This window comes from Lactuca serriola, chromosome 5 (assembly GCF_051521515.1).
Source record: "Lactuca serriola cultivar US96UC23 chromosome 5, Lser_US96UC23_V15, whole genome shotgun sequence".
Lineage (NCBI taxonomy): Eukaryota > Viridiplantae > Streptophyta > Magnoliopsida > Asterales > Asteraceae > Lactuca > Lactuca serriola.
In genome coordinates, this window is record NC_136412.1 from 246,305,913 (window position 1) to 246,378,001 (window position 72,089).

Below are 72,089 nucleotides of genomic sequence, written 5' to 3' on the forward strand. Positions count from 1 at the left end.
TCTGGAAACATTAGAGACTTAAGAACCACACAAAAAGGGGTTTTATGCACATACAAAACTACATATGCTATTTTAAGTATGGAGATTTACTTACGAAAATAGTGTCTTAGTAAATACTTAGTGGATCCGTTCGATCTAAAAACTTTACTAACATGTACACACCAAGAAATCGCACCAGGAACATATTTTGTTCACTAGTCTTTCGAATTTTGAAACGTTCTTTAAAAACATGAGAAAAACATATATATTTTGGTCTTAAGACTCAAAGGCAACATTCCATTTTTCCAAAGAACGAAAGGACATACCCATTTTACAACAAAATTGCTTATGAACTCACCAACTTTAATGCTGATACTCTTTCAAACTACTTGTATTCTCAGGAAATTAGTAAGTCAAGTATGCATCCAAGTTTCGAGAAGACGAAGCATCATAGTACCAAGTCTTAGTTTTGTTGTTTACTTTTGGATGTTAAACCTATGTAAATCAATTACAATGTAAACTATATGTTATCAATGAAATGGTTTTTGTTACTTTGATTACTATTGTACAGTTGTTGTGATACTGTGCATGACGTCCTTTGCCCCCAAACGTTTCCGTCGTTCCGGTTTGGGGGTGTCACACGTTTCTTGCATCCTCTCGCATCCACGGTATTCTCTCACGCAAAATGCCAACATCTTCTGCAAAATCAAGCTCGAATGTGAATTCACGATTCAAGAAGAAGATCGAAGTGAAGTGTTGGGTGAAGATTTATGCCCTGTGTTTGTTTCACGCACACCAGAATATCCAGGCAAGAAATTTTAGGGGTGGCCTAGTTATAAGGTAAAAATCATCTTCCATTTTCTTTATTTCATCATCCTGAGATTTTCAAGTAGGATTACACTAAGGGTATTATGCACTGACCTAATTATGTAGGGAAAAGGAGGTTGTAGGTTTTTCAGATGGGTTGACAATGAAGGAGTTCAAAAACAAGATATGATGCCAGAGTCAAATCGGCTTACAGAGCAGCGACAAATAATGGAATTAATGCAGATGGTTGTTGTTTTGTTAGCGCTATATTGTTCATACTTGTTCTAGTAGTATAGAAGACTTAATGGTAGTTAGCTGTTATGCCACTAGTATTGTGATCTTGAAATATATAGCTTTTGATGGTATAAAATCTGTAGCTTTTGATGGTATTTGATACTTTGGTAGGTATATTTAATGTTAGGATTGTAATTTGTAATGTATGGATGTTAATTGCAATGTTCAAATGGTTAACCTCAGTAAATGGAATTTGGAGTACAAGTTGGTTTGTTTTGTAAGTACATTGCATAAAATGGTATTGCAATAGATTGCATTAAATGGTAATTGATATCTATTAATGTATGGATGTTAATTGCAATGTTCGATGACTAATTTCAATAAATGGAATGGATGATTAATTTCAGTAAATGGAATTTGGAGTACAAGTTGGTTTGTTTTAGATTAAATTAAAATGGTAATTGGTATGAATTTGGAGTACAACTTGGTGAATGGTAACAATTGGTGAATTGTAACAAATGTTATTTCAGTAGATTGAATTAAATGGTAATTGGTGTGATGAGTTGAAAACTCTTAGATCGATTAGATCTTCAACAGGTTAATCAATAAAAACAAAGAAACACAGTAAACACGAGATGGAATCAAAGTATTGCTTAATGATTCAAGAATAGTCACACCTCAACAGAGCTCGATGAAGAACCTCCACTGTAGAGGCGCGCTAGGGTTTGTAGTACAATTATGAGAATAATAATGAATGCGATAATGACAAAGGATGCATGCATGCACCTTAAATACTAAACCCTAATAAAAATAAACACGGTTGGATATGCCCAAACCGGTAACAAAAGTGGGCTAAGGAGTGAGCCAAAGACGCAACACTTCAGGTCCCAACAATCTCCCCCTTTGCGTCAATTGAGGCGAGACTTCACTTCTGTTGATTTGCTGCAGTACGCTTCACCACATTGAATAGCTTCGGAATGATAGCATGCAAGACTTGACGAAAATCGATATACCATCTAATCATGTAAGTGAAATACTTCTTGTCACCTTCACTGTTCTGCTTGCATCTATGTATGATATCTAAAACGTGTTCCAAGCACGTTGTAGTGAAAACATGTTTGTCAATTAGAGCGAACAAGCACTTTTGACCTTCGCCTCTGGTGAACATCACAGAGTTGAGCTTCGAGTCTATCTTCCCCATCTTCATTCTGTTGATGTTGCTAGATGAACCAATGGGTACCACCGTTGGCTTCGTTTTAAGGACCGAAACAATCTCTGGATCCATCTTTGCCACTTCTAGAATATAGCACACCAATATCCTCTTGATGTGATCGATGATCGGCTCATATTCAACTGGATTGGTGAGCAAAAAGTTTTATAGCACAATCTAGTCGTGGGGATTAAGATTTGGTAGATCAGCCAGAGAAATTGTATGCTAAGAGTTAGCTGAACCTCTGGTCACCTTGAATTTAACATTAATGAATTTCCCTGCTGCAGTCGGTTTTAGTACCCTGGTAGTCGTTATCTTTTGAGCGCTCCAGGTAAGATACTGAGGCTGAGCAAACTCAAGATAGTAGTCAATCAGATCCCTGTCGACTTTTGGGTCAGGATGGGGAACTTTAGCAATAGGAAGGAAACAGTGAAAGTCAAATTCCTTTCAGGTTATAAGCATGTCAAACTGAGAATCCCTAGATTTCTCACGGTCTAGTGACACTACCGGCTCAAGCCAATGTGTGCTTGGACATTCTATAGCTTCCTTAATCAGCTTTTCCATTGACCAAATAGGAAAAAGCGTTTTCCTGCTTTCCAAGAGATCGTGAGCTTTTTTCATTTTTCTCTCTTTCTCTTCGGCTTCCCTAGCAGCCTTAGCATTAAGATCAAGTTCCTTGTCCCTTTGCTTTCTCTTCAGAGCCTCAGCAATGGTCTCTTCTACTTCGTTACTATCTTTTAGAACACCTTTTCCCTTGTCCTTCGCACTAGAACCCGAAGCTTCATTACCCTTCGGTCGTTCAGTGGTGACCTTCGATGGAACAGTTTTGCTTGTAGGAGGAGGCTAAGTAGTGCTTATAATTCCTTCTCCCCCTTGTTTCGGAGGGACAACAGTCTCCGAAACACCCTCTATGCGAATTAACATTTCAAGTGTCACGCCAAACTTTTCTGCAAGATGACGTCTGACAGAAAGAGTGAGAATTGAGTCGTGAGCTTCCAAAACATTGGAGAGAATGGCATGAACATCTCAGACACAACTCTTGACGATGATCCTCTCAAAGCGAAGGTTGTCAACCTCCTTGTTCGCCTGAGAAAGTTCCAGTGAGTTAGTCTTTAGTTGAGTTGTTTTGAGAGCTACTTCATCCATGATCCTGCTTTCCATGGCCAGATCTTCTTGGAGCTTCATGAGATGCTCATTGATAGAGGTCTGCAATTTAGTGTTATCTATTTGGATATTCTGACGCATGGTGGCAAAGTGTTGCTTTTTGGTCTCAAGAGACACAGCAAGCTTTTCCACAATGGTGTTCACCTTGTTTGCATTCAGCTCCACTGCACCCTGTAATGACTACAGAAAAATTTTAGCATCACAAATCAGTTTTTTGACTTTTTGGTCGCCTTGTTTACAGGACTTGGTGGAGGCATCTATAGCAGAGGTTGCCTTAGCAATTGAAGCCTCATGCTCTTTTACAAATGTGGCCATCATAGCCTTCACTGCAGCTTCTGAAAATGAGTCTTGGGAAGAGGAGGAAGGTTCCACAAGCTTGTAAAGCTTCTCGTGCAAATCCTTGAGGTGCCTCTTGGTTACTGGAGCATCATCATCATCATCACTCTGCACCCTGTATGGATTGTAGTAGAAGGTATCGAAATCGACACCCCTCACCACCAAGAATGGTATTAGTTGATGTCGATTGGGTAGGGGATGGAGGTTTGGTAGTAACAGGGGTTTCAGGTGCTGAAGTACGAACCCCCGTATCAAATACGTTGGTCTGAACTCCAGTAGTGGTTGTGGTTGTAGCTTCAGAGAATATAGGAGTAGGAATGGGAATGGTGGAAGTAGGTTGAGATGTGATGATAATGGAAATAGGGATGGAAATAGATGGAGGAGAAGGTGCTTGGGAGCGAACTGTTACCTCTGGTGTAGGCGAACGAGGTGGTGTGTCTCCACGAACCGAACCTTCGTCATCTGAGCTTTCACTCTCTGATTCGCTTTCGATGGGTTGATGACTAGTAGGCACGTACTCTGATTCACTTGATGAAGAAAGAATGAGCTTCCTAACTGCTTTCTTGGCTTTCTTCTGCTTGGGATGGGATGGTGCTGCCTTCTCAGACTTTCGCTTCTTTGGAGTCTGCACCTTCGATACTTTAACTCTCGCTTTTTTCCCCTCTTATCAAGTTTGTCTGCTTCTTCAATAGACCTTATCATTTCCGGATTGAGTTGCCTTGGACCAGATGAAGGGAGCTTCTTGTACTCCTGAATAATCTTGCTTTCAGTGGACACACAAGCATACATTGACTCTGGAATTGAGCCAATGAAGAGATACTTCGAGGGATCAGTGATAATGATTTTCGTAGTGTGAAATGTAGCGATGAAGGAGAGTAGTGAGTCTGCCATGATGGGAACATGATAGCGCTCCATTGTCCATTAAGTGACAATGGTCCAGAACCGGGCACAAGAAATTTCTGTGTGGTGAGAGGTAGATGACAAACTTTGAACCAGTTGTAGCCATAGAACCGAACCACAATCCAGGTTGATACCATTGTACAACCCATAAAGCAGAGTCATGAATGACTTGCTAGCACCATCTGAGCCGACACTTCGTTCTGAAAGCCCTTTGAAAAAGAGGGTGAAGAGTCCATTCCATTGAGGAGGAATACGCGTTTTCTTGACTTTGGTCACAGTAGTTAGGGTTTCGGTATACCCCATGTTGGAGAACATCGAAAAGAGCTGACCTGTGGAGATGGAATCAGGATTTACCATGGATGCTTCATAAGTAAGCCCTAGCAGCGAGCAGAATTGGCTCTTGGAGACTGAAGCCTTCTGGTTGAGAATGTCAAAATAAACCCTTTCTTCAGCTTTGTCATAAGTAGCAGTGGAGTAGATTTGTGAGAGGCACGCCATTGGGAAGACTTCCACCTTTGATAGAGCGATGACGAGTGGGGAATACTTGAGACATTCCACCACTTGATACATGTAAGTATCATAGGTGAATGGTGTGGTATCGATTAGCAAGTTTTGGTTAGGCTTGATTGTGAGAAGAGCGGAGCGACCAGAGGTTTCTTGAACTGAAGAAGATTCTGCCATTGTTGAAGCTTGATGAAGAGGAATATGAACAGTGAACACCGAATCGCCTAAAATCGCCTTTTTTGCTTGAGAGGGTTGAAGAGTGGTAGAGAGTTGGAACGAAGTATGATTCACCTTTTCGATTTAACCATTTCAACAATTTCTGATTCCTCTGCTTAGACATACTAGTGCACTAAGGTGTCCTTAGAGGATCAATTGTGACACGGTTTCATAATCACTAATTTAATCATAAAACACAATACTTAAGTACTCTCCCTTCTTTTCAAATTGGAGAGACTTTTATCTTTCTGCTTAATTGATTCTTCTTATTCGTTCTGCTTTACATTGAAACCTTTTCAACGATTCAGAATCATACTTAATCTTTTAAGCATAACCACATTTAATAAACTTTTAGCAAATCATGACAAATATTCTTATCTTTCTTTGTGGTGTACCTGTCCAATTCACAACAATGTGTACTAGATCTCCTAGTCCTTCACTTGACTCACATCTACATACGAACAAGGAATTAGTCTTAATTTCCAAAATACTACGGTTCCCATTCATCACACAATGTTAGTTGCATGATTCCAAGTTTCTGTCCAATTGAGATTTGGGTGATGAGAATTACTCCTTATTTGGTAAATTTCTGACACTACCCCAAATAACATAACTTCGAATCACATCATTTTCAATATTTCTATCAATAGAAATATACAAACATCAATTTTCACAAATGCCATTTCAAGGAAATATAAATAAGACAAAACAAAATTTATTTTATTTATAAAAGTGCGGAAAAATTTGACCTTACAACGCAATTACAAATGAAAACTATGTTACTAAACATTTCTAAGCAATCTATTCTAACTCTTAACCAGCAGCTCAAAAATCTAATCTTCGAATCATGTGATCGAAATCCATTTCTTCGTGATCAGACTCAGTTCACTCTTCCTTTAAGCTTCCTTTCTTTTCTTCGATCCTACAAAACATCAAAATGCAATCTTATCACATCATGTATTAAGAATCTACAAACAGGAACTTAATAGAGTTAGATAGTGGATTTTACATGAAGCAGAGTCATACATTTTGACTCTCCCATCTTCACGATCCTTCAGGTAGATACGGTAGCTTCGCATCCAATGCCCCTTCTCTTGGTAGTAGAAACAAAAGGACTTTTTTGGAATAGGACATGGGACACTCTCAGATTCAGCCTTTCTCTTTACCATCCGGTCAAACGGTTTGACTTTGGTCGATCCCTTTCCATTGGGAAGAGAAGACTTTTCCGGACTTCCAATGTTGCCATTGTCAGTGTCCATGGAAGTTTGGTAGGTTGATCTACCAGTCAAATTTGCTTTATCAGTGCGCCAAATCATTGTTGATTTAGCAGCAATAAGCAAATATGTAAGATCAATGAGGGTCACGTCGTGGTCTATCATATAGTACTCTCTAACGAACTCACTATATGAGTCAGGAAGTGATTGAAGAACCAAGTCAACAACCAGCTTCCTTGAGACATCGACACCCAACATTCCCAACTTGTCAATTTGTAACTTCATCAACAAGATGTGAGCACATATAGACTTTCCATCTTCGTGTCTGCTTGCCAATAGGGCTTGAGTGACCTTGAACTTTTCAAGTCTTCGAACACGTGGGTCATGGAGAATTAATGGAGGAGGTGGAGGAAGTGAAGCATGGTTTCCATTTCCACAATCCAATCGTGGAACATCATCTTCATGTGGAAAGCTTTTTCCAAAGGATTCGGGAAGACCATAGTTATTAGATTTTGACACCTACAAACGGGAGAAATTCAAGTTAGTTGATTCAATCCTTATAACACCCAAATGAAATATTAAGGCTAGGACCCAACACAATATTCTACAACTTGGAAGACGGATGTCGTAATCCAACTGCAAAATATTTGAAGGTAGGTAAATGACGATTTACCAATTTCCACCATGAAAAACGAAAATGTGAATTAGGTTTTAAATGAATTGAAATTCCTAGATCTTTTGAGATTCATTGAACTTTTCAATGGCATGTTTAATCTCGATTATGCCCTTCAAGTTTGTGACTGGGATGCCGAGGATCACAAACAAAGTGTGGATAACCATGTAAATTAGCTTGGTACTCTCAAAGATGTCTATCACCTAATCAATGTGCCAGTTAACCACACACGCTCCATTGATCTATGATAATCTACGAGCTACCCATTACCATCCTTCATTGGTCCCATATTAGTTTGCCGGTTAACCACACACGCTCCACTAACGACTGACAAGGTGCAATGTGCAATTTCATGGATTAGCACCAAATCCACATTTTTTCCTAAAGTAACTAAGATTTGGGAATTTCAAAAGTGTTTAGTTACTTCGTATTTCATTATACTTATAATGGAAGATTGTGCCCTATCCTACCTGTTCGGCTAATGACCCTCCACTAGTTAAGAGTGTGGTGGATAAGAGTGGATACCCAATATCGGTCATTTTACAGGCCGCTTCCTTAAACACCCCTTATAGATCAGCTTCGTGAATGAGGCCTACTAACGGTAAGACTGACATTTACTTATACATATATAATATTAAACTTTTAATTTAGTATAAGGGTGTATTTTATACTTTTAAAATACTAGGTGCTTTAATCTATTAATACATTAGACTTTTAATTTGATTAACTTAAACCATATAATTATGGATTTATTAATTATCTCTTTTAATTAAACTCTTAATTAAATTAATAAAACCATAAGGGTGTAATTTGAACTTTTCAAAATACTAGGGTTCTAGAATTTATTATTTTAAAATTAATACCTTTTAATTAAATTTTAAATTCCAAAACTTGAGGACAAATTTTGAAACCTTTCAAAATATTAGGGTTTAACTATTTAAATTTCAAAAACTAAAACTTTTAAGTTCAAATTTAAACTAAAAACCTAAATTGTAACACCCAGGATTTTGAAAGCCAAGAAAGTGAAGGAAACCCTAAATTTAAGAGGCACTCGACGAGTCAAAGGAAGGACTCGGCGAGTCGGAGCGGGATCCGGGTCGATAAGAAAGTGACCAACTCGACGAGTCGGCCAAGTGGACTCGGCGAGTCTGGTCTGTGCGAGGAAAACCCTAAATCCGGGGCTTGGAGCCTATATAAGCATCTTAATCTTCTTCCTAGGGCTCCTTTACAGCCTCTTGCACCCAGAACGCCGCACCTTAAGCCCCCATTGTGTTCATTCAAGCTTCTAGCCATTTTGAGTGGGTTTAAGGAAGAAGAAGGAGTGGGAATCCTTGAAGCATCAGGGAGTGGCTTTGGATCTGAAGTTTGGGAAGCATTTCAGAGCATTGGAAGGTATCAATTCGTTTCTCTCCTCCATATTTTTCCTTGGTTATGAGTTTTGGGGCTTTTAAGCCATGTTTAAGACCAATCTTGAGCCTGAGGTCCAGATCTGAGGTTGCTACCTCAGATCCATGTTTATTTTGGTATGTAATCCCATAAAGTATCAGCCATTGGGTGGAAATTGGAGTCTCTTGGTCCTAAACCTTAGCTATGGGTGTATTTTGCCTAGATCTCACTCTCTACACGTAAAGGTTGCAACTTTACGTGGGAAATAGGCTTGGGGAGGGTAGATCTATAGTTTGGAGCTCATGCATGACTCGGAAGTCCTCTGCATGTAAGTGGATCTTAATGGACTCGACGAGTCCTTCGAGTGGACTCGGCGAGTAGCTTGAAGATGAGGAGGAACTCGACGAGTAGGATGAACAGCTCGTCGAGTCGGATGAAGTTAGGCATGGACTCGGCGAGTTGGATGAACAACTCGACGAGTTGGTTGAAGATTGTCTTGGACTCGGCGAGTCTGTTCTTGGACTCGGCGAGTCAGATCGCGAAACCCTAAACCCTTTGAGTTGAGACTCGAATCAGTGAGTCGGGTGGTGACTCAGCGAGTTGGACAGGACAGGTCATGGAACTAGTTGGACTCGGCGAGTCATGGACTGACTCGGCGAGTCGAGTCGCGAATAAGAAGGACCCTGAGCTTATGAACTCGGCAAGTCTTTAGGAAGACTCGGTGAGTAGGGTTGACCTGGAAGGTTGACTTTGACAAGAGTTGACTTAGTTGATGGCAGACTAAGTGTTATATGTATATTGATAGCTCGGAGAGCTAGAGGAGCAGCGGTTCAAGGGATTGTCGAGTAGCAGCCAGAGGTTTATCAGCAGGGCTCAGCAGTTCAGGTGAGTCTTCTTCCAGTAGGAATGGGTCTAAGGCCACAATGCCGGCCCGTTTAGCTAGCAGTAGTTTTCGGATGTTGATCTGATATAGTAGTTAGTATGTTTGATGCCTTCGTGGCTCAGACAGGATTTATGTGTTATGTGTTCCGGGCTACGGCCCGAAGTAGTATGCAGTATACGTGTGTTCATGCTAGTTGATATGTTTATGTTATGTTCTGTTCAGTTAGCCCGGACTTCGGTCCGATGCAGGGGACAAGGTCCCAGTTAGCCCGGACTTCGGTCCGATGCAGGGGACAAGGTCCCAGTCAGTTAGTCCGGACTTCGGTCCGATGCAGGGGACAAGGTCCCAGTCAGTTAGTCCGGACTTCGGTCCGATGCAGGGGGCAAGGCCCCAGTTAGCCCGGACTTCGGTCCGATGCAGGGGACAAGGTCCCAGTCAGTTTCCGGACTTCGGTCTGATGCAGTGGGCAAGGCCCAATATGTGCTTTATATGTTTTGTGTGGTATGTGGTAGATTGGGGGAGCTCACTAAGCTTCGTGCTTACGGTTTTCAGTTTTGGTTTCAGGTACTTGGTTTTCAAAAGAGGAGCTCGGGAAGATTGCAGAGCACACACCATAGTCAGTTAGCCTGGGAATGTTTGACTCTGATGATGATATTATGTTTTGAATTTAATACTCAAAAGTTATGTTTGACTTATGATATATTGTTATAAATCTATTTTTAGTAATGTTTAAAAGAAATTTTTAGTCATGATTTTTGGGTCGTTACAAGTTGGTATCAGAGCCTTGGTTTGAGGGATTCGGGCGCACTCCTGAGTGTGTTTGAACTCAAACTAAGGAAGTGGTATATAGTTTTCAAAAGAAAAATCGTAGTTACAAAAGAATTTTGAAAAAAGAAAACAATTTTTAGAAAAAGCAAAAAGAGTTTTGAAAAGAGAAAAGGGTGTGGTGCATGCAATCAGCCGAGCTCAAGTAAGTACTCCCAATTTACCCATACAAGTTATATTATGATTATCAGTATCGGTTTCAGTTTCAGTTTCAGTTCCAGCTTCAGTAGAACAGCATGCTAGAATAGGACTAAGGATCTAGGATGATGCCTTATGTGCCTGCTTTATGTGTTCAGCTTTATGAGAATTGCATGCTAGTATTGAGTAGACAGCAGTAGGATAGCCTGTTTAGGTTATGCCTGGTAGCATGAGCTTAGCATTGTATGCTAGTGTAGTTTCTCGTTATGAGAATAGTTTTGCCTGAGTATGTCTCCTTTATCCGAATGCTGCTTGCTTTGTGCTTTGTGGGACTCCGAGTGGTGGGATTTAGCCATTAGGTGAATACGTCACATCACATGTGAGCAGGTTTGAATAATCTCAGAGTGCTGGATTTGGCCCTACTGCGCAGCTCTCGTTTGAGTCCAACCGTTGTAGGGACGAGACTTTTACTCGAAGGATTATCCGAGCCTCATTACATGTGATGGTATTCAGGTGGTGGATAATTGGCATAACAAGGAGGCCTTCAGCAGCTAAGGACTGGTTTGAGTAAGAGTCAGAGATTCCCTAGGGCAAGCCTAGGATGAGAGTAGCAGAGATCAGTTGAAGAGTAAAGGGGACTTGGTGGAGTTGAGGTAACTCTTGAGGAAAGTACGGATAGATGTGGAAGGTAGTAGGGGCCCATACTACTGAAAGCAGAGGATCCGTATTCGATTCAAGAGGGGCCGAGGCAAAATCAAGGAACTAGTAGAGTATGCGAGAAATTCCTCAGCAGTAGTATGTAAATTGATCAGGATTTTGTTATATGTTCAGCATGGTGACGTTGCGCGAGATACCAGTTAGCAGTTCAGGTGTCGAGGAGGGGTCTGGCTCGGGCTTCAGAGCCGGGCAGCTTGATGATCAGATGAGGGATTTCATCTCCACAGAGATTACGCGCAACATCATTGATCAGACTTCAGTGATTTTCGGTTCGGTTAGAGAGGCCATTGTGGAGCTCATGGACAGTCATCTTGAGGCCTTTAAGGCCGGGTTAGTTTCAGGACAGATTGGGGCTCGTCTAGGTCCCGAATCTTATGGAGTTCAGGGATCCATCAGGGAGGGAGATCCCATTTCTAGTTCCTGCCGTCAGGGGGCAGGGGTGAGTGGGGAATTCTGTCTCCAAGAGAGACCATTGCATGATTGGATAGTTGAGGAAGTTTCGCGAGCCATTCGCGAGGATCTGCCCGACATGGTCGTGAGGATCACTGATAGATTGATAGCGAGGCTTCAGGATCAGACATCTGTTGTTCAGTTAGCAGGCGTTGCCGTTGGGGTAACACAGGAGCGAGAGTCGGGCAGGGAGTCAGAAGGGAAAAGGAAAATTGATGAGACTCAGGTAGCCACAGGTTCGGGTAAGAGGCCCAAGGGTCCAGATTTGAGGACGAGGAACTATCAGAGCCGCAGTCGATGCGGGAAGTGCGGAAGGACACACATGGGTGTGTGTAGGCGTAGAAGTGGTGGCGATGTTGGGTGTTTCAAGTGCGGCCAGATTGGTCATTTTAGCAGAGACTGTGTTGTTACCATCGCCCAGGGGCTTGAGCCGTTATGTTTCCATTGCAGTCAGAGGGGCCACAGGAAGGCCCACTGTCCGAGTTTGTATCCAGCAGGGCAGGTGCCAGCTCCTGCCCTTGGGACTTCGAGTACCGCCAGCAATTGTCGAGGCCCGGCAAGGGTGCCTACGGCTCAGAGCCGAGTTTTCCAGTAGATTTCAGCAGGGATTCGAGCAGCACTGAGTAATGAAGGTACGTAACTTTTGTTTTTCTGTCAGCTTATGTCATGATTATATTGTAATGGTTCTGCATCAAATTGTGGTATAAGTGTTGTGTTATGGTGTGGCTTGCTTGTGATTATGTTATATGCCATTTGCATACCTCGGATAATTGGTTGGTAGTTAGGGGAAGTGCTCTTATGGAGAAGGTTTCGGAGGATGCAGTAACTGTAGCATGGTTGAGAGAGATTTGGTTCGTTCCACTAGTTCGGAGTGGTTAGTGATTGGGATGGATTGGTTAAATTCCTACCTGGCAGGCTTGGGTTCCCTAGTAGATGTTCCGGAATGGTAGTGAAGATCAGGATCTCTTTTGAGTGTGAATCAGCAAGGGGTAAGCAGGATCGAAGTGGGGGAGGACCCTCCGAGTATTCATGGATAAGAGACACGTAGACCCAGAACGAGTGCGTAGCCTCCGAAAAGAAATGGTAGTAGCACAGCGATGGATGGATTGAGAAGTTCAGAATTGGGAGTTCGAGAACTTTTCCCAGCAGCTAGTTCATGTAACCGAGATGGTTAGAAGCTGGTTGGGAATCCAGGAATGGAGGACCACCTGTCGGACGCATGAGAGTCAGAATGAAGATCCTGAGAGCGGGTAACAAGAGATGTTTTCGTATTAGTAGCCAGTGTCCGAGGCAGCATGCAGGTTGCGTAGATTCAGGAGTTGGGAGGTTGGAAACTTCCCAACAATAACTTCTTGTATCCGGACTAATAGACGGTTGGTTTGGGAACCAAGCCGAAGAATTCCTCGACGAAGCGCTAAGTATATCAAGGATACAAGATGTCGAGGATGATGCAGAATTCAAAGACTGGGGGCTGGTTTGAGAAATCGGGATGAGGAATCACTAGCGGAACTAGGGGTAGTCAGGATGTTCTCGAGATAGCAGTAGTAGTGTTGTAAGTCTACGGGGGGTAGCCGTAGCATTCACTAGCAGTCAGATGGCAGTAGTAGTGTTGTAAGTCTGCGGGGGTAGCCGTAGCATTCACTAGCAGTCAGATAGCAGTAGTAGTGTTGTAAGTCTGCGGGGGGTAGCCGTAGCATTCACTAGCAGTCAGATGGCAGTAGTAGTGTTGTAAGTCTGCGGGGGTAGCCGTAGCATTCACTAGCAGTCAGATAGCAGTAGTAGTGTTGTAAGTCTGCGGGGGTAGCCGTAGCATCCACTAGCAGCCAGATAGTATTAGAGAGTTGTAAGTCCGCAAGCGTAGTCGCAGCCTTTTATCAGATTGGTAGGTAGCATGAGCGCGTGTTAGACGCGGGAAAGCAGTTGTACCCACCAGTTCGGGTGCAGCAGTGAGGATATGGGAATCCACGGGTTAACTTTCGGAATTCCCAAAGGGATCAGTTACGGCTAAGTTAGCAATTTGGGCTTTGGATCGTCACATCAGTTATGAGATCAGAGTCGCAGTGGACCATTGGGGTTCGGGTATGTTGTGGGCTACCGTCAGTCTGGGAGCCAATATGTTGTTAGTTGTGGAATTGATGATGTCAGGATGTGACGTATGGATCCGATCGGTTGGATCGGAAGGTTGCGAGAGCCACAGTAACAGAATAGCTAGTGGAAACTAGTCCTAGAGGAAGATTTCGTTCAGAAGTCGTGGAAGAGACTAAGTGAGGAGTCCCTTGACTCCACAGTTGGGTTGGAGTTCAGTGTTTCAGGCAGCTCAGTGTTTCAGTCAGTTCAGTGTTTCAGGCCGTTAAGCGTCTCAGTCGGTTCAGCATTTCGGACAGTTTAGTGTTTCAGGCATGTTCAGTATTGCAGGCAGTTCAGTGTTTGGAAGGTTTCAGGGTTCTGGGTCAGTATTGTTTTTGCGTTGGAATGCAAGTGCTGACGGTATAGTTGGTTGATTTGGAATTGGCAAATCCCTCTCAGCAGGATCAGTTGAGCCTTTTGCCGAGTATAAGTGATTTGTAGGGATGGCTAGGCAGGTAGCTTTTCATTCAGGAGGAAAGACTCGAGTAAGTAGGAGATGAGTAATCAGGTGGGATAAAAGCAAGCTGGTTCCAGCAGCATCGTTTCGGTAAGAGCGGCAGGATGGATAGAACAGTTATAGATAATCGAAGTATCTTTAGGAGTCGCTGGAAGAGACTAGGAGTTTGCGATGGAGTGTAGTGACCGGTGGGAGTCCGGTAACTCAGATATAGGGGGATTGGTTAGACCAGAGTAGTCTCAGTACATCCGGTAGGCGAATGGGAGACAGCAGGATTTTCAGTCGGAGGAAGTAACGTTGAGGAGATTATGGGAAAGAGAAGGATTTAGTATGTTCTATCGGTAGTGATCGACGCTGTGAGTGGCCGGAGTGATGGGCAAAAGGGGTGAGGGATTTTCCAGACAAAGAGTTGGAGGCAGTTCGCAGGCAGTTGACCATGGTAAACTTCGAGGGCGAAGTTCAGTTTAAGTGGGGGAGAGTTGTAACACCCAGGATTTTGAAAGCCAAGAAAGTGAAGGAAACCCTAAATTTAAGAGGCACTCGACGAGTCAAAGGAAGGACTCGGCGAGTCGGAGCGGGATCCGGGTCGATAAGAAAGTGACCAACTCGACGAGTCGGCCAAGTGGACTCGGCGAGTCTGGTCTGTGCGAGGAAAACCCTAAATCCGGGGCTTGGAGCCTATATAAGCATCTTAATCTTCTTCCTAGGGCTCCTTTACAGCCTCTTGCACCCAGAACGCCGCACCTTAAGCCCCCATTGTGTTCATTCAAGCTTCTAGCCATTTTGAGTGGGTTTAAGGAAGAAGAAGGAGTGGGAATCCTTGAAGCATCAGGGAGTGGCTTTGGATCTGAAGTTTGGGAAGCATTTCAGAGCATTGGAAGGTATCAATTCGTTTCTCTCCTCCATATTTTTCCTTGGTTATGAGTTTTGGGGCTTTTAAGCCATGTTTAAGACCAATCTTGAGCCTGAGGTCCAGATCTGAGGTTGCTACCTCAGATCCATGTTTATTTTGGTATGTAATCCCATAAAGTATCAGCCATTGGGTGGAAATTGGAGTCTCTTGGTCCTAAACCTTAGCTATGGGTGTATTTTGCCTAGATCTCACTCTCTACACGTAAAGGTTGCAACTTTACGTGGGAAATAGGCTTGGGGAGGGTAGATCTATAGTTTGGAGCTCATGCATGACTCGGAAGTCCTCTGCATGTAAGTGGATCTTAATGGACTCGGCGAGTCCTTCGAGTGGACTCGGCGAGTAGCTTGAAGATGAGGAGGAACTCGACGAGTAGGATGAACAGCTCGTCGAGTCGGATGAAGTTAGGCATGGACTCGGCGAGTTGGATGAACAACTCGACGAGTTGGTTGAAGATTGTCTTGGACTCGGCGAGTCTGTTCTTGGACTCGGCGAGTCAGATCGCGAAACCCTAAACCCTTTGAGTTGAGACTCGAATCAGTGAGTCGGGTGGTGACTCAGCGAGTTGGACAGGACATGTCATGGAACTAGTTGGACTCGGCGAGTCATGGACTGACTCGGCGAGTCGAGTCGCGAATAAGAAGGACCCTGAGCTTATGAACTCGGCAAGTCTTTAGGAAGACTCGGTGAGTAGGGTTGACCTGGAAGGTTGACTTTGACCAGAGTTGACTTAGTTGATGGCAGACTAAGTGTTATATGTATATTGATAGCTCGGAGAGCTAGAGGAGCAGCGGTTCAGGGGATTGTCGAGTAGCAGCCAGAGGTTTATCAGCAGGGCTCAGCAGTTCAGGTGAGTCTTCTTCCAGTAGGAATGGGTCTAAGGCCACAATGCCGGCCCGTTTAGCTAGCAGTAGTTTTCGGATGTTGATCTGATATAGTAGTTAGTATGTTTGATGCCTTCGTGGCTCAGACAGGATTTATGTGTTATGTGTTCCGGGCTACGGCCCGAAGTAGTATGCAGTATACGTGTGTTCATGCTAGTTGATATGTTTATGTTATGTTCTGTTCAGTTAGCCCGGACTTCGGTCCGATGCAGGGGACAAGGTCCCAGTTAGCCCGGACTTCGGTCCGATGCAGGGGACAAGGTCCCAGTCAGTTAGTCCGGACTTCGGTCCGATGCAGGGGACAAGGTCCCAGTCAGTTAGTCCGGACTTCGGTCCGATGCAGGGGGCAAGGCCCCAGTTAGCCCGGACTTCGGTCCGATGCAGGGGACAAGGTCCCAGTCAGTTTCCGGACTTCGGTCTGATGCAGTGGGCAAGGCCCAATATGTGCTTTATATGTTTTGTGTGGTATGTGGTAGATTGGGGGAGCTCACTAAGCTTCGTGCTTACGGTTTTCAGTTTTGGTTTCAGGTACTCGGTTTTCAAAAGAGGAGCTCGGGAAGATTGCAGAGCACACACCATAGTCAGTTAGCCTGGGAATGTTTGACTCTGATGATGATATTATGTTTTGAATTTAATACTCAAAAGTTATGTTTGACTTATGATATATTGTTATAAATCTATTTTTAGTAATGTTTAAAAGAAATTTTTAGTCATGATTTTTGGGTCGTTACATAAATGGTGTAAATTGAAACTTTTCAAAGTTACTAGGTCAAATATTTGAATCATTATAATCCTATATCATCCATATTTAACCAAATCCATTAATTTTGATAAGGATAACCATACCAAACATGAAAAATCGATTTTAGGCAAGAAAAATGAGTTTTGGTAATTATCCTCATCAAAAACTACTCAAAAAATCGAAAATCCCGGCAACAGCACCCTAGACTCGTCGAGTCCACTGATGGACTCGTCGAGTCGGCTTCGTAGACAATAAAAATTCGACTTTTTGATCCTTTGGCAGTTCACTTTTGCATCTATTCAACTAGAAAAACGACTTAGGCTCTGATACCACTGATGGGTTCTGAGCATAACATCATTCCTATGGTGTACATGCAACCCTAATTACTTTGATCTAGGTTTTTCTAATTTGAACATACAACATTGAATACCAAAGCACTAAACCCTAAAACTAGCATACCAAATTCGAAAATCACACATGATTAGGGTTTAGATCTTACCTATCTTATTATGTAGTAATAACAAGATTAATCCTTCTTGATCTTGACTTCTGAAAGCCTAGTGCCCCAAGTGTTGCACCTCTAACGGAGTCACAAACACTACTAGCAACAAGGAAGAACAAGAGAGAGAGGAGAGGCTCAAAATTGGCTATGGAATCCTTATAGGGTTTCTAATGGCCGATTTTGGCATGCCCATGGGTTCCTTATATAGCTGAGCAATTAGGGTTTCAGTCAAAACCCTAATCCAGTTGCTTAGTCCTTAAGCAGCCCAAAGGATCCTTCCAGATGGCCCATTAGACGATTTCAATAGGGTTTCAGTCAAAACCTTAATCCGGATGCTTAGTCCTTAACCAGCCCAAAGGATCCTTCCAGAAGGCCCCTTGGACGATTTCTATATCGACTCCCATATAGAATTCGTTCATTGCTTCCTTGTGGATCATAAGCCCAACTTTGTAACTATCTTATAATTACAGTATCATTCCCCTTGATTTAATTAATCTCTTTTGACCACAAAACTAATTCTAAATTAATTTTTGATCAATATTAATTAAACTATATGATTTATCTTTTAATATATTATTCACATAATATATTAATAAATCACAATTAATCATCTTTCTCCATAATTCATCATATCAATTGCTAAGGTGAAGGCAACCCAAAAGGACCATGCTCATAATCGGGTCAAGTACATACCAAAATAGTTATGCTCTTAGACACCTAATCCAACACGGTATGCTCTAGGGAACTCACTAAGCATTAGCTTACAATTTGCAGATTTGTTTCAGGTACTTCTGAGCCCAAGGGCAAGGGCAAGGCATGATGGCGCGGCGTGCACTCTCTCAAGTGTTTTTTTATGCGACACTCTGATGTATTAAAATAAAATTGTATTCCCTTCATCCCAAAATAAGTTTCCACCGACAAAAAACACGACAGTTTAAGAAAACGCAAATCAATGTGGCTTTTAAAAATGCCATTTCTACCCTTATTAATTTTTTTTGTTTAGTTTCTTTTAGAATTCATATAATTTAATTATTACACCTACTTTTGTACCAAACAAATTTTTTTGCCACAAAGTATCTTGAAACTTTCATTATTTTTTGGTAAACAAATGGAGGCAAAATTTGCCGCCATAATTTTGTGGCAAATCACAGTTAAAATTTCATTTAGCTTAAAACTCATTTAAAATTTCATTTTGATTCTAGATTATGAAGCCTTTTCTTTTGCCTCCAACTTATTCTATGTGTCTGTTCACTTTCCATTAATTAGTTCCATAAGTGAAATAGCTTCACGATTTTCGGTTTCTACACAGACTATTAGTCACATTTGGCATCAAGCTAAATTTCAAATTGACCACGGATTATCGGTTGATTTATCTTCAAATAAACCAAAGGTTGTTGGTCGGAAAATGGTACAAATAAACTGGAATCAAGTTTTAGAAATTTTGTTACATCGTCAAGCCAATATACGATCTCTTGCGAAATCTATAAATGTCTCGAAATCAACGATGAATAGACGTATCAAGGAAGGTGTGCTTCGACCACATACAAATGCCATCAAGCCAACTCTAACTCATGAGAATAGAAGAGAAAGGTTAGAATTTTTCTTATCAAAGATTACTATATAATCATTATTAAGTCCGATTCCTACATTCTATGATATGTTTAATGTTGTTCAAATTGATGAAAAATGGTTTTACATATCAAAACCATCAAAACGTTACTACTTTGTCCCCGGTGAGGATGAACCGTTGCAAACATGTAAAAGCAAAAAGTTTATCACAAAAGTTATGTTTATAGCGGCCGTAGCAAGACAGAGATTTGATTCATTAGGTAACGAAGTATTTTCAGGAAAATTGGTATCTACCCGTTTACAACATTAGAACCCGCTAAGCGTTCAAGCAAAAACCGTATTGCGGGAACATTGGAGACGAAGCCTATTTTATCGATGAACAAAGAGGTAACAAGGTCATGGTTGATAGAAAAGGTTCTACCAGATATATCAAAGCCAAATGGCCGCAAGGTCATATCGGTCCAATATTTATTCAACAAGACAACGCAAAGCCCCATATTGATGTTAAGGATAACGAGTTTCTTGAAGCGGCATCTCGAGATGGATGTGATATTCGACTTTGTTTTCAGCCCCCTAATAGTCCGGATTTGAATGTGTTAGACCTTGGTTTTTTTTCGAGCAATCCAATCACTTCAAGAACAAGAGGTTTTGCGCACAATTGATGAATTGGTTGATACGGTTCAAACATCTTTTGAAAGAATGTCATCACAACAACTTAACAATTTTTTTATCTACAAACATGTATGAAAGAAATCTTAAAAGTTCAAGGTGGCAACAACTATCATGTACCGCATATTGGTAAATCTAGGTTAGAACGAGAAGGTAATTTGCCACTCCAAATTGAATGTGATCAAAATTTATTAGACGATGCCATATTGTATTTGAACCCGTAAAAATGCATTGCACGTCACCTAGTTAGTTTGGAAAAGAACACTTGTATTTTGACTTTTTTTTTTTAATAAAAAAGAATGAGATGTTTTGTTTGTGTGGGTACGATTTGATTTACTACCACTACACAATGAATTCATAAGGTTGAATTTTTAGTTTAGTAGAGTTACTATTTGTTTCCATATTCTCTCGATGACCTTTTTTTTTTAAATTTTACTTATCATAAACACATTAATAAAAACATATTCGTTAACTCAAATGATAAGGGTTAATTTGGTAAACTATTCATCTATTTTTAGTAGTGGACATTTATTTTGGGACAGCCTTAAATAGTAACCTGGACATTTAAATTGGGACGGAGGGAGTACTTAATATGGATTTCGGAAACAATTGTATTTGAGAATTTCAACGATCATGGATAGTGTTTTGGTTAATCAAAAATGAAAATTTTCTTTTGAAAATTGGGTCGTTACATCCATAAGCTAAGAACGTGTTTTGGAAAGAAACAAGAGAGAAGGAAGTGTAATTGTGAATCTTATGAACCGACTATTCATCAATAATAGTGTGCATTGAAGATTAACCATCTTGTTCTTATTCTATATTTCGTCTTGTCTAATTCACTTGATAGAGATTTCGCACCATCATAGTGAAATCCGATTGATACATACCGATTTAGTGACTTAAAATCATCCCTTAGAAGCTCAAGGAACCATGTCCAGTTAGGCTTATTCTCAACATCTATAACATCCCAAACAATTGGGTAGACCTGATTATTGGCATCTCTACCTATGGCTGTCAACAACTCACCATTTACTGCTCCCTTCAGAAAGCACCCATCCAAACCAATAATTCTTCTACACCTTCTTTTCCAGCATTCACATATAGCTTTGGAACCAATGTAAAACCTATGAAAATAGCTTATCCCATCTGGATTGATAGTTACACACACCTTACATGTTGAGCCTGGATTGGATCTTAACAACTCTTGTGCATAATCATATATTCTGGCATAATGTTCAATCAATTTACCTTCAATTAGCTCTTTGACACATTTCTTTACCCTACGACATTGACCTATAGACACAACACACCTAAACATTTGCCTGATGTCAATAATCATCTCTTTAAACTTCACCTTAGGTATTTTTGCTATTTTACTTATGTAGTGTCTACCTATCCATTCAGGAGTAACCATAGAGCCAACTTTGAACTTCCTACCACAAACATGAGTAACTTCTAAAGTCTTGATTTGAATAGATCTTTCATTGAACATCCATGAGGCATATAGTCTAAAAGGGCAACCATTATCCTTATTTCTTTTCTTACATCTTCCAAGTATTCTGATACTGTCACATTTCTCAAAGTAGAGCTGATACCTATTGTGGACTGTGTAGTTTTGGATACAAAACTTCAGCTGTATAACATTCTAAAAAATGTCACCAAGTTTTGGTTCCATTTTGCCCCATCTTGTTTTTTGATCATGTATTATGTACCATTTTTTTCACCAGTTCTTGCTCTTCTCCATCTTCATCACTTTGCAAGTCATCACCATGATACACTTATGCTCTTACATCATTAGTCAAACTAGAGTTTCTAATATTTTCATCAGTTAGTAATACATTAAGAGATACATCCTTACACTTGTCTAATAGAGTAATGAACTCTTCGCTTGGTTCATGATCCATATACATGCCATGAAGCTCAAAATCCATCTCATTAAGACCAGAGAAAGGCTCGCGTAAACCAAAAAAATGGGTTTGTGTTGTCTTCGTCTTCAGAATCCCAATCCATCAAAACAACCTGAAAAAACACACATTATTGTTATGCGTTAACCTCTAAAGAACAAAGAGCTGTAATAACACAATCTTCAAAGAAATTACACATACCCTATAAAAACGACTCTCCAAATTTGCGATGAATGATGTCGATTTTCTGAAGGATTCTGAGAAAGTGTATGTTTACGTGTAAAAGGTTGAGGTAAGGTGATGGGTACACTGCTCCACGTAAACGGACATAATGGACGTAATGTCCGTGCCAACTCCTCAATTAAGTGCCAAATCAGCACACGAGTAACCGGCTACTAAGGGTGCAACCTCTTAAATGAGATATTGAAACATTTAGCGAAAGTATCCGACTTTATTACCCCCAAAACTCATCCAAAGGTAAAACCGACACTTTTTGGAAAACTTAAGGGCTTTATGACAATTTCCCTATTACACTTTCCAAATCACATACTTTTTATTAAACATCATTTTTTTATCAATTATCGGCTAATATTTTGGCTATAAGTAGAAAATGTTTCCATTTTACAATTTAAAAATAAAAGTTTTTCATAGACATAACAGATAATAAATTGCATTGTAACCCTTTTTTAAAATTAATTCTTTTAAAAACAACATTTATCTACGGCTATAAGCTAGTCAGTCAAATCTAATGGTGTTTCTAAGATAGATATAAATGGATAATAATAATTATTAAGCAAATCATGTTATAAACTTGTCCATACATTCAAAATAAGGTTACAAAATTATTTACAAACTACATTTCTTTAAACTTCTTCGATGTTACTATTTAAAATAATTTATTTAAATATAGATAGAATATAATGATTTCGAAACAAAGGAGGTTATAAATTTGTACAAAACATTCTAAATAAGGTCGTTAATGTATTTCGAAACTATAGTACCCACAAATTTGAGATTAGGTTTTTAAGCCTTATTGAATTGTTATTCATTTTAAATATAATTATTACTTGGAGTTGATATAAATGAGGTACTTTAGGTGTGTAGTGTAAATTAAGGATTTGAACTTTGAAGATGTTAAAATTACAATATATGCAGAAGGTATGAGGAAGCCTTTATTGTACGTTGCTAGTTAATTAATTAATCAATCTTTAACTTATGAAAATTATGTAGGATAGGTAATATTATCATCTTTGCGGTAAGGAATGATTACAATTGTATAATTTCAGATGTTATTCGGCCATTTTAATCTATTATCGATTTGTTCAATTTAATTTAATTTATTTTTTACTTTCAAAATATTAATGTAACACCTCTTTTAGGGTCCAGTAGAAACTACATTAAAGGGATGTTTAGTTTAACTTTTTCACAGATCAAAAGTCTTGTTTGGAAAATTTATAAAAAGTCAGATTATCTGACTTTTTCAAAAAGTTCATTTTTTGTTTGTTTTTTTTTTCATTGTTAAAAAAGATGATTTTGTTATGAAAAGCTAAGACCATAAGATGTGGGTAACTAGATGCAACATCATTTTGGTGCCACATCATCAATGGTGTTATAACACCAAGTGAGGAAATTGGCAACATGTTATATCTTGTTATGACACCAACTTTTTTTTTTCATTTTATAATTTATTTTATTTATTTTGATTTTTTTTAAAATTGAGACAAATATTTTTTAAATTAAAAATAAATAAAACATAATGTTTAAAAAGTATAAAAAACAATTAAAATTTTCTAAAAATTAAAATTAACATAAAGACTAAATTACACATAATATCCAAAAACAAACAAAAAAAAAACAAAATAACATCCAAATTCAAAAAAAAAAAAAAAATACAACGTTATTCGTTATCGTTATTGTTACCATAGAAGATATGATCCGCTAAGTCCTTTCGAAGTTGTCTATGTTTATTTGCGTCCTGAATGTCAACAACGCGATGCAAATAATCTGATGTTCCTGGTTGAAACTGAACGTGTCTGGGCTCCGTTGGGATACAGTGTGCAATATTTCGCCATTTATCCTCTACTACCATGTTATGCATTATGATACATGCATACATGATATATCGTAAAGTTTCTAAATCCAATGGTCGTGCTGCATGTTCGACTATATGTCACTTCGCCTTCAGCACTCCAAAAGCACGTTCCACATCCTTACGTACTCCTTCTTGTCTTCTCTTAAAAAATTTGTCTCGTTCTTCAACCGGGTGGCGGAATGCCTTCACGAATGTGGAATACTGAGGATATATTTCATCTGTAAGGTAATACCCATATTTGTATTCGTTTCCATTCACCGTGAAATGAGCATCCGGGGCTTTTCCATTCAAAAGATCGTCGAATATTGACGACTGATCAAGAACGTTGACATCGTTGTTGGAACCCGTAACCCCAAAAAATGCATGCCAAATCCATAAATCTTGAGAAGCGACAACCTCTAACACCAAAGAAGGTGATCCGTGATGACCACTTGCGTATTGCCCTTTCCATGCTACCGGACAATTTTTCCATTTCCAGTGTGTGCAATCAATGCTTCCGATCATTCCGGGAAACCCATGGCGTTCTTCATGCGCTGCATACAATTCTTGCAAATCATGCAACGAAGGTTTCCGCAAATACACGTCACCAAAAGTTTCAACAACACCCCTTGACAATGTATACAAACTCTTTTTTGCGGTTCTTTCGGACATTCTCATATAGTCGTCCATGGTATCGGGTGACTCCCCCATAGCCATCAAACGAATGGCCGCGACACATTTCTGCAACGTTGTAAACCTGCGTCTACATCTAGCATCATATCTTAATTAAAAAAATTCGTACTTAAACATAAATTAACTACTGTTTAAAAATATATTGCATATGTTGTAAAATTAAAGAAACATATAGTACATTTTTATTTATTTTGTATAAAAATAAAGTAAAGAAATGATACCGGCTTTCCAAGGCGTTGGCGATTCGTAAGAACACATCCCTACTCAAACAAAATCTTCTTTTGAAGTCCTTCGCCCCGTATACATAATTATCCGCAAAATAATCGCGATATAGATGTTCGTGTCCTTCCTCGCGATTTCTGTTTAACATCGCACGTCTTGTTAGTAGCGGGGCTGTGTCTGATTATAACAGATCGGTAGTGTAATAATGATACATTATCCTAAAGAAAATATCGTCATCTGAATCATCAGACGAGTCGAAAAGATCCATATTTTTTTTTGAAAATAATTGAAAGTACGTAAAGAAGAGAAGAGAAAATGTGAAAATTTTAAAATAAAATAGGAGGTATTTATAGGATAATAAATTGGTTTTTTTAATAATTAATTTTTTTTTTAAACCGTTGTATCAAACAGTCAAAAGATCCTTTTCTTCCCGTCGCCACGCCAACGGGATGCGCCTTAAACGAGTTGCAACGAGCAGGGGTGGTGTTCCCCCGTTACGCAGCCGTTGCGGTCGAGCCACGTCAGACGCGTTGCTTCTCGTTGGTCCCATACCGAACACTCTAAGCTATCATGCAAACTTCACTCGAACTTTCCTCACCAAAGTCCTTTATCGATTATCGATTTGTTCAGTTCGATCATCAAAGTCACCTGAAAATCTACATTTCGCTCAATCTTTCCTCACCTCACTTCCCTCTCTTTGTGTTGTTGTCAATAAACACCACCAGAGGTGGTTGCTTTTTCCGGTGAGCAAAGGGGCAGCAACCTTTGTTTGCCTCTCCTTTTTGCCAAACGAACCAGCCAAACGCCCGCTGAAATATTGTTGCTACTGCCTACTATCATTCTTCTTCTTTGATTTCTGCCATGAACACACACTCAAGTGTGTGTTTTTCTTCTCCTTCTGATACAAGCACGAGAGAGCCAGCAGCCCCTCACATCCTTCTCTTCTTCTTTCTTCGAGAGAGTCGAGCACCAGAGGTATTTTTCTGGTTTGCCACTACCGTCGTCCCTTTTGTTGTCTCAGTTCCTTTTTTTTTTATCTCGATCGATTAAAGATCCGAAGACCTCTTTTCGATTTATACCTTTCTTCTTCTTCACAATCGGTCAAAGACCGGAGACCCTCTCCCTTCGCTGCCCCTATCGCAGGCGACAACTTCCAGTCGGCTCTCCCACCCTTCGTGATTTGATAACCACCATCGATCCACCTTTATTTGTTGTTTTCATTCCTTCCGTTTGTCTTCTTCGATCTGCCAAGGACCAAAAATCCTTTCCCCTTCGATTGTGTTATATGGATCAGGTCAGCCCCTCCTCGCGATCGCCAGCCACCGCCGTAGCTTCCCCAATCTTCCTTCGATCCGTTCTCTCTCTCATTCAGATGAAGACCAAGAAACGGGCACCCTTTCCCCCTTTGTTTGTAATCGTTTGATAAACAGCCCCAGTTGTGTTAATTAATTAAAATCAGCCCCTGTATTGTATTTTTGACAGATAAGCCCCTCTTTTGAGTTATTTAACCAAAAACAGTCCCACTTGAAATTGATGATCACAATTAACCCTCCATTGGTGGTTATTGTTCAAATCAGCCCTTCCAATCCGTATACAAGATTTTAAACAATCATTTTGATTTAAATCATTTCAAAAATAATCCCATTAGTTTGATTTGTTACAAAATAGTCTCGAAAGCGTTTCAAAGGTCAAGGATTAAGGAACTTCGGCTTTTCACGAAAAGCTTCACCAAAACAAACATAAATCGAGATCACGCATCGAATGTGAGTTTCTATGACCCTTTTTTTACGGTTTTAATAATTGGGAGAGAATATATGTATGTCGATTAAAGTTTTGATGATTTTCAAGTTTTATATACAAAATAGTATCATACTTTATTTTTGGTCAAAAGTTTACGAAGTAGCAATCTAAAAATGTGATAAATCACCAATAAATCTATTAAGTTAAAGTAGATTGTTAAAAAGTTATATATTTATACCTTACTATAATTATTAAGAAAAAATCACAAGATTATAAGTAGATTACTGTAATAACACAAGTTGATATTACACGTCACAAACTGATGATTTTATATGTATAAGTTAAAGTATCTAATGGAAGCATGAAAATATATAAAAATCACCATAAATATTATTCGCGTATAAAACGAAAGTACATTGTCATATTTGGTGGAAATACCAAATTTATGAAATTATATAATTATTAGTTAAAGTTATCAAATTTAACTTTTAATATATAAGGTTATGAAAAAACGAATTGAAAAATTATTAATATATTTTTATATTAATTATAAAAATATAACTCAATTTACTAAGTTATGGATTTTTATTGCAATAAATAACATGATCGACTTAAAGTCTTAAGAGTCGTTATTTGTAAAATATCGTACTGTATTGATCACGTGAATTATAAATTATCATGGGAATTGTTGGTTTCACGTTGATTGAAACTTTGAAAATAATATAAAGACAGTCGTTTTGCTGCCCAAATTTTGTTACAACAGACAATGGAAAATTAGGAATCCATTAAGTCTTACATATCTCAAATACTAAAAGACTTCAATCAAATATTATTCATAAACAACAAAATCATAAGTATTCAACAAACCTATAACAATAAGTTTAGGACTAGGATGTCTAGACACATTGTTGGGATCCAACACACCAGGATCTCCCTGTAGGTGTCATGTTGTTTCTAGAGCCATATGAGTTAGGTTCGTTTCCTAAGCCATTTGGGTATGTTGTTGGGTATACTAAGACTGCGTCTTGGTGGAAAACCCTTTATTTTCGTAATCGTTAATCTGCAAAAAATGACTAACGACAGGTATAAGTGTCATACTATTGATGTTGTTCGGTTAGACCGCCCGCCTGGAGTTGCTAGCTACAACTACGTCTGACGAGACGAATTTTGGCGTTGACTTTAGTGTTGGATTAGTGTCTAAGTCCATAACTATTTTGGTATGTACTTGACCCGATGGTGCATGGTCCTTTTGGGTTGCCTTCACCAAAGCAACTTGATAGGATGAATTATGGAGAGAAAGGATTAAATATGATTTATTAATATATTATGAGAATAATATGTTAAAGGAGAAATCATATTGTTTAATTAGTATTAGTCAATAATTAATTGGTAATTAGTTTTGTGACTAAAAGAGATTAATTAAACTTAAGGGACTGGAATTGTAATTATAAGATAATTGCAATTAGGGCCATGGATTGCCTTTTGTTATAAGGTGGACGAATTCTATGGGGGAAGCCCATATGAAATCGTCCAAGGCTTTAAGAAAAGGGCTCCATGGGTTGCTTAGGGCTTAAGCAACCAAATTAGGGTTTCCTTGTTAGATAACCCTAATAGCCTCACTATATAAAGACCCTTTATGCCTCAAAAACGTGGACAAGCAACCTTCTAGGGTTAGAACACGTTTTGGGAAGCCTCCATCCTCTCTCCTCTTCATCCTCTTGCTTATGGTGTTTGTGAACCATTAGAGGAGTGACACTTGTGACTCTAAGCCTTCCAAAGTCAATTAAAGGAGGAATTGGGATTGTTATTGCTACATAACAATCAAGGTAATATCATAAACCTAATTATATGTTAATATTGATTTCCATATGCTAGAATTAGAGTTTACAGTCTTGGATTCAAAGCATGTACAATAGAGAAACCTAGATCCAAGCATTAGGGTTTGTATAAGCACATAGGATGTCTTATGACCAAAACCCATCAGTTAGTACCATTGTACATTACCACGTGTTATAACGGGGTAAAGGACTTACTCATGCCCTCATGTGGAGCCGGTGCAAAAAGTGTGGTCGATAGTAGTTAATCCAATCTTGATTTTTGATATGGTCTTATTTAACTATTTTTTTTAGGTCATTATCCTAATATATTTGAGTAAAAATGTTAAATTTTAAAATATATGATGTTTAATATGCTTTGAAAGGATTAGTTACAGTTAAAATGAGAGTTTGGATGCAAAAGAAAGCAAAAAGAGTTGAAACAAACGGAAAATAGACGAAAGCGGGACGAAAGCCAAAAGGCACGCTACAACCTCTTACGATGCGCGTCGCGCCCTAGTTAAAATGAATAAATTTTTTCTTTTTTCCTGAGGCGGTTTATGACTTCGTGGCCAACACCTGATACCACGACGTGGTAAAGGCATTACCACGTCGTGGCGATGCTGACAAGTATAAAATGATCTGAAAATTAACCCTAAGGATAGATCTTACATTCCAATTCGTTTTCTACAAAAATAAACCACAAAGTTGCGATTTTAAGAGTCTAGAAGGTGGCAGGAGGGCCATTAAAATGATATGGAGCGAAGATATGAATGATTCAAGAGCGGATTCATGACAAGAATCATTCGATTTACTTTTCTGATCACGATTAGTATTCCAATTGTGTTCCTTCTGTTTTTACTTTCTGAATTTAGGTATTAAAACCTTTTGCTTTGCATTTAAGATTAGATGAATCATGAGATTTTTTATTAGACTGGAGGGTATGGGAGGGACGTTTCCCTCATTTTTTGTGGGTCATACCACCATTTCCCTCACTTCCTTTCCCTCACCTAAAACTCAAGGAATGGGTGGGAAGCTCCCCTCACTATTTTTTATTTTTTTTAAAATATATTTCATACATATATTATACTCATTTTGCAGGGAATTAAAAACCATGAATCTTGATATATTTTTTATTTTTTTTAGTAGGTATATAATTTTATAAATATTAAAAAAGATTAAAAAAATTGTCCAATAGCATGAAGAGAGAGAGTGCGGCACCCCCTTCCCACACCTCTTTCCCGCGGGTTGCTTCCCTCACCTTAGGGATGGTGTTCCAGAGTGAGGGAAACTTCACTCACCCCTTTCCTGCTATGATACCGTCCGGCCTTAAATTGCTATTTGGATCGCTTGTTCTCATTTAATTTATTGTGTCAAGTTTGATTGAAGATCCATATGTGTTATATTTCATTCCTTTATTTCATATTACAGAGTCTATGGGAAAAAAAGAACAATCTAGTTATATATTCTTGAATCATAGTTGTTTTATTACCATAAAATAATTGTGGCTAGTGTTGGATCAAAACCTAGGGTTAGGTTAGTAAAGTTATGAACTTTAATGTGTGTGCATGTTTTAGATTACCATTATTAGCATGATTTAATTCTAATAATCTTTAGGATTAATAAAGATCGAATCTAGCATGACATGAATTCAACAACGAATTTAAGGATAATTAATGGCATGAAGATGAAATTAAAAGTCTTTATAGTAATTATTATTCATGTATGGACCAAATACATGAATCATTTTAGGAATCGGTGAATAATGAATAAATGACCATTGCACTAAAGTGGTTATCCATGATTTTGAGATGTAATCCAATTTGAACCAAAGTACGTGCAGTGATTCGTTTCCAGTGAGTTTATCTAGGTAGTTTAGTTATTGATTACTTGAGATTTAATAAGAACCCCCCCCCCCCAATTTTTACTGCTTTTCTTTATTAGTATAATCTATAATCAAATATTCTAATTGTAACATCCATAAAATTCACAAAAATTTAAAACTTTTTCAAGCATCCAAAAAATATTACTTATTACAAAGTATTTTCAAAATAGTTTCATATCAGAGTATCCCAGAAATCAAAATCATAAAATAAGAGGAGGTGCACGATCAAGCATTCGCCTTCTCGCGATCATCCGAAGTACCTGAAACAAAATCCCAAACTGTAAGCCCGAAGCTTAGTGAGTTCCCCCAAAATACCAACGCCATACAAACCAGAACAATATCATAACAAATAACATGCATATAGAGTCTACAATATGGCTGGACTGCCCTCACTGGGCCTTCAGTTTATATGGCACACTCTTAGAACCTTCAACATGTCTGGTCCGCCCTACCGGGCCTTTAGCTCGTCTGGACCGTTCTCCAGGCCTTCGGCCTAACTTGTACGCCCTGATGGGCCTTCAGTCTATCCGGACCGCCTTGGGTATGTTGGCCTAGAGCACAAAGCAGGACCGCCTCAACCTACCCCACAATCACATAATCAACACATAAATATCATACGCTAGCTAGCATGTACAGATAGTCATACAGATCTGACATATAACTAATCATATCATCGTCCTATATACCAGGATATCTATCTAACCGATCACTAACATAGCATCATCCTATATACCAAGATACAATCCAAAAAGGGTTGGCATTGGTGCCTTCGACCCTGTTAGTATAGTGAGAAGAACTCACCTCACAATGTCGAACTGAACTGGAAAGATCAAGCTCTCGAATCACAACTCCAAACTCAAACACCTACAACCACCATAGGACCAATTCCATCAAGACCCAAATTACCAAAATACCCTCAAAAGTCAAACATGGTCAACCCCGGTCAAAGTCAATAGTCCATGTTGACCCAACTCGTCGAGTTACTTCAGAACTCATAAAACAAGGAAAACCCTAACTAACTCGTCGATTTATCTCCTTAACTCGCCGAGTTTATCCAGAATCCAGAAAGCGGGAAAACCAGACTCAACTCGTCGAGTTGGCTAAGCAACTCGTCGAGTTCCTTCAGCCTTTTCATATTCAGTCCTTTCCAGTCAAATCCAAAGCCCCAAACTACAGATCTAGCCTCTTAGGACTGAGATACCACGTAAAGTTGCTAACTTTACGTGCATGCAAGGCATTAAAGGGATTAAAACACTAAAACTAAGCTTAATAAGAGGTTTAGGGCATGGAGAAGGGCCAAGACTATATAAAGTGGACAACTTTATGTCCATGGAGGCCTAGAGGTGTTCATATTTAAAACCACATCCTCTTGACAAGCTCAAATACGAGAATGACTCCATTTTGCACAAAAAATGACCATATACTTTCATAAGAGGAGATCTAAGCAATAAGAAGTTAAGGTATCAACTTTATACCTCAAGATGGTAGCCAAAACAGATTAGATGTCGGATCTACAACATCCTCCTTACTCCAATCTCTTTAATCTTCGAGTTTCCTTCCTAAAGAACACAAGATTTACTCTCCAATGCTCACACACACTCATGAAAGCAATAAAGCACGACTTAGGTTTCTCTCTGGACAGTAAGGTGGTAAGGGAGGTTGTTCAGGGGACTTAAGGTCCTTTAAATAGGATGCAAACCCTACAAAGTAGGGTTTCCATCCATAGCCTCAACTCGTCGAGTTGGGGTCCTCCAACTCATCGAGTAGGTTCCATAAACCACGCAACCTGATTAGTTTCTACACGACGAGTTGGGGCCTCCAACTTGTCAAGTAGGTCTTATGTGATGTACAAAAATCCTTAAAATCTCATACAAGGGAGTTGGGATGTTACACTAATGTTAATTCACTACCGTTCCCTTTGAGTTCGACACTCTTTCTTATCAAAATTATATTATATACTTGATAAGGTTTACTGCCTGTAAGGTATGGTTTAGATGTGATAGACTAGGAATTATAAGTTTAAAACTAGTGTATTAAAAATACACATCAAGTTTTTGGCGTTTTTGTGGGGAACACTTTTCAATTAATTTAGTTTATTTGATTATTCGTTATTTTTTTTTTAATTTTTTGTTTTATTTTTATTTTCTTTGATAACATGTCATTTGTTGGAAAGGTTTTTGTTGTTATGTGTAGGAATTCATGATCATACGCATTGCAAGTTATTAGGGGATTTTTTACATGTTTAGGGCGTTTTTGGCAAAACTAGTTGGTAACGGGTAGTAGTTAGCGAGTAGCAGTTAGCGGGTAGCAGGTAGTGTTTGATTTGGAGCGTTTTGTTGAAAGCTTATCCATGTAGCTTTTGATTTTTGAGCGTTTTGTTTAAGATAAAAGTTAAACGGTCATGTCGTCGAACGAGATTTTTTCTTTTTTACGAGCATTTCCTTAAAAGCTAGAACCAGAAACTCCCAAACGCTACGTGTCGAACATGTCCTTAGTCTACTACTTTGGTGATTTGTCCAACTCAATCTATGAGGCATAATATGGCAAGATGTTTTATAGTGGTTAAGAGGAAGACCGAACTCTTGTTATTCTTAATTAGTTGGGCCACTATTGTTCTGCTTATTAGTTAATGGTGCAAAGAAAGTAAAGTAAATAGTCTGACAGGTCCCAAAAGTTTTTGTTTTCACAAAGCACTTCTTGCATGCAAAGGATTTAATCAACAATTGTAGCATGATTCCGACGAAGACGAGTGATCATGATATCATTTTTAGTTATTTTGATTTTGCTAATTTTTAGTTACTTTAATATGTTTTTTTTAATTTTTATTTTTAGTTTTTTTAGTTTTGTTTTCCATGTTGATGATCTTGACGGTTTAAATCTTTGCAGAATTTTTGTCCTTCACATGCTATCAGTAATTTCAACAATTAGGATTGGGTACGGTTTTGTCACGAAAGGCGTTGCACAACATTAGTGTAAGGTCACCTACATGAGAGATGGATCATGACTTTATTAAAGTCCATTACTAGAAGGAAGATAATATAAGAGGGACAAGACTAGGGTTTGGCCAACACAACTCTAGTCGATTTTATTCGAGAAAAATCCACTTTTCAGTTACCACATCGTGGCATGTGCACAACCGCTTCGTGGCATCAATTTTTTACGTTATAAAGATTCTCGATTTCAAAAAGTGTGTCGCGTTCTTGATATTCCTATATTATACCTATTGTACTGTTATACGATGTTTCGCCAACCGTTTTATGCATCGAGTCTCGACATGAGTAGAAAAGTACAAAAGATCTAATTTTTAGTTCTCGGAAAAATCTGAAGCGTCATCTTTTCGGCTCACGTTTTGAAGCAACCCACTACAGTCGATTTTGTTCTCACGACTATATACCCAATGCGAGTTCGTTCTTTTCTCCCTCTTTGATTTTATATTTTTTAGTTGTTATTATATACAATGAGGGCATTGTATCATTTTAGTGTGGGGTATAAAGATTTGAAAAGGAACAACAAACAAGCTAGATTATATTGATTAAAATTGAAAAAAAAAAAGACTTGAAATGGTCTAATTAGAAAAAATCTAGAAAATTCAAAATTTTTGTTTTGATATTGTTGAATCAATATGTTATAATATACTTGTGGCTTCCCATTTCTAATGAAATCATGAGGCAAAAACGTGAACTTATATAGTTTGAGGGACATAAAATTTTTTACATTGTTTGCTAAATTGCACCTCAGAAAATTCATGTAGTCATTGCATACTAGACTTATATCTTTAACCAATAAAGTTTGAGGTTAAGTTTCCAAGTTTAAGCATATGTTTTTCCTTTAGGTTTTAGTTGAGAGAAAAAAGTAAGTCATGAAAAAAAGTTGTGAAAGAAAAGGAGAAAAAAAATTGTCAAAAGTTGTTAAGCGAATAAAAGCTTGCAAATTATAAAAATCATGAGAAAGCAAAGAAATAAGGCAAATTGCCAAAAGCCAAAGTCTTGGTTGTAATTTTTGTTTCTAGGTTATTTTATCGTAAGTATTCTTGGAAATTTAACAAAAATACATTGAGGTTAAAAAAAGGGATGCACAAATGAATGTTGTTCAAAATAAATGGAAAACGTTTATTAAAGATTGTGAATATTTAGGACTTGGGAAGTAATCAGGCTCTAGACACAAATATATGCATTGAGGCGAGACACAATTGGTGAATTTAAATTAGATTATTTTGTGTGATGTTGGTGAACAAGGTTTTGATGTGGTGGTATTGAAATGAAAATTATGATATAAATCTAGTTTGTTTAAGAACAAACAAAAGAATAGTGTGAGTTATTTTGATATGACCTTATTTAACTATTTATTTTAGGCTATTTTCCTAATATATTTGAGTAAAAATGTTATATTTTAAGATATATGATGTTTAATATATTAATTACAATTAAAATGGACAATGTTATGCAAAAGGAAGCAAGAAGAGCTGAAATAGATGAAAAACGGACGAAACCAGGATGAAAGACAAAAGGCGTGCCCCACCCTAGTTAAAATGCTGAAATTGTTTGTTTTTTCCTGAGGCGGTTTACGACTTCGTGGCTAACACCCGATACCATGACATGGCGACGGTGAGAAGTATAAAAAGATCCAAAAATTAACCCTAAGGATAGATCTTACATTCCATTTCGTTTTCTGCAAAAATAAAACCTAGAGCTACGATTTTGAGAGTCTTTAAGGCTGTTGGAGGTCATTATAAGCTGATATGGAGCGAAGATCTGACGGATTCGAGAGCGGATTCATGATAGGAATCATTCGATTTGCTTTTATGATCACGATTAGTATTTCAATTGTGTTCCTTCTACTTTTACTTTCTGAATTTAGGTGTTAAAACATTTTGCTTTGCGTTTAAGATTAGATGAATCATGAAATTTTGTATTAAATTGCTATTTGGATCGTTTGTTCGTATTTAACTTATTGTGTCAAGTCTGATTGACGATCCATATGTGTTAAAGCTCGTTCCTTTATTAGCTATTGTTGAGTCTATGTGATTAAAAGAACAATCTAGTTATATTTTCTTGAATCATAGTTGTTTTATTATCATAAAATAATTGTGACTAGTGTTGGATCAAAACCTAGGATTAGGTGAGTAAAGTTATGAACTTTAATGTGTGTGCATGTTTTAGATTATCATTTTTAGCATGATTTAATTCTAATAATATTTAAGATTAATAAAAATCGAATCTATCATGATACGAACTGAACAATAAATTTATGGATAATTAACGGCATGTCGATGAATAAAAGTCGTTATAGTCATTAGTATCCGTATATGGACCAAAATACATGAATCAATTTAGGAATCGATGAATAATAAATAAATGACCATTACATTAAAGTGATTATCCATGATTTGAGATGTAATCTAATTTAAACCAAAATACATCAAATGATTCATTTCCAGTCAGTTTATCTAGTTAGTTTAATTATTGATTAACTGAGATTTAATAATACCCCTTGGTTCCTTTTTTTTTATTAGTATAACCTATAATCAAATATTATAATGTTAATTCATTACCGCTTTCTTTGAGTTAGATACCCTTATTTATCAAAACTATTTTATACTCGATTAGGTGCACTGTATGTAAGCTGTGGTTTAGATGCGATAGACTAGGAATTATAAATATAAAACTAATGCATTAAAAATACACATCAAATTTCTATTTAAAGGAAAGTCAAGAGTGAATTCCATTTGAGAAAAATCCTTCAAAAGCCTTAAAAATGTTTAGAAGAGAGAAGTGAATTTGATGCATAAACGGCCAAAAGGAGAATTCTATAGCCTTTCAAAAGTCCAAACGTGACACTCATCCTAATGCTTGTCCCTTCCACTATAGGGCTACGATAGGACACTCTGCCGCTATATAAAAACTTCTAAATGGCTTGGAAACTCTCTTAACTCATTAAGAACATTCGTTCCTTACGCTTTGAAAGTTTGACCATGTTGTTTTCCCACGAGATTTCCAAGTTTAACAACACATTTCACCTCGTTGAATCATATTTAAATCCTTTCAATAAACTAAAAAAATGTTAGATGAACTACAAGAAACTACAACAACAACAAAACTTATATTTAAAAAAAAAATCGGGCATTATCTAACAAAAGGAAATACAAAAGAAAAAAAAGTGTTCGATGAACTTGTTTTTGTGTAAGAAAAAGTTATTCGAAATCCCTTGGCTATCGACTGAAAACTAAACCCTGATAACGAAACTTTACGTCATTTCATAGCGAGTCCACCATTTTGCATATGTCACATAATAGGACCATTTTATCCGAAGAAGGTTTCAATGTATGTCTTTTACAAGAATGTTTTCATAGTATTGACCATTTTACAAGATGCTCACTACGATTGTAAAATGGCAAAAACGATATCGTTCAAGGGCAAATCCTCATTCTATAGTGACCCCATCACAAGACGAATGATTATTTGTAGAATTTTGTTACTTTTTGGTTATTTCTTGTAAAACACTTAAAAAAATAGTTATATTTGTATTTTTCTCTTATATAACGTATAGCTAAGTCTGAATTAATGGATGATGGACCATACATCTCAACCAAGTCTACCATATAAGATAAATCTTGACTCCAATTATTGAATAGAACTCTCCAAAGATGGAATTATATTTTGCCAATTATTGAAGAAAAATGTAACCTAGAGCAAATGGTCACATGGTGGAAGACACCTTTTAATGGAACTCATAGCAACAAGATGGTAAATATTGGGCTACAATGTCACATACCACTATACTTTGACGGTCCGTCTACTTCTAGTATTAACGTTTTTTTGGGTTTTTTCCGATCCAAATCCAAATATAGTAATCTTATATCTTTTCAATTATTTTATATAATTCCGTTCAACTTATTTGAGATGGAATAATGGTGTTTTATGTGTTATTTAAATTAGAGAATATTATACTAAAATGACATAATTTATTATTAATATGGACACTACATATTATATTTCAAAATAATAATATATTTGTATGTTTTTTGTGCATAACAGTAAAATATATTTTTTCTACTATATAAGTTTAGTAGTTGATGTGCAAAAACTCTTATATGCCAAAATATTACTAGTGCGTCTACTTCACCACGTACCCATCATATGATAGATAATGTTGGCGAATTTTATATTAATCTTTAATAATTATGAGAGTTGTAACAATTTTTTGGCATGTATATAGAATTTCAAAGTTGATTTACGATATAATATTTAAAATTAATGATATTTTGCCCCCCTAATAATTTTAACTTGAAATTAAATAATCTTTTTAATGTTCATGTATTTTAATAATCTTTTTAAATTTAATTAAGTTATCTACTTCTATTTAAAATTATCTGTAAAACTTTTTTTATACATTCATCATAGCTAAAATGTCACGAACAAATGGAATTATGAATACAATTATGTTGTGTTTTTTATATTTTATATATAAAATATGAAAAAAAAAATTATTATGCCAGATATAAAAGCAAAAAAAAAGATTAAAAATATTGTATAATCTTTATAAAAATTATATTTTCTAGATGAATTGTCATTATATATATCATAAAAATAATTAATTAGTAAAGAAATAAATACGTTAAACAAAAATATAATTAAGTGAATAAATAATATATGACTAAAGGAAGAGAGATTAAGTGTAAAAAACATGAAAATATATTAAACAAATCACCAAAAAGAATAAAAGAAAACAATATACTCTATCGATATTTAGTGGTAAATAAAAAAATTATTAGTAATTATATATATATATATATATATATATATATATATATATATATATATATATATATATATATATATATTCTATTGGATATTATTTTTTATTATGTGTTATAAGAAGCCTTCTATTAAGTATTAATTATAAGAAATATTACCATAACTAAATATGATAAAATTAATTATGTGTAGTATTATCATAATTAAATGTATAATATATATTAATTATAAAAAAAATATTATGCATAATTAATATTTATCATATTTAATTTTAGTAATATTTCTCATGAGTAATATTTCAATTAATGCTCTCACATTAGCCCTTAGGACATATAATAGAAAATCTCATGTTTATTTAAGGTTTATTTTAATAAGCATGTATCTTGTCGACCAACAAAAATAATTGTATCTCACATGGTTACCAACATTTAAAAAGATATCAATATTTGACCGTGGTTTTAGAGGTTTTTAGAGGTCTGTGATGCATGAAAGGTAACAGGATGGTCGTCTAGGTATTAGTGATTGGAGCCCCATCGATGTAAAGTTTGATCATATATATATATATATATATATATATATATATATATATATATATATATATATATATATATATATATATATATATATATATAAAACTTTCATTTTTCTTAAGCTTTTTTTTGTTCATATATTTCTTTTTGATGGTTTTCATTGCATGCATTCGTTCTTAGCTTTTAGGATCTTTCTGTCCCCTTTTGTTCTATATTTCTTTTTGCCAACTAGAAATCGTCTTGTTTCGTCCGATTCTTGCTCTTTTCTTGAGGACAAGAAATGTTTAAGCTTGGGGAGATCTGTTAGGTGCATTTTGTGCACCTTTTTGCACACCTTTTAGTCCATTTTATGCATCCATTTAGCATAGTTGTCTTTCGGTTTTCTTGCATTTCATCAAAGTCATGTTAGTCTCTAGAACAACCTTATTTGTACGCTTTTATGGTCTTTTTAGGTAAAGCGGAGGTTGAAACGCGTTTTGGGAGGTGTCGGGAAGCACGGGTGAAGATTCTGGGATGATTGGATGCAAAACGAAAAGGTTGGAAAAATAAAGATTGGACTTGGAAGCAGGAGTGAACACGGGGCGTGTTGGATTTGTACTGAAAAGTGAACACGGGTCGTGTTTGACAAAGAAGAAGTTGTTGACCATGCTAAACACGACCTATGTCTATTTAGCCTATTTTGACACGGGCCGTGTTGGTCCAACTAAGCATTTTTTAGCCTTGTACTTTGGAAGAATACCCGAGGATAACACGCCAATTTCCACTCAACACAACCTGTGTTGATTTACCCTATTTCGACACGGGGCGTGTTCGGCCCAAAAACTAACTTTTGTCAGTTTTTCCTATCTTTCATATTACCATATTAGGGACATTTTTTACACTTATACTTAATTTCCAAAGAACGGGAGAAGAGCAATTTCTAAGGTTTTTGCAAGGTTTCGATTGTAATCATTTGGAAACATTTTTTTTTTGATTTGTAAGTCTCGTATGTGGATTATTTCATCTTTTCTAGAATTGTTGATTGTTCTAGTCACGTGTGGTTACAACCCTAGTTTCTCTAACTTTATCTCTTGACTTTTAGTTGTGATTTCAATAATGTGATTTGATGTTTGTTTCTAATTTCTATCTAGTGAATTTCATTTCGTTTCAATCGAATGTTTGATTTTAATTTTAGTTCTTATTGATCATCTGAATTAGGGTTAGATCATTCAAGTTATCTATTTTGCAAAATCTGTAATTGTTTTGTGAAATAGAGCAAGTAACAAGCACTAAATTGAATTCTTTTGAATAAATCTAGTGTAAATCATATTCACACATTCTTATGCTCCTGAGCTTGTGAGGAGTACTGAATGTTTTTTTTGGGAACATTCACATAAAGTTTAATGCAATCTTTCGATCTAACTCTATGAGTTTGTTTAGATTAGGTTAGTGGGGTTAGGGTTAATCAAAGAGCTTATTTTGGTTAATTAGTGTGGTGAATGGCAAATGTTAGAGTTTGTTAATTTCAAGTACCAATTTAGGTAGAATTGAACAAATATCATGTCATCTTGGAATCACATTGCTTATTCATTATACATAGAGTTGGAGTCTTCATAAATTATGACTTTATTTCAATTAGTTAACATCTTTCTTGTTTCTTCAATCATTTACTTGAATTATCATTTACAAAACCACCTTTTTACTTTTGGTGACCAAAGTACCTTGCACAAAGAGGTATAGACTGATTGTCCTGTATCTCTGTGGTTCGACACTGCTTGCCTTGCACTATAATTTAGTATAATATAGCACTGTTCTTTTGGAGTATATTGTACCCCTAACATTTGCTGGGTTTGACAACCTAACAAGGATCAGATTTACAGATGACACATCAACCAAAATGCACAAAAAAATATGGTTACACTAGCAAGCAATTATAACATCACTACTTGAAAACAACAAAGACAACATAACCAGCTTGCCATCAGATTAAGGTAGTTTAAGAAGACAATTAAGCATATAGACCTTCATTCTCCCGAAGACACCTCTCATAGTCAAGCTCAAACAATGCTCTTTGATTCTCCAATTCAGTAACCCTATCAGTCACAGTACGATGCTGCTCAACCAATTCGGCATACATACTACTTGCCTTCATAAGAACTTTTTCTCCAGCCAACTTCATACTATCAACAGCTCGTAGATTAACTTCAGCAAAGAGATAACAATCCCGAAGGGTCAAGAGCCCATCGGAAAATTTCACTTCCTTACCAAGGGCAACGGAGATTATCTTTTCAGCTCGAGCCATAAAACGAAAAGCTTCATTAAGTTCCTCTTGAAACGAATGGAAAGCAACACAACCCTCTAAGAAACAAAAAAGATAACCAATAAAATGGAAAGGAAAAGATATATATAACAAAGTGTTAAACGAAAAGAACGATTAATACTAACGGAAGGAAACTATTTTACCAACGGCAACAGGGGCATGATAGTCAGCAGGCTTATAGGATGAAGGAATGGATGCCTCAAATACCTCACGAAGAAAATCCTCAAACTGATGAGGAGTTAATGTGCATTTATGTTTACGAGGAAAAGACGAACCAGTGGATGACCCAAGAACAACACTAGAAGGAACATGAGGAATAAGAAGAACTTCAGAGGGAGATGAAGAATTTCCTAGCAACTACTCAAGAGAAAACACATCCGACCCAAAACCAGGGAGCCTTAGAGGTGACCAGGGAACATGGGTAATGTTACCGACTTCCCTATCAAGAATAACATCCTCTAACATGATAGACTGTGGAGTTATGTCACTAGATAAATACGTCACCAAGTTGAAATAACTTTTATTCCCATCTAAAACAATAAGGGGTGTTTGGGATTACTTTTTGAAGGGAAAAGTCATTTTTGTAAAAGGACTTTTTCTAAAAGACCTTTTTCCAAAATATTTTGTTTAAAAAGTGTTTGGGATTTCTTTTTGCTTTTTCAGCCTCAAATCTTCAAAAAGACAAAAAGTCACGTAAGTGTGACTTTTGAAAATGCTACTTTTTGTGCTTTGCTAAAAGTTGGTTTTAAAAGTCATTTTCCATTTACCAAACAACTTTTGGACTTTTCTAACTTTTTGGAAAAGTTAAAAGTCAAAAAGTTGATTTAAAAGGAAAAACAAACACCCTCTAAATACAAAGGTAGCGCTGACAACATTAATATTAGGAGAAATAGATAACGCAAGATGAAAAAAACAATACTAATTTAAGACGATTAAAAGGAAAAATTAAATGCATACCTGGATGAAGAACCGGCAGCACAGGTAACTGATTACGAGCTTTCCATATTGGGCTCATATGACAAAGTGCAAGTACAACTTCTGGAAAATAAATATCTTCTTATACACATACGAGAAAAAGAGGAGATATGCTTAAATAAGTCAGATGACAGTGAAACGGAATCATCCAACTTAAGGAGAGGACCAAGAGATAAAAGGAGACAAAGACTATTGGCATCTAACCAACAAAACTTGCTTTTCCACCCACAATTTGTACCAGACAGATCAGGAAAGAAAAGAAGGGGGGGGGGGAGTGACGACTGCTAAAAGAATATCGATCGCCGTATTTTCTTCAGACGGTAAAAGTATCGAAACAATAAAACATGGAGAGTAATGTGATGACCAACACAATAGGCTTCGAAATTTATGATCTTGGATACATCGTTTGGACAAAGTTGAACAGGATGCATATCGTAGAAACATAACACTCCCAAGAAGAAGGATGATGGAGGGAGCCTCAACCCACATGCAATGTGTCGGAGGTAAAACCCTACCTTACCATTGGGAGCACCAAGAATGTAGGTTGACGATGACGGAAGGTCAACACCATGCACTTGAGAGAGTTGGTACTCATGCATGCATCGATCTAAGGAAAAGTTGTCAACATCACAAACAATTGATCACCTATCACAAGCCATGACAAAATCACTATGCAGAAAGTATAGGGATAATAAGAATAGAAAATTCTAAATAGTGATTACCCATTAAATAATCGAGATAATTGGGTAGAGCATTGAATGCACAATCTAATCATATACATAGACGTAGCTAATTGACGGTAGGGGCATTTAATGCACACTTACAGCAGACACACGCGGGACGTTTGGTTATCCAAGACGCTTTTTAAGTGTGAACGACAAAATCATTTTCAACCCATTATTTTACCCTTCAGACGGGGGGGGGGGGGGGGGTTTAATGGTGTATACATGTCGGTAATTAAGTAAAGAAGGGATATCGGCCTGACATGGACAAGCTGGGTAGTAAGAAGAACCACAATAAGAGGCCCAACAAGGAGAAATGACCATATCGACTCGGATATATCCAACCCAACTGATGAATGAATAACCAACCACTGTTAACAGTAAACCAAAAGATAATCCTAAAACACAACGTATAAAAAGCAGCATGCAAAGCATATCCCATATTTCGAGCAAAAACAAGATCTTTGGAAATAAAATAACAAGTCGTACAAGGTACTCTGTATTACAAAGCGACCATGTATAACCTTGTACCTGAGGATAAGGGGGAGCTTATAAAAACCTTTCCATATTAAAGGAGAGGGTAAGGTGCTGTTTGTTTTTCTTAAAAAACCTCTTCAAAACTCTTATTGTTGCGCAGCGCAGCACACGCGCAACACTTTTTGTCCCGTAACAGTTTGTTTTTTGGAAGTCTGTAGGGCTTAAAACATCTGCCCGTGTGCTTCTTGGGGAAGCACTTGTTATACCTCTTCCCACCTCTTCAAACCTAAACCTAAAAAAATCCAAACCAAAAAAACAATTGGCCACTTTTTTTTTTTTTTTCAAAAATGAACAACCACAGATGTTGTTAAACACACCCATTAAGTATATTTAATATTATGTTTATGGTCATTTACTTATATACTATATTCTATTTTCATCCCTTTAACATTTAATACATTAAATTTATATCCCTTTAACTATTTTCTTCCATTTGATTTAGATAAGTTAATACATTAAATTTATATCCCTTTAAATATTTTTATTTTCTTTTTAAATAAGTGTCTATTATTTTGTTTTAATGATGAAATAAAAATAAAATAGAAAAAACAGATTGTAACAAAAACAAATAACATATTATATTTTATTACTTTTATTTTTTAACATATTTATCTTGTGTAATTTTGAAAAAACCATTTTTGGTTTATTAAATTAGTTTATTTTAAATTTTTAATGTCTGCATCAGTCTGCAGATGTTAACAAAAACAAACACACATCTTATTACAGTCTGCAGCCGTTTGGTCCACCTCTTCTACTGCAGAGGTTTGCATAGATGGTCCGCTAGGGGTGGCAATTGATGACACGACACGACAAAAATACACGAAACGAAACGAAATTAAGACGAAATTGAAATTCGAATTTGTGTTCGTGTTCGTGTCAGGTGTAAAAAACAGGACGTCGTGTCGTGTCGTGTTCGTGTTCAAATTTTGACACGATTTAACATTTTTTGTCGTGTTTTTCGTGTTTGTCGTGTTATGTATGAATAAATATTAATTAAATACATTAATTTTTATTTCATGTTATCTTTGTCGTGTCGTGTCGTGTTTGTCGTTCGGTTCGCTTTCGTGTTAGTTAAAAAAAAACACGAGATCGTGTCGTGTCATGTTCGTGTTACATAAAACTTTGTCGTGTCGTGTCAGACAAAAACACGACACGATGACCCGATTTGCCACCCCTATGGTCCGTAGACTTTTTGAATTTTTGTTTCTGAAAAACAAACAACACCTAAGTATTCAAAATACTTGAAAACTCTTAGCAATTCTAATAGACCCCTTGGTATGACATTCTAACCTAGTTGTTGCTCATCTAAGGGATTTAATTTATTCCGACATGGATAATTCTGTTTTTTATATTTTTCATGATATTTTAGAAGAATTTAGTTCTTTCTTTTCTTCTGACCAAACATGGTTTTTCATTAGATTTAAATTCCAATTCCATTAAAATTTCACAAAATGAGTGAATTAATTAAAGAGTTAATATCGTTATTTGGAAAGAAACTATTGTGCTTTAAGTTGGCAACAGATGTATTTTATATTTTAAAATGGTAACTAACTCATGTTTTCTATATCTTTAGGTGCGATATCTTTGGTTGGTTGAGTATGTCACATTCTTTCTAATTTTACATTATGGCCCAAATTTTAATTTTGGGTTATTGTCACTATAGCCCAACAAACTTTAGTATATTAGTTTAAATGGTCTTTCGTGACTATTTTTTGCATTTGAAAGGCACGAACTTGTGATTTACCTGTTAAAAGGGATAGACCACATTTTAAGCAGGTTTTACCGGTTACAAATAAGCTTACCTGGCTTTTTATTTTTCTTTTTAAAACCTTGTGGGCCCACATTTTTTTTGTTATACTTTTGTTGACTTCTCATTACCTAAATGAATAATGGTTACCGATAAAGTGATGTTTATCTTCATAGTGGTCGGTTCATTGTGCTTATTCATCGTATTCCCCCAATGGCTACTTTCCGGTGACTAGTACTGTGACAGTAAACGCTTACTATCCCGACACACTCTCCGAAAATCATCGTCTAGTCTCTGACGATAGCAATATCCGAAGACCCATCGACAATGGCTGCATAAAATTTCCATAGAACCACGACCACTACCATTCAACGTTTGTGAATCGGTGGTGATCGATGGTGATTGACGATGAAGACACTTGAGTGGATTTGACGGAAGTGGTGGTTTCTTATTGACCGAGGCTACTTTTCTCTCGGTCAACGTTTGTCAATCGCTGGTGATCGGCGATGAAGACACAGGAGTTTCAGCAGGTTTTAATGGCAAAGATAGTTAAATGGAACGATTTACCTCTTAATCAATCAAAATTCTTCTTAATCTCATTGATTGGGTTGTCATCGTTCTTCTCAATTTTATTGATTTTCATGACGTCGAAATTCTTTTGCTTGAGTCGTCATCGATCCTCTCAATTTTCTGGATATTTTGGATATTCTCGATTTTTTCATCACGTACAGGTGATGAACTTTGCGATTCATTTGGAGTTTCTGCTGTTGAATCATTTCCATGAATCATCTTCTTCTGTTCGATAATAATGCCATTGATGACTTGATGACTTGATGTTATAATAGCTTCAAAGATTATCCAAGGAAAAGAAACCCCCCTTTCTAATCAATCCATGACTTGCTTTTTACGATTGTTAAAGTTTCATTGTTCATGAGTGAATTTCAATTTCCTTGGGGTAGATCTGAAACTGATTATAGTGATTCTAGAGTCATAGTTACACAAGGGATATGTGCCGATGGCTTTTAGAGGTAGTGAGCAGTCAGCGTCGTATGGTGAGCTGGTGTCCATCGGAGATCTAAATCCCGATGTAAACAAGAAACTAAGTGTTGCAGTTGCTGATATTCTTAGCTACAAGCTCTCTGTTCCCAAATCACGATTCTTCCTCAAAATTTTCGACTCAAAGGTAACCTATATGACTCTTACTTCTGTCTGTTTTATTTGTCAATATGTAATATGTTTTGATTGTTTGTTTTGATTTGGATTTGACAGAGATCTTTCTTTGTTTTGATTTTGATTTGACAGAGGTAGTTTGGACCATTTCAATTGACCAAAAGCCACGTGACATATCAAAATTAATTATTAGGAAGGGGTTTACTGGGTGACCTCTTTATATTTTTAATAATGACCTTTTAAAACGGAAAAATAGAAGTTCGTGCCATTCAAATGTAAAAAATAGTCATGAGTGACAATTTAAACCAATATACTAAAATTTGTTGGATTACAGTGACAATAACATTTTAATTTTTGTTACGAATTTTGTCTGAATATTTTCACAAATTTAGTTTAATATACAAATATGTTTCTCTACAACTTTTGTAAGACTTTTTTTTAATAAAATTTACAACTTTTTTTAGATTTCTTTTTCTTACTTTTTATAGCTTTTTATTTAAAAGAAATTCTTTTACAACATGTTTTAAACTGTTTTTACTATATTTTTTTTTCTCATTTTCATATAAAAAAAATTATAACCTCCATACAACTCTTTTTAAACAAATTTTATAATATTTTAAAACTGTTTTATAGATTTTTTTTATAACATTTAAAAATAATTTTGTTAAAGATAAGTCGTATATAAGTATAAATAAAGTTTAAAAAAAATATAAGCAAGTTTATAACGTTGTATTGATTGTTTACTATGAATCGTTGTATGAACATAAGTGGTATGAAACGTTATAAAAAAAGTTTTAGTAAAACGTTTTAAACTTATTCACACTTTCACACCACTTATCTTTGATGAAAGTAATTTTTAAATGTTATAAAAAAGTACAAAAAGTTAAATAAATCTATGAAACGTTTTAAAAATATTATAAAAAACGTTTACAAAGAATAGTACGAAGGTTATAAAAAAAGTTGTATGATATGTAAAAGTAAAATTCAAAAAACACTTTACAACATTTTATAATTTTTTTTAAATCTTAAAAAGGTTGTAAAATATCATTAAAAAAGTCTTGATTTTTTTAAATAAATTTGTAAATTTATGATGAATTCGTAAAATGTTGAACCAAATACGTAAAAAAAAAAAGTTAAAACTATAGCCAAAGGTGTAAAATTAGAAAGATGAGTCACCTATTATATTCAACTTCAACGTGAGATAACACGTAAAGATACAAAAAAAAAATAAAAAAAAAATAAATAAATAATAGCTGTCACCCATCACCTCATCTTTTAATTTCAATTCAGGTCTTAATTGTAGGTTTCAAGTTTCAAGATAGGGCTTAATTTCGGTTTCATTTTTTTTTTCTTTTACAATTTGATTTAGATCAAGTTTGATTTAGAAAGAAACAAAACAGGTGGGTATTTCAGGTTTTGGTGTGGCGGTCGTAGATTTTTGTATTTTTCTAGAAAACTTGGAATAATTTGGATTGTGAGTGATGGTCGACTACAATGGTGGTGGTGGAAGTTGCGGTGGTCGACAACAGTGTTGACGGTGGTCTATTGTAGTGGTGGTTGGTGGTCGATGGCAGTGGCAAGTGAGGGTGAAACCCAAATATCTAATTAAATATTTTCTTTTACTATATTAATAATAAATGCACAAGAAATATAAAAAAAAAAGTCACAATATATTCTTTTTAAGTCAATAAGGAATGAATAACACAATAAAACCAAAACACACATAAAACCAAAACACAAGGACGGCTGAATGCAAATAAATAAATAAATCTATTAGAATGCAAATAAATAAATAAATCTATTCTAATAAATGATTTTTTTTTATCACTTGTAACATTTTTATTTAATTTGTCAAATAACATTTTGTGATTATTTTGAATTTTTTTCCATACATGTTATTTTATAAGTTTTTCTATTGTTTTAAATTCCACGTAATATTTTAATGTAGTAACTGTAATAAATATTGTAATAAATGAATATCAATATCATTAATGAACTTATATTTTAATTTCAAAATTCTCAAAATTAAAGCCCGTTAGTTTTTTTTTTATTTATTTAAATTATTTGTTTAAATTTAAAAGATAAAAAACATTTTTATTATAATAATTCATTATTTTCTTATAAATTCAAAGTTTTCAAATAATTAGACCTTTATATTTATTTTTTTTTAATTTATTCATATAATACATGAGTCTCACAACTAGTAAATAAATAAATACAATAAACCAATCATACAACTTTAACCAAACCACATCAACAATTTCGGTAAATTACTCGTATCTATTTTTATGTTATACAACTTCTCTTCATAGAATTTCTCATTTTTTAAAATTAGTAACTATTTTGAAAAAAAAATTAGTTGACATTTTATATTTTAAAATAACTAAAAACAAGATAAAATATTATGACCGCAATGTTTTTCATTTTTTGATATTTTTGTTATTTTGAAAGTTTTGACAATTAGATTTTAACAACATAAAATTCTATAATATATTAAACTTATGTTAGAAAATATAACTAAATAGATTAACTGATCAATAAAAGAATAAAAATTTAATATCTAGATATAACTAGGACATAAAATGAAATGTTATTAATTTTAAGAGCCAAAATTGACAAAACATGTTAAGTGATATGTGGTGCTAATGCGAGGTGCACTGATGTGGACTCTGGAGTGGGGTAAGGTGCCTCCTACTTTTTTTCCTCGCAACCGTTTTCCTTTTTCCTTTGTAGTTGTACATAACAAAAAAAAAATGATAAAAAGCTATCTAAAGTTTTTAAATTGTAGAAAGTTTTGGTAAAACAATAGCAAAATGGATAGGACATGTGGTTACAAATCTTATCAAAATGAAGAGCTTCGGTGCATGTCAACATTATTTATTTTTTTTTTCTTTTAATTTTATAAGAATTTACGAAGAATTTGGTTCGCCGTATTTCACATGTGTTTAACAAATATTGGGATTTAATTCTAGGTTTCGGTTGCTAATAAAACTTACTTGAATTCCTCACAAGTGAATACAAGATTCCATCCCCAAGCTCATTAAATTCCATTACAAACATCTCCTTCTTGTTATACCATACTCAAAAAGACCTTTTTATTTTTCATATATATATATATATATATATATATATATATATATATATATATATATATATATATATATATATATAATTGAATTTTTTTTAACCAAAAATTAGTTTTAAAATTATTATTTAAAGAAAAGTGCATTTCCATCCTCTTAGGTATAATTTACTTTCGACTTTAAGAGACAACTAAAAGGGAATATATATATATATATATATATATATATATATATATATATATATATATATATATATATATATATATATATGCAATTATCAATCAAATTCAAAGCTAACCTGAAATATCAACTTACCAAATGTGAAGTTGTAACCAGGCATTACTGACTTTACTGATTTGGACGGATTCCGACAGAGTTGGAATTCAAAATTCCATTCCAGTAAAGGACGTATTTGGAATTCAATTATGTGGGAATCTTTTAAATTCCATGTTCGATAGATTTCACAATTCCGAATTCCTAATGAGGGTGGAGAGTTGTTTAAAGGACTTATTTTATTCAATATTCATTCAAGAAACATTCTATGAACCAAGCATGTCCACGTAAATAAGGAAACTGAGAAATCCAAAATAGGTATGAGGGGCAATCTTGTCATCACATTACTATCTGCAGATTAAAGCATAGTTTTGCTAGGGTGATAAATGTTACTAGTTCTATAATAGTATAATCATTATGTTTTAAAGAAATTATTAAGTCCCGTTTGTTAAGATTAAGATAAGAATACTATCTTTGTATATACTGGGATGTCAATTTAACAAAGATCAGAGTGTTGGTTTTACAAACAGAAAAAAGAAATTATTATTAATATTATTATTTATTACCTGCTACAAAGTTAAGTTGAGTCTTTTCCTCCAAGTGTCTGAATTATAGCTTCTAGAAGTTTAATCTCATTATCCCGTTTCAAAATCTCATCTTGTTTTGCTCTTAATTCTTCCATGTGCAATTCAAACACTTCTGCATACAAGAAACATAATGGAAATGTTAATCACAACATTTAAAGAATGGCAAAATGAAAAAAACTATCAAAACCCAATAAAATTAATCATATTTATTTAGGATCATCTAAAATAATTTACTTGTGGTATTCTCAAGCTCCTTGGTGATTTCTTGTGCTCTTAACTCAGCAGCCTTTTGGCCTGCTTCAGCATGTCGTTTTTCTGTACGAGCACGAGCTGCAGCTGAAATGGCAGCATCCAGTTCTCTTTCTAAAGTCTCTACCCTTTGTTCAAGAACCTGCACAATAATACTCAGATAAGGACTCTAACTATCAGACAACGGGAGTAACTGATAATATTCAATTGAAAACCTAGATTTGATAATTGATACTGATAAACGTTTTCGATTTGGAATATACCCGAAGTAAAACAGCTCACTTGTTGTGTTATGTTATATGCCTTTTATGGTTATCCGACTTTAGAAGATGATATCATTCAATTGCAAAGAAGAAAGAGAGACGATGTCACTAACAGTAGCAGAGCCCCAATTCAAGCCAATAATGCATTGCCCACCAAATTAGGTCAATTAGACTTGTATAAAAGAGCATACCACAGGATTTAAATTGATTGAACGAATTAAATTAAGTGAAAAGTATATCACCACATCAAAAGCAAACTTCAAACAGCTCAACGACAATCACATATGCGGTTTAATCGACGGAATTCGGCTGAATTTTATCAAAAGCATAAGAATCAGATGATTCAATGATGCATCGGCAGACCATATATGAAGTTTATTTCAAATTTGACAAGCAAGTTATTCAGGAAGTTATTGTGATCTGGCAACGAATTATGCAAGAATACAAAAAAAACCTTGATAGTACGGGCTTGATCGGAGGTTAAGGAGGCTTTGTTGAAAGTATCTTCATCGACGTAGACAGCTTTCTTGATGAGTAAATTCTCGAGGGAATCAAGATTGTTAGATATCTCGGATAGATTGGCGATCGCAGCGCTCCATCTCTCGTTTCCTCTCTCCTCCATTAATACGTCCCTCCGTTCTCTTTGACGCTCTTACTCTTTGTACACATATGCCGATTTCTTCTCGCATCCTTTTCTTTTTTAATTTTGTGATTTACCCTTTAATACAAGCAATTTAGGGAATTTAAACATGATAAATGCCCCCCTCTAAATTCTTATACAAGCAATTTAGGGGACTTAAACATTATAAAATACCCCTTTAATACAAGCAATTTAGGGGATTTAAACATCATAAAAAGATTAATTTTATAAGATTGTGTCATTCTCACGCTTATCTCATTATATTTCAAGGTGTTGAGCAAACCTTTAAATTCTATAACCATTTGTTTGTCTTCATCTATTGTAAATTTGAATCTTTGTCCGGTACTCTCTTTAAACCGTTTCAATGGGAAAACATTTGATAATTCTTTTCTAAATATTTTATTGTTTTTGTCGTTGCTTATTTTCAAGTCTTCCAATATGTTAACCCATGCATGTGCCAATGTCCTCTCTTCCTCTGGGATCCAATTTATATTCGGGACCTTCCCTTTTCTTTTAGACTTCACTTTAAATTCTTGAACATTAGGTTCGAGCTACAATTAGAATTTTGTTTAAGGAACATTTCCAAAAGGACGAATTTCGGTTAGAATTAAGAATGGAATTGGAATTGAGATTAGAAATGGAATTGGTTTGAATGTTTAATATGGTACATGCTCATATTGGGATAAGGGAACATTAGTGGAGAATAGATTGGATAATTTCTTTGAAGTTAATAAAAAGATGAAGGGTTGGATTGTCTCATATTGATTTTTTTTTTTTTTGGTTATTTGGAGAGTTACATAAAAACATATTCAAGTAAGGAATAGAATAGGAAGAATAGAATTTTAGGTTTAAGAATGATAAAATTTGGTATAAGTTGGTATATATTATGGAGAAAATATTGGTATATTTTAAATTTTGAATGTAAAAATATGGCAATATTGGTAAATAAGAAAGAGAAAAACAATTTGAAAATAAGAGAGAGAAAACGGTAAGAAATGTCGTTTTCTAATTTAAGCTCAACATGTTGTTGAGGACTCGAGGCCTCGCCCGATGTTTGTTGAGTGTCGACTGCCAACCACAATAGGGATGAACAGTTTGTCCCAAATCCTGATCTCGTACCAATACCGTACTGGAATCGGTACCGAACTGTACCGAATTTAGAAATAGGATAGTACTCGGTACTCCAAATACATGAAATTTGAGATTCAGTACCGCCGGTACTAGTACCAAAAACTGGTACCATTATCGATACCGATACCGGTACCGGTGATATTAATTTGGTTTGGTACTCGGGATTTACTTTCGATCAAATTCGATTTTTGGAAAATCGGGAACAATACGGGTCGGTACCGGTTCCGTCCCATGCTCATCCCTAAACCACAAGGACCAAAACTGCTCTAAATTTTCCAAAAATTGGGCTAAAACTGTAAAAAAATGATAACCACGTGGACCAAATCTTTAATTTACTCGAAGTTTTCATCAAACTTCTTGTCAGCCGCTTTAGACAGTTGTACGGGAGAGCCCACGCTTCGGAAGATTGTACAGGTCTCAATCAAAACCACACCGCCTTCCTTGCGATATGAAAAATAACGAAACGGGGAGTGCTGTGTTTTGAACAACGATCCCACCACGCACATGGAGGCGCAACCCTCTCGTAAGCGACCGCTCTCAGACAACGACGACGGTGGAGATGCTGATGAAGTCAACCGAAAACCTCCGTAAGTCATTTTCACCTTTCTCTTATCTGCTTCTTAGATATAGATTTATTATTGTTAGGGTTTGCGTTCGACTGAATTTGATCTCCCGTTTGAGTTAATCCAGTTGTTCAAGCTTCCTTAATTTTTCAATTTATTTGCTCACAAATCGATAGAATGAATGAAGTTGAATTGGGCTGGTGGTTTTCGTCCTTTTTTTGAAGGAAAACTCTTCAATCCTAGCTACATTGAGTTGTTTACATAAATTATGTTAGTAAGTTTTGCTGCGCAAATTCCCTTGAGCTTTTTCTTTGTGAGTTGCAAAGGAAAAGCATGTGAGATTATTAGAAATTTGATCGGTTCTTGTATTGACCTATTGCTCCCTAACTTAGTAATGTTTCATTGGGGCTATATTTATTTTATGTATTTGCAGGCAAAAGAAGGTGAGGTTTCCAAAGGGAAAGAAGGTGAAGCCTGGAGATGAAGTGATAGCAGCTATAAATGTTCCCCAAGTTGCTGAAGATGAACCTACTGAGCTGAAAGATACCCAGCTAGTTGCCAAAGCAAGGTCCAAGAGACGGAATCAGGATAAAATTGGACTCAATAATGATGAAACTGGAGATCTCCTTGATGTTGTAGCAGCTGCTGAAATGCATTATAAGGTATTTTAATCTCCATTTTTCTGTATGCTGATTCTTGTTATATTATGTTCATGTTTATGTTTAATTTTAATTTCTTTTGGCAGGATAACGAGACACTGGAAGATGATGGAGTTCAGCTTGAACCTTTCAACCTTGAACAAGAAAGGAAAGAAGGCTTTTTCGATAAAACAGGAAATTATGTTGAGTATGTTACTAATGACATCAAGGTACAGTAGTATTACATAGGGATTCTTGGTTGCTTTTAATTTCGACATTTCCCTTTTTACCCTCATTTTAATTGAAGTATTTTTGTAGGATGCTTGGCTTGATAGCATTGATGCTGAACCAAATCTTGCAAAAATACACTCTATGGATACAGATGATGTGGTAGAAGCTGCTGACCTGTCAAGTCAAGATATTGGAAATATCAAGAGACGAATTGCTGATGTGCTTCAACCTGGGGAGACAGTAAGTGTCTTGTTATGTCAAATTGTTCAATTCTCTTTCTCTTTTATTATTTTTGAAACTGATTGATGAAAATAATAAGTATAATATTCTTTTCAGGTGTTGCGAGCTTTAAGAAGGCTGAAAGGAAGTTCTAATAGAAAGGAAAAGATGTCAGCTGAAACAAAAGTTGTGTTTGATCAACTAACTGAAGATGCCATGAAGCTGATGGAGGATGGTGACTACAGTTGAGATAATCTTCTTTCAACATTTTTCTTTGTATTTATTATAAATTTGTCAACATTCTGATTTATTTCATAAATATTTCTGCAGATGTGTATGATGAAAAACAGGAGGTCTTTCAGAGGGAAGCAGGTAATTAGCATTTCTTTATAAGTTGAATAATGATTTAAATATTAATAATACAGTATTTCTTATATTCTTAATTATTGGGAATGTTATTAGTGAAACTCTGATTTCATTTTTTTTTTAATAATTTCAGAGGGATTTGAGAAGCTAGCACGTGCTAGAGGGGAAGGCACCTCTTCTAGTTCAGGAAACAAGCAACCTAATTCCTCTGGAATGAGTGATTCCGGTCTCAATGGAATACCTTCTGCAGATAATACTACAAACAATGAGGATGATTCTTTTGACATGTTTGCTGAAGATGATGACAAATCTACTGTTGATCCATCTGCTGGTAAGCAGATATGTAATTTTTTCATTTTTTCGTTTAGATGGCTTATTACGTTATTGCCCCTCAGTTTTGTTTTCACTTTTCACTTGCAGGCATTGGATCTACAGAAAACGACTATGTATTTGATGAGTCTTCAGGGTATGCATCTCTTTTTGTTTTCCATTCAGATTTATATTTAGTCAAAAAGAAACAGCATCCTATTGTTTCTGTATTTTTATTTTTTAATTTTTTTTTTGCAGTTACTACTACAGCAGCAGTTTAGGATATTATTATGACCCATCTTCAGGACTGTATTGCAGTGCAGCATCTGGACAGTGGTAATATATTATAATAATGTGGTCACTATTTTCAACCTGATTTAGTATTATTTGAATTATACTGATTTTGATTTGGAGATAAAATGTGGTTATATATATAAAGTAATGTGTTTGTGTTTGTGTTTTGTATTTTCCAGGTGTTCGTATAACCAAGAAACTGGTGCCTATGAGGAGTTGCCATCAGGGGAAGGCAATGGAAATGGAATTGCAACATAGTTGGAATGGAATTGGAATCACAGGTTTTTTTATTGATTTCCCCTTTTCTTGTACAAAGTGAAGAGGATATATATTATATATGTAACATACACACATTCCTAGGCTTCTTTTCTTGTACTTGAAGTGTCGCTAGTTTTGGTAATTTAAATTTATAGACACAATCTAACTCATGACTATATGATTTATGGATGTGAAGAGAAAAATGTGATGTGACAAAAAGGGTAGGTGAGTCATATGTGCTATGGTTTTGATGTGGTAATATAATTTCCTGAACAGAAGAATCTAAGGGGTATCAATGTTATTGTTATGTATGTACTAAAATATACGTCCAGTTTGCATTAACATGTGTGCATGAATCATGAATGGATAGATATTGTCATATTTATCATCGACCTTAAAAGGCATGTGCTTTGTTTCTCTTTTGCGTCTGTATTCTGAGCATCGAAATTTTTGGAAGAAAACAATACAATTAGAAAAAGCTTCCTTCGTGAATAGATATGAGACATCCATTATCAGCAAAATATGTAGAAACAATGATGAACAAATCATTGGTACAAATACAATTGAAGAGTATGCATCAATTTCAGATGGTATATTATTATTTTGACCAAGACAATATGATGTATTATTAGATTGGTGCAAAGAGTCTTTGTTCATCTCCATGTCATTAGATCATTTTTTACATCAAATATATATATATATATATATATATATATATATATATATATATATATATATATATATATATATATATTGAACTTATTAAGGTTAACAAAAATAATCATTCTATTAATTATTATTTAACAGATATATTCGAGTGTGCAACATTGTTTCAACTTTTTATGCTAAAAAAATAAATTTCTGGCATGTTACCGTAATCAAAATTTTAAATAAATTTGAAACATAAAGATTTAAGCTTATATTTACTATTAGATTATTAAAATTTGGCCTATTAAATTAACTCACAAAACTACAATTTAAAAGACCAAAATTGTGAATTATTGAAGATGAATAGTATAACAAAAAAAATTGATTCTATGCTACCGAAAATTAAAAGTGGTACAAAAAATTAGTGTTGGGTTGAAAATGATTGAAAGATAAGAAGATTAAAGCACGGGGTGGGAGAAAGTTACCATTGGATTCCACTCCAAGTATATCTCAATCTGAATCCCAATCTCTATCTCTAATATCTTTAATAATTATTAAAAAAGAACCTTAAATTCTAAAATAAAGAAATAAGGGCCCTTGATTACATTTCACTCATTTGGTCTCCACCTTTGGATCGTTTTGCTGACATCATTCTAGACCAAAATATGTGTGCGCCTCAGATTGTAACTTCCTTCTTACATTTCATTCCTAGGTTTTCCTCTCCACACAATCAACCAAGAGCGTATATCGAAAGTCCCATGAGACTCAATAGATATAATCCCCAATCCCTTCCTTCAATCGATACGCGTAACCCTATCGATTTCATATATACATCGAATTCATCCTATGTGTTCTTCCTCTGCTGTTACAAATTGTCTACATGAACTTATTAAACAACATGTGCTGAAGCTCCACAGTCGGAGCAAACTTAGCCATAAACCTGGTCACAAAGTCCGACCAAGTCATAACATCAATGGTTGGGGCTCCTAACGTGTCACTGACCGCCTCCCACCAATCTTTCGCTCTGTCTCTCAAACATCCCGCAGCATACCGGACCTTCAACCCCTTAAGGCAGAAGCTCGTCAATTGTGCAGACTCAATGTCTGCAATCCATCTCCTGGCCACGATGGGGTCCTTCACCCTGTGAAAGTTTGGCGCACCGCATCCCCTGAAATCCTTGAAGGAGAGCGTGCAAGTCCCTGACTGGCCCAGTGCCATGTCACTCCTGAATGCCCTAAGGCGATCATCCATCAACTCAATGATCCTTTCCTTGATCGACCCGAAAATCACCGGGGTCGCCTCAAGGATGCCTCTTGTAATCTCGGATGCAATGAACGTTCGCAATCCATCATCGACTGGCTCGGAACCCGAATCCGAACCCGAAGCTGATCCTGACCCAGACCCTGACCCTGAACCTCCTGCTCTGTGGCGTGTCACCACCATTTTGAAACAAAACACATAATTGTCAGGGCTATACATAACCTCAAGAGGTTTCACACACTACAAGTTCCCTGGTTCTATCTCAGCCCTCCTTGACTCGAGTATGGATCCTCTGATTTCAGTAGTACGGGCCCATATTACCTTCGACATCTATTTGTACTTTCCTCAAGGATTGCCTCGACTTCACCAAGTCCCTTTTACATTATTGCTCTCCATGCTAATCTCATCCTAGGCTTACCCTAGGGTAATCTACGACCTACTCTCCATCATAAGCTGCATAAGAAGTCCATGACATCTTTCCCTAACTAGCTCACGAATACCATTACATATTACTAAGACCATATAATTCTTCAAATGATAGGTCTCTCCCTACAACGGTTAGACTCAAAAGAGAGCTACGAAGTTGGGCTAAACCTAACCTTCTGAAATTATTTAGTCCTCGTAATATGTAATTTAACTTATTCGTTTACTAGTTAGCTAAAGATAACTAGAACTCCTAAAAGCACAAAGCAAGCAACATGCAGGCATTGAGTAACCAAAACCAAGCATATCCTATTCAAGCCATCATATCATTGACAAATCAGTACTAGCATGTAATTCAATAAGCATATATAGCAGTCACATAAGGCATCTTCCTAGATCCTTAGACCTAATCTAGCATGCTATTCTCATATTCATATCATAACATGTATGGGTATCTTGGGGAAAACTTACTAGAGCTTAGCCGATTGCACGCATCACACTCCTTGTTCTTTCTCAAAAACCTTAATTTTAAATTTTAGAAAATTTATATTATTTTTTTCTTGTAAAAACCTTTCAAACCCTCGATTTGAGTTCAGACACACCCGAGAATGTGTTCGAATCCCTAAAACCAAGGCTCTAATACCAACTTGTAACATCCCAAAATTCAAGACCAAAAATTTCATTTTTAATGTAATAATTCATAAACCAGATTATTGAAAACATCATCAAGTTATCTCATGTCATAAAAACCCATAAGTCATAAGGTAATAATGTCAGAGTACGAATCCCAAGAATCTCAAATGCAGAAAATCATGTGTGTGATGCGTTGCAGTCATGCCGACTCCTTTCCCTTCGAAGAAGATGTACCTGAAACCAAAACTGTAAACCGTAAGCATGAAACTTAATGAGTTCCCCCATCATACCACGTACCATACAATAACATATTGTCAGTCATATCTAGGTACCCGACCTGCCCCTTCGGTTTCTTTCAACCGGTAACTATCTAGTATATATGGGTGCTGGCCTACCCTTTTGGTCTCTTTAAACCGGATACTGCCTAACATATATGGGTGCTGTCCTGCCCCTTCGGTCTCTTTCAACCGGATACGGGGACTATTTCACCCCTACTACTACCACATAATACCTTATATATATATATATATATATATATATATATATATATATATATATATATATATATATATATATATATAGAGAGAGAGAGAGAGAGAGAGAGTCAAGATCAAATAAGAAGGAAATTTTTGGTAGGAAGGTAAGAAGTTTTTTTTCTATATATTTTTTTCACGAACAAACAAAATGAATCATTAGATGATTCATTTGTAAGATGATTCACAAGAAAAAATTCTCAAAAAAACATCTCGATGATTCATTTATACAATGATTTTGTTGTTATTCACTAAAATTGTCACAAAAGTGAATTTTTTCTTAATTTACTTAAAAATGAATCATAAAGATGTTTTTTTGGGAATTTTTTCTTGTGAATCATCTTACAAATGAATCATCTAGTGATTCATTTCTTTTGTTCGTCAAAAAACTATGTAGAAAAAAAAAAACTTCTTACCTTCCTACCAAAAAAAATTTCTTACCGGATCTATATCCTATATATATATATATATATATATATATATATATATATATATATATATATATATATATATATCATATACTGCCTAGCATATCTGGGTGTTGTCCTACCCCTTCGGCCTCTTTCAACCGGATATCTAGGGACTATTTCACCCCTACCACTACCGCATAATCACATAGCATACTATCACATAAAGCATAACAAATAGTGACATACCAAACAATTATCACAAAGACAATCATCTCAACAATAATAACCTACTAGTGGGCCGACATTGGTGCCTTAAACCCACTCCTACTAGAAGGTAACTCACTCTCAAATGTCATGAAGTAGTTGAACTACCCTCGGCTCTGCAATCAACTCTTCTCAAACTACTACACATAAAAATCTCATTTAATTACCCTTTCATACTCATAACCCCTTAAGGGTCAATTCTAGTCAAAGTCCAAGTCAGAGTCAACCTTCTGGTCAAAGTCAACATTTTGGTCAAAGTCAACCTTCTGGGTTGACTCAACTCGCCAAGTTGGTCCATCAACTCTCCGAGTTCCATAAATCATAAACCCTGAAATCACGACCCAGCTCGTCAAGTTCTTTCATGAACTCGTTAAGTTCCTCCCTATAATAGAGTCGAGACTTCTTCAATCAACTCGTCGAGTCATCCTTGAAACTCGTTGAGTTTTGCCCTTTATAGAATCGGGGCGCTTTGACCCAACTAGTCGAGTTCTTCAGAGTGATAAGCCATATTAAGGGATTAAGTCCTTATCCCTCAGATCTAAGTTCCACACTTCCACTACATAGCGGAAATGTCCTTTTAAGGGTAAAGTTTCCACCTTTACCTGTTAATACTTTTCCTAAATATATATAGCTCAAACCCTAACCCTTAAGGACCTAGATCTTGGTTTACAAGCCATCCATACTTCAAGATAGGGTGCACAAACTGAGATCTGGACCTTTGAGACTAAATGAACACATAAAGTCTCCACCTTTCTCTCTATGCATGGCATTTTGGAGCTTAAAAGGCCAAAATGACATCCTATTGCTTGCATGGGGCTTTAATGGCCATAAAGTTTGCACCTTTATGCCATGAAATCCCTCAATGGTTCCAGATCTGATGACATACTAACTTGGGATGTCCATTTCCCAAAGGTCGTGCTTCTTGAACCAAAAGTCCCATAAAAGTGAAGATAAAGAGATCTAAGCATATAATAGACAAGATAGGAGCTTTATACCTCCAATGAACCAGAAATGAAGCTAGACTTCTGGATCTAATCTTCTCCAACGCTTCCTTTCTCCTTCTTCAAGTCTCTTCTTCTTCAAAACCTCAAGAATGCACCAAAAGTGGGTCAAAACTCTCAAAAACGTATTAGGGTTTCGTGGCTAGGGTTTGGGATGATGGAAGATGTAAATGAGGCCAACCTTTAGAGGTTAAGGTGTTTAAATAGGGTGCTAAACTCTGAAAATTAGGGTTTCATTATGGCAACCCTACTCGTCGAGTTGAGTCCCTTAACTCGTCAAGTAGACTTTAAGTTTCGCGTATAATTTTCATTCCTACTTGACGAGTTTAGGGCCTCCAACTCATCAAGATCCTATTCAAGAATGAATAAATTGATTTAAAATATATACCAGGAACCGGACGTTACACATACAAATCAAAACGCCACAACTTTCAATATGGTTAACACTTATCAAAACTCTGGTCAAACTTTTTCTGTTCTTTCATTACTGGTTATTATATATGTTTCTTTATTTGATCATAAGTTTTCGTACATTATAATTAAATAATTAATTGTATATCTTTTTCTCAAGTTTCAAAATTCCTTCACAAACATTACCAAAACAGATGTCCATGTTATCTAATTCTTAAGTTGTTTCGAACAACCGGTCTATAATTCAAAACAACACAATTCATTCCACAAGAGGAAAACGGAAACAATTTAGTACAAAAGATATTCCATTTTTTTTACTTGAATGAAGATTTTGTTGAACCTTCCAGTGGCAATTTTGATCAGGTTGAATATTCATGTAGTAATATTGATCTACTTCATCATCTAGGTATTTCATTATCTATTTTATTAATACATGCAATTATATATTTTTTTGAAAATTAGTTATGCTGAAACCTCTTCTAATAAATACAAGGCAGTTGGTATCAACTAGGGGTACAAACGAGCCGAGCCGAGCCCGAGCCCAGCCAGGCTCGGCTCGGGCTCGTTTAAGTTATATGAGACTCGAGCTCGAGCTCGGCTCGGATCGAGCTTTCTTTTACTGAGCTCGGCTCGAGCTCGTAAAAAATTATCCAAGCTCAGCTCGGGCTCGGGCTCGACTCATTTGTTATCTCACGTGCCTAAATAAGCTTAAGCTCGGCTCGAGCTCGTTAAGAAGCTCGTTTACTAATACCCTAAATCCGTAATTCCTGTAATATATTTTTATTTTAATATATATAAATAATAATAAATTATATTATGTAAAGGCTCGTTTAGGCTCACGAGCCTAATCGAGCTTAATGACATAGGCTCGAGCTCGAGCTCGTTTAATAAATGAGCTTAATATTAAGCTCGAGCTTGGCTCGGGCTCGTTTAAAATCGATTTTCGAGTCGAGCTTTTAACGATCCGATCCCGAGTAGCTCGCGAGTAGCTTGACTCGTTTGCACCCTTAGTATCAACACTAACTCTAAAGAAAAGAAAAAAAGAGGTAGATCAATTTCTAGCAAAAAAAAAAAGACATAAATATGTATGCCTTTTACTTCAAATGCTCAAAATGATGTTACAGGTAATAATCAGAGTAAATTTATCGGAATTAGAAAATGTGTTATATCCATACAACAAATTATTTTATTGTTATAAACAAAATATGTCTTTACCCTATTGCATTTCCATCATATAACAAATCTAATTTTGTGAAGTTTTTTCTTTGTTAATAGATTATTTGGATTCTAGTGATGATGTATATGTTTGCTCACTATGTAAAACTAAAGTGTGGCAGAGAGAAGCAATTGAAGGAAATAAAGATTTAATGGAAACCAATTATTCCATTTGTTGTTACAATTGAAAAGTGCAACTACCCAATCTGATTCACCCATGTCAGTTGTGAAAGCATTCAGACCACTTCAATAATGATGTGCATCGATACAAGTCACTGTATTTTGCCGTTTATACAAAGGTATGATAAAGATAATATTTATATCATCACTGCATTTTTTTAAGATATTAATTATTTGCATCTTTTTGAGTTACAGAAACATTCTCTTTTTCGTGAGCTGTTGATTGTTTACAAGAATATGTCAAAAGCAGATTTGGAGATGTATCTCCAAATCTGCTTTTGACATATTCTTGTAAACAATCAACAAACGAAAAAACTGAATGTTTTTGTAACTCAAAAAGATGCAAATAATTAAAATCTTTAAAAAAAGAAGAAATATAGTGATGATATAAATATTATCTTTAGTATATATTTGTATAAAGGTATAAATACAGTTACATGTATTGAAGTGGTCTGAATGATTACATGGCTGGCCCACCTTAGAGGAGAAGTTAAATATTAAATTTTGTCCCATTGATTTCATCAAATTTAGAAAACACGTTTAGTTAAAACTTATTCATTTTTTATTTTCAGTTTTAGAAAATTAGAAAACGTGTTTAGATTTGTCTATTTCTATCGGTTTTTATTTTTAGCAAACGGTAGCAGTGGTAGGGAAGGGGTGGGGGCAGTGGTGGTATCGATGATGGTGACAGTGGTGGTGGTGGTGATGACAGGCGGTGGTGGTGACGGCGACAATTGTGGCAGTGGTGGTGATGGCGGTGGCGGTAATGGGGTGGTGATGGTGGTTATGATGATGGTAGGTCGGTGATTCTGGTAGTGGTGTTGGGTGGGTGGGTGTATGTGTGTGTGTTTTTAGGGGTGGGTGTGGGTATATGTTTGTGGGTGTAAGGGTGGGCTTGGAAGTGAGTGGTGTGGCCGTGTGGGTGTGGGTAGGTAGGAGGGTTGGAGTTGTTAAGGTATGATTGGATAGAGGTGAAAGTGGGTATATGCTTATATTTTGAAAAAAAAAATTGAAAAACAATAATCATTGGTTTTCCAAAAAATTTCAACTTTTTTGTAATTTTAGAAATGGACAATTTTTATTTTCCGTGAAAAATTCAGAAGAATAGACGACCTAAACACGTTTTCAAAATTCTCATTTTTCATAAAAAAAATTTCCGAAAAACAGCCAATTTTTCGACAACGTAAGCTAACTGTTTTTCATGATACGCCTCCACAAGACACAAGATACTGAGATACATTCTTACAACTTAATGGCAAGATGCAAAACAAAACACGTTATGCGCAAAAGATTAAACCAGAAACAAATGAGGCCACATTTGTTACCCTACCCTGCCACTGCCACGTCATTACAGGAACTATTCCGTGAATCCTAGAGCCAACCTCAGCTATATAGGTTTCGCATTCTATTTTCTGCTCACTTTTTTCACAGTCACCCTAATTAACATCTCAATTGGACAAAACTGCAAATTTGGTCCTTGTGGTTTGGCAAAACCTTTGGATGGGGTCCAAAAAGTTTCCAGCTTGCACCAAAGGTCCAAAATCAAGGTTTTCATGGGTTCTTAGTCCATTCCGTCATTGACCGTTTGTTTGGGGCCGTTAGTGCCTTCACGTGCCCTCCATGTGAGGGCATTTTGGTCATTTTAGGTCCTAGTTTTAAATAATATCATATTTCTCCTTTATATACATACTCATACGCAATCGTCTTCTTCTTCTTCATTTTTATTTACAGAGAAGCAACAAAAAGGGCTTCTTCGTCTCTCAAAGGATTCTTCTTCTTCGTGTCTCGTCTACTTCTACTGCTACGAGATTCAAAAATGATGCTCTGCTTCTGTGGGAACGTTGCTGTTGTGCGAACCTCATGGACTTCACGAAACCCTGGTCGTCGTTTCTATGCATGCCCTAAAATGGTAAGCAAACTCATATTAGGTTATGATATTTCGGTAGTGATGCAATAACTCTTCTACTTTAATGTATTCTTGTAGGGATCCAGATGTGGATTTTTGGGGTGGTTCGATCCCCCTATGTGTCAAAGATCAACTGTTATCATACCAGGACTGTTGAGAACAATGAATAGGTATGAGGTTGAAATGGGCCAGCTGAAGATGTGTTTGCTTGTCTCGTGGGTTTTGTTTCTGTTGTTTGTGCTGTTTTGGAAATAGGAATTAGAGGTTAGGACTTTTTTGTTGGTAGTAACCACTTAAAAATGTGGTCTTTTGGTGCTAGAAGGTTTAATTGTGGTTTATATATGTTTTTGTTGGTAGTAACCACTTAAAAGTGTTATCTTTTGGATCATTGTATATGTAATGCTTTTATGACAATGGGAAGTGTAATGGTTTTATCCTTTTATGAATATGAAATTATAAAGGTTTGATCTTGACATGATATGCAAGTGTAATGGTTTTTCTGTACGTTTGAATATGCAATTGTAATTGTTTTATATGCATACATTAAGTACATTGCCATAACATCTTCATGCTTTGACAGTACAACATAAACAAATAACAAACAACATTACCAAAAGGGGACCATAACAGATAAATGCCAAAACACAATCATTACCAACAAAGGGCATTAAAGTACATTATCATAAGGGCATCAAAGTACATTATCAAAATGGATCAAAAAAAAAGGCAACAAAGTAGCAACTAAAGTGCATTAACAAGTCTTCACAAACATAAAAAGTACTTAAACATCAATTCCCATCTTTGGCCTTGCAGGTCCTGGCATTGTGACCTTTTTGCTTACACTTACTACATGTCACAGTCAAAAACTTCCTGCTCAGTGATTGAGTTTCATTATCATTTTGACTTTGACTGTTTGCTTGCCTCTTACGTTGCTGGATTTCAATCCTTTCCTCTGCTGTAATCCTTCTTTTCTTTTTTGGCCTGCCTATAGCTTTGTTGTGTGGTGGAGGCACAAGAGTTGTTGGGCAGTCACTCTTAGGCCACATGGCTCTACCTTTGATAGGCTCCACCTTGAAGGAGTACATCTTTTTCCATGTATCAAGCCAATACACCTTATGCACATAGGTGTATAGTTCTCCCACCTTTTCATTATTGTCTGCCATTTCATTTAGGCTTGCAATTGCATGTTTGCAAGGAATTCCAGTAAGCTCCCACTTTCTACAACTACACTCCCTTTTCTCCATGTCCACCACATGTTGATCATTCCATGGACCTTTAACCTGATACTTTTGTCCCCCATTCCATCGTGCATGATACTTACTAGCTAGTGTTGTGTTTGATTCCAAAATCCTAGTACCAGTTGGAGTTAATGGACCTTGACACTTGTTTAACACCTTCATCACATTGCATACTCTCTTCATAAGGTACTCTCTGATGAACTCCAAACAACTGATAATGGGTTTGTCTCTCCCTTTAACAAGTTTGCTATTGAACACTTCACAAAGGTTATTCAATAACATGTCTGAAATTGCCCTTCCTAATAGTTCATTAACAAAACAACAGTTAGTGTATATCTATACTACAGTAAAAAATAAGACAACAAATTGAGAAAATACCTGAAAAATGACTTCTAGCCCAATGATGTGGAGGGATTTTCAAGAGCCACTGATATGCTTCTATGTCATAATTCCTTAGCTCTACCATTACAGCTTCAAACTCTGGTATGGTGGTGGCTGTAGCACACCTCCAAAAATACTCCTTGTATTCTGTAGTCTTAAATCTGATCCTCATGTTCTGGTATATGTGTCTAATACAGAACCTGTGTTCTGCATTAGGGAACAATTGTTCTATGGCTGGTAGAAGACCCTGTTGTCACCAAAACAAAATAAGAAATTAGTCTGTAATGCAACTAGTATGCAATATTAAATGTAACTATAGTACCTTCTGTCTATCACTGATAAAGGTGAAGTTGGAATTTGAAGACAAGTCAAGATCTTCTGCAAGACACTGAAGAAACCATTTCCAACTTGAAGTGTTTTCACTTTCAACAACAGCATATGCCAATGGGTAGGTTCCATTGTTGGAATCAACACCAACTGCACTTAGTATTTGACCTGGGAAAGGTCCCTTCATGAAGGCTCCATCTAAGCCTAAAAATTCTCTCAAACCTGCCTTAAAACCTTTCTTCAAAGGACCTAAACACACGTATATCCTTCTGAATTGCCTGGTTGGGGATGAAACCACAGGTTCTGAAACCACATCAATCTTTACAGTTGTACCTTCATTTGTCTTTTGTAGCTCTAGTACATAGTCTCTCAAAGCTGCATATTGCTTTACGTAATCCCCTGCAACATTTTTGGTGGCTAATGCTTTTGCCCTAAATGCTTTCTCTTCTGATATACTAACTCCATAAGTTGATTGGAGTTGCTCTTGTAGGGCACGAACAGGCAGTCCAGGATTAGCTTCAATCTGATCCATAATACGTTTGGAAAGAAATGTTGCTGTGCAAGATCTGATTTTTCGTGTTTGGAGGCAGATGTGTTTCTGATTATAGGTCTTAACAAACCAATAGTCCTGTTCACTTGACCTAGATGCATGAAGTTTCCATGTGCATTTAACTTTATCTGAGTTTACATCTTTACCCTTTACCTTTTTCCCAGAGGTAGGTCCACCTACCCCACTTGCATTTAAAACTACAGTTCCATCACAAACAGCTGTCAATCTACTCTTGTTGTTTTTTGTGAATGAGATATTCCTCCTTGTCTCTAAAGCATGCAGGTCAATTTTGTCTTTCAATTCTTTCTTGGCTTTATATTTCTGCCCAATATGAAAAGCTACCTTGTGCACCTCACTAGCAGAACATAAGGTTTGTTTCCCCAGCTCTTTGATCATTTCTCTTCTTTTCCTGTTGTCCCCTGAGTCCTCACTTAATGAATCCCACTCGTCATTGTCAATTACCTCCAAATCATCTTCTTCATCACTATCTTCATTTCTTTGACCACCCATTCTTTGACATCCATTGAACTCTGCTTCTGTATCAATATTTAGATTGAAATCCTCCATGTCAACGTCAACATCTTCAATTATGTTGTCCTCATCAATCATAAAGTCACTATCTTCATCTTCACTGTTTTGATTCTCAAAATCAATGTCATCAGGCTCCTCTTGTCTCCACTCATCATTGAAAGGAATGTTATCTTGGCCTTCAAACCCATTAAATGGGATGCTATCTTGGTCTTCAAAAGGTTGAAAGTTTGTCATTAACTCATCATCTATGTTGATGTTAGTTGAAAATTCATTGACTCCTTGAGGATCATTATCCATGACAACTCTATACCCCTCATCTGCAAATCCTTCTACACCCTCACCATTGGATTTGTTCACATCAAGTTCTTCATTCACATCAATCTCTTTGTTTAACTCTTTTTCTGCATCAACTACAACAAATTCATCTACAAATCCTTCTACACCCTTACACTTATCAACTTCACCACTTGCCATTGTTTTTTCAGCACCTTCCCAATCCAAGTTAAGCTTTGTACTACAAGACGATGCCCCTTTACTATTTTTCCAACCTTTAGACCTACTAAATTCAGGTGTTGCTGATTTGTATAAGGTTAATGCTAACCCTAAATCACCCTCACCAACATCAATTTGGATTGGAGTTACCACTTCATGAGCAACTACAGGTGATGAGGGTCTAATGGAATCCTGCTTCTCCATGTCTTCTATTATAACCCTTCTTGGACCAGTTGGGGACATAAAATATGTAAGCAAGTTCGTTTGACCATGCTCTGTGTACACTTTAATCATTTTGTTATTATGGGTAACATACCGTGAGAGATTACGCACATCATCATCGTTACCTAATGCTCGGAGTCCAAAGTCAAATCCTTCATTAGGCAAACGGAAATGGTAATACATGATTTCAGTATCATCATACCCTAATTCTCTCATCATCAAGTCTAGTTCATGAACAGAAAATTCATCAATGTCGACAACATCAAAGTACCTTACTTGGCCATTAATATACCTGATATTTGGAAACTTTGTGAAACTCCCTCCGTGATGAAGTTCAATAGAGAATATGTTGGGGTAACCAGCTTCAAAACAGAAAGAGACGATTGTTAGTTACAGTTTTTCAAATTTTGAAGCTTGATCATAAAATACAGAGTTTTTCTAAGTTTGAATCTTACCATAAACTTCTTGAACGTTGACAATCTCTCCAACATTTCTAAGTCCCCACATTTTCAAAAGCAGGAACACAATCCAATTTTCAGACGATCGTTAGGGTTTTTGCGTTTGAATCAAGAGGTATGAGTAGAAGACGAAGGAGTGAGTACAGTCTGCAATCTAATTAATTGAAGTGGCGGCAACGGAGGCTACGACCTAAAATGACCAAAATGCCCTCACATGGAGGGCACGTGAAGGCACTAACGGCCCCAAACAAACGGTCAATGACGGAATGGACTAAAAACCCATGAAAACCTTGATTTTGGACCTTTGGTGCAAGCTGGAAACTTTTTGGACCCCATCCAAAGGTTTTGCCAAACCACAAGGACCAAATTTGCAGTTTTGTCTCTCAATTGCGAAAGGACACAAAGTCAAAGTGTAAATTTCACAAAAGCCACCAATTTATTTATTTAACTTTCACAACTTGACAATTTTCTGTAGTGATTCTATAAACCTCTTGCAACCGCTAAAAAACATTTTTCTGCGTTGCACATTTCTAAGAAAAGGATGAAAAACATACAAGAACAACATAGTTTCATCATTTTGCCGCTTTAGCCACTAAACTAAAATATCCATATATTTATTTATAATAACACTCCACCGATAAAACGGTGAAGGTGCATTGTGCTTTTCTGTATTTTGCCCTAATACAAAAACCAGGCAAAAAATGGTTGTTTTAAACAGTGAAAAAAAGTATAATGTTTCATTACTTTAATCACTAGACAGAATTATTGATTAAACGTAAAGAAGAGCAGGCATGGTAACAACACTTCCCTGCAAAAGAGCATTCTCAGACTATTCACTGACTGCATCAACATGTCACAATATCATCATCGTCATCATCATCATCACAGCCATTGGTCTCAATCTAGAGATTATACCCAAGAAGGAACAACAGGTAACATTTTTCATCATCACAGCCATCCACCCCAATCTATCTTTCTTTATTCTTTTCCCGATCTTAACTATAAAAATCCAGTGTCAAGTCAAGTCAAGTACCAAAATCACAACATCCAAACAAAAACTAACTAAATATTAAACAACCATGGCATAGAGGGAATGGTTTCAACAATAAGTTGAGGTAAGCGAGTAATAACAAAAACTACAATCCACAAACACAATTCATTCTTATATCATAATACTGATGAAAATACCTCCTCCTACAAATCACTATAATCATGGAGGGATCCGATCCTTCCTACCAACATGCATGCATTCAAAAGAGGACACCTTTTATCACCTGTCACTCACTCCTGCATAAAATCAAATAAGAATAACGTAACTGCGTAAACACTTCTTTCTAAGGGTTAATGTCACTACTACTCAATTTGCTCTTTTAATACTACTGACTCAGTAGATCAATAAAACAAAATCAATATTGAATCCTACATATGTCCATGTGTTGCTGACATGGCATCCACATGGAAATATAACTCTGGTGAACAAATTCCACCAGAGTGGTAGGATTCAGTACAAATTTATCCCATTGAAATCCACCTCCACCCCAATATATAAGTGACCTAAACAGCAAATTGAGTATTATTTGTTGTCATTAACCCAATTTCTAACTCAGAAACTCACCTCATCATGAACACGCCGTGGTGGTGGTGATGGGCTCCTTGAATAAAGACTATGGCTTGGTGAACGGGTGTGGGGACCAACAGAAGGCAAAAAAGAAAGAGAAATCATATAGTATATTGAAAATATATGTGAAACCTTTCAGTAGAGTGACTCCTTCTGAAATACTCATCATCAGCATGGCCTCTGTTGTGATTGTGAGGGGTATAGCTACGACTCCTGCTTCTTCCATGATACCTGTAATAACTCCTTTCCCTACTATCATCATCATACCTTTTTCTCCTGTACTCCCTGTCCCTGTCCCTATAATAATCATCATGGTATCTGCATATCACAAAACAAACTTCCATCATCAACATCTTACATGGTGATCTTAATAGTATAAAAGATGGATGAATCATGAAAGAAAGGAACAACCTTTGTCTAGGACTACGACTTCTGGACCTGCCTCTAGCCCTGGGGGACTTCTCAATCACCCTTCCTCTATGACTGCAAATATAATCAACACCAAACAACCAAACATTCCTAACTCAAAATAAACTAAAATGATTCTTAGACTAGACTCCAAGGAAAATAAAATGCTACAAACCAACTTTGAGAATGAAATCAAACAATTTACTCTATGAATGAGTAATTCTCTCCAAAATAAACATCAAAATGAAGAAAAAGGTTTAAGAGGTTTGCTAGACAAATCACAATTCACAACAGATGCTCTCCCCAAAGTTTCCTTTCTACTTTGTAGTATTCCCCGTTTTGCCACTTTATAGAATAAGTACTTAATTGGAGGTATAGCAAAAAGTTGGCAAGAAAAACAAGTGAGGATCTCCATCAATTTCATGCCAACGTTTTGCCATTTTGATAGTGTAGCACGATAAGATAATACCAGAACAATATGAAACCTATAAGCTTACATTCTTTCTGCGTTGGGTCCATATTTTGCAAACTGAACTGTGATTTCTCGGCCATCAACTTCTCTTCCTGATAAGAGCATAAAAGGAAACAGAAACAGCCGATTACAAGGAGATTCCAGAATGTATTTTCTCCTAATGATAACAACATTGCCTTCTACGCATGTTAAACACCAAATTGAGGAAATGATTATTAATTACCGTCCAGCCTATCTACTGCCTTCTCTGCTTCATCTGCATACTTGTAACGAACGAACGCAAAACCACGGGATTCACCAGTCCTAATCCAAAAAGATGATAGTAAGTAGTAAATAGTTGCTATGGTTTTAGGGTTGGGATTGGAAAGATGACAATTTTAATCTTCGTTTTATCCTTCCATCAACTTTTCCCCATGAATAAGAGTCCTTACGATTCAAACGATATAAAAAAAACAGAAACGGAGATATACATTATACAACATACCTTCGATCTTTGGGGATGAAAATATCAACAACCTTTCCGTACTTATCAAAAAGCGGGAACAGATCGTCGGCCGTCGTCCCTGCATATACACAATCCAAACACTAACGATTCTTTTCTCTTGAAAAATAAATCGATAACATTACCAAAGGAGCACCGAAGAAATTTAAGACGATGATAGCACAAGTAACATGAATATCAGAAGACTTACGGAAACTAATGTTAAGAATGAGGAGATAGTAGGTGTCTGAAATATCCGGTGGTCCTGATCGGCCAAAGTGAGACATCGTTTGTTTGGTTCTTGCCGCTAACTATAAATTTGAACAGACTGATTTTGATTGATAGAAGATTGAAAGAGTTTTGGGGATTGTCATGGAGGTAGGGTTCGTGAGAATTATTTGGAGGAGGTGCATTTCATCGTGCCATAAGCTTCCGGAGCATGGAAGCGATCGTAACTCATAAGAATGAGCTAGGGCCTAGTCTGATGAGCTATTGAGCTGCCTGTAATGTAATATGGCTTCATTTAAAATATTGTAAACTACACGAATGGGCACTGTGGTTTTGGATAGGTTGCGTTTTAATTTGGACCGTCCTATGTCCTCTTTGTTGTGACCAACATAAAAAGACAAATACATCCTTATAAGATTTCGGGTATATTACGTCGTCCTTCCTTCGTTCATATATCTAAACGTATGATCCTAAAACCGTTTGGTATATATAAAAAAATTGGTCTGTTCTGGTAAGATAAGTTTTTCGCAGAAGACTACAAAACGATATCTTTCTGACTAAATAGACTGTAAAGACAATTTTATCCCAAAATTGTTTTTTTATTGGATTATTAATTTCTTTTAAATAAATATTTTAATTTCTTTTTTATTGGATTATTACTTTTTTATTGGATTATTATATATTAATAAATATTATTTTTAATATATAATATTTATGTATTAATTAATATTATTTTATTGGATTATTAATTTCTTTTAAATAATTTTTTTTTATTTCTTTTTTAGGGATTAATTCTTTTTATTGAACTACTATATATTAATAAATATTATTTATAAATATATAATACTTATATATTAATAAATATTTACTTTTTTGGATTATTAATTTCTTTTAGTTAATTTTTTAATTCATTTTTACTAGATTTTTTTTTTTTTGACAACACCACCATCATCCTAATATATTTTTATAAAAAAATCATCAATCACACTACTATCGGACATAAACCGGGTGAAAAATCACATGTTGAGTTATAAAAAAAAATTAATTGCTAGAAAGAATAACAACATAATATTGACTTGAAAAAAAAATAAACTTAAAACAACTTAATCGACATTCTATTAGTATTTTTAAATGAT

General features: G+C 36.0%; 4 protein-coding genes across 5 annotated transcripts; 1 reads left to right on the forward strand and 3 right to left on the reverse strand.

The window, feature by feature from the left end:
* Window positions 1-23,159: 23,159 nt before the first annotated feature.
* Window positions 23,160-25,787, reverse strand: LOC145053921 (uncharacterized). The gene is made up of 2 exons (XM_079002040.1): window positions 24,386-25,787; window positions 23,160-24,240 (listed from the first exon to the last, which is right to left on the reverse strand). Exons 1-2 carry the CDS (start codon window positions 24,532-24,534, stop codon window positions 23,571-23,573), a joined length of 819 nt encoding a protein of 272 aa, XP_078858166.1. The 5' UTR covers window positions 24,535-25,787; the 3' UTR covers window positions 23,160-23,570.
* Window positions 25,788-49,369: 23,582 nt separating this feature from the next.
* On the reverse strand, window positions 49,370-50,709 carry LOC145053922 (tropomyosin). The gene is made up of 3 exons (XM_079002042.1): window positions 50,469-50,709; window positions 49,737-49,893; window positions 49,370-49,614 (listed from the first exon to the last, which is right to left on the reverse strand). The coding sequence occupies exons 1-3, from the start codon at window positions 50,634-50,636 to the stop codon at window positions 49,493-49,495; spliced, it is 447 nt and encodes a 148-aa protein (XP_078858168.1). The 5' UTR covers window positions 50,637-50,709; the 3' UTR covers window positions 49,370-49,492.
* A 1,507-nt stretch (window positions 50,710-52,216) lies between these two features.
* Window positions 52,217-54,833, forward strand: LOC145053923 (uncharacterized). Its single transcript, XM_079002043.1, has 10 exons — window positions 52,217-52,372; window positions 52,782-53,010; window positions 53,094-53,216; window positions 53,305-53,457; window positions 53,554-53,680; window positions 53,767-53,808; window positions 53,936-54,133; window positions 54,223-54,268; window positions 54,370-54,447; window positions 54,585-54,833. The coding sequence occupies exons 1-10, from the start codon at window positions 52,290-52,292 to the stop codon at window positions 54,661-54,663; spliced, it is 1,158 nt and encodes a 385-aa protein (XP_078858169.1). The 5' UTR covers window positions 52,217-52,289; the 3' UTR covers window positions 54,664-54,833.
* A 9,382-nt stretch (window positions 54,834-64,215) lies between these two features.
* Window positions 64,216-69,464, reverse strand: LOC145053924 (uncharacterized). Of its 2 annotated transcripts, XM_079002045.1 has the most exons (7): window positions 69,362-69,464; window positions 68,935-69,033; window positions 67,744-68,745; window positions 67,581-67,650; window positions 65,489-67,440; window positions 65,164-65,413; window positions 64,216-65,084 (listed from the first exon to the last, which is right to left on the reverse strand). In XM_079002045.1, the coding sequence occupies exons 3-7, from the start codon at window positions 67,777-67,779 to the stop codon at window positions 64,336-64,338; spliced, it is 3,057 nt and encodes a 1,018-aa protein (XP_078858171.1). In that variant the 5' UTR covers window positions 67,780-68,745; window positions 68,935-69,033; window positions 69,362-69,464; the 3' UTR covers window positions 64,216-64,335. The 2 variants fall into 2 exon arrangements, with proteins under 2 accessions (XP_078858171.1, XP_078858170.1); XM_079002044.1 differs by having other exon boundaries at window positions 65,489-67,650.
* Window positions 69,465-72,089: the final 2,625 nt, after the last annotated feature.

Excerpts from the sequence above, each read along its gene's own strand:
- LOC145053921 (XM_079002040.1), bottom strand. The coding sequence starts at position 24,534 with ATGTTAAACAGAAATCGCGAGGAAGGACACGAACATCTATATCGCGAT. Across the intron at positions 24,241-24,385 it reads GCCAACGCCTTGGAAAGCCG|ATGTAGACGCAGGTTTACAA; the intron begins GTATCATTTCTT and ends ATATGATGCTAG.
- LOC145053922 (XM_079002042.1), bottom strand. The coding sequence starts at position 50,636 with ATGGAGGAGAGAGGAAACGAGAGATGGAGCGCTGCGATCGCCAATCTA. Across the intron at positions 49,894-50,468 it reads ATCAAGCCCGTACTATCAAG|GTTCTTGAACAAAGGGTAGA; the intron begins GTTTTTTTTGTA and ends ATTATTGTGCAG. Across the intron at positions 49,615-49,736 it reads GGAGCTTGAGAATACCACAA|AAGTGTTTGAATTGCACATG; the intron begins GTAAATTATTTT and ends TCTTGTATGCAG.
- LOC145053923 (XM_079002043.1), top strand. The coding sequence starts at position 52,290 with ATGGAGGCGCAACCCTCTCGTAAGCGACCGCTCTCAGACAACGACGAC. Across the intron at positions 52,373-52,781 it reads GAAGTCAACCGAAAACCTCC|GCAAAAGAAGGTGAGGTTTC; the intron begins GTAAGTCATTTT and ends ATGTATTTGCAG. Across the intron at positions 53,681-53,766 it reads GATGGAGGATGGTGACTACA|ATGTGTATGATGAAAAACAG; the intron begins GTTGAGATAATC and ends ATATTTCTGCAG.
- LOC145053924 (XM_079002044.1), bottom strand. The coding sequence starts at position 67,795 with ATGTGGGGACTTAGAAATGTTGGAGAGATTGTCAACGTTCAAGAAGTT. Across the intron at positions 67,651-67,743 it reads CAACGTTCAAGAAGTTTATG|CTGGTTACCCCAACATATTC; the intron begins GTAAGATTCAAA and ends TCTGTTTTGAAG. Across the intron at positions 65,085-65,163 it reads GGCTAGAAGTCATTTTTCAG|GAAGGGCAATTTCAGACATG; the intron begins GTATTTTCTCAA and ends ATGAACTATTAG.